At 37.2% G+C, this 72,089-nt stretch overlaps 1 protein-coding gene across 2 annotated transcripts; it reads right to left on the reverse strand.

Annotated features, from left to right (window-relative positions):
• Window positions 1–1,554: 1,554 nt before the first annotated feature.
• On the reverse strand, window positions 1,555–45,407 carry LOC117345052. 2 transcript variants are annotated; one of them, XM_033907996.1, is made up of 5 exons: window positions 45,286–45,407; window positions 18,136–18,460; window positions 13,556–13,606; window positions 5,251–5,274; window positions 1,555–3,976 (listed from the first exon to the last, which is right to left on the reverse strand). In XM_033907996.1, exons 1-5 carry the CDS (start codon window positions 45,295–45,297, stop codon window positions 1,770–1,772), a joined length of 2,619 nt encoding a protein of 872 aa, XP_033763887.1. In that variant the 5' UTR covers window positions 45,298–45,407; the 3' UTR covers window positions 1,555–1,769. The 2 variants fall into 2 exon arrangements, with proteins under 2 accessions (XP_033763887.1, XP_033763888.1); XM_033907997.1 differs by lacking the exon at window positions 45,286–45,407 and adding an exon at window positions 43,882–43,956.
• Window positions 45,408–72,089: the final 26,682 nt, after the last annotated feature.

Here is a 72,089-nt window from a genome sequence, read left to right on the forward strand (position 1 = left end):
ATGATCGGTACTCAAAATATTTTCTATAGTAAAATTATATGGACTCATTGTAGAACCACGTCCTCGTCGTTGAGTCTGGAAACATTTCAAATGGCCAAGAGTTCTACATTTTTTTTATAATACAGCTAAAATCCCGTTCAGGTCCGCTCGATCCCATTCAGGTCCGCCGTGTTTGTCGGTTCGATTAGCGACCCATTTATCGAGCTGTAAAATACATCATTATGATTTTCTTTTGTACAGAAATAGTATTTTACTATGAAGTAACATCTCTTCCAGCATTATACACAAAAAATATTATACAAACTTAGCTATAATACAGCTAAAATCCCGTTCAGGTCCACTCGATCCCATTCAGGTCCGCCGTGTTTGTCGGTTCGATTAGCGACCCATTTATCGAGCTGTAAAATACATCATTATGATTTTTTTTGTACAGAAATAGTATTTTACTATGAAGTAACATCTCTTCCTGCATTATACACAAAAAATATTATACAAACTTAGCTATAATACAGCTAAAATCCCGTTCAGGTCCACTCGATCCCATTCAGGTCCGCTGTGTTTGTCGGTTCGATTAGCGACTCATTTATCGAGCTTTAAAAAACATCATTCTAATTTGTTTTTTCAAATGAAAATGGTGTTTCGACATGTAATAACACCCATTCTTGCATAAAACACCGAGAAATAACACATTAATAATCAATAAACACCTTTAAAACCCATTCAGGTCCAGATTCAGGTCCTTTCAGGTCCATTCATGTCTTTAGGAGGACCCGTATTACCACCTTCCTTTCACTCGCACCTACCTGAGGAGAATCCGGGAATTTTCGTACTAAATCGTTTTCGTACCGGGTATTTTCGTACTAAATCGTTTTCGTTCCAGGGAATTTTCGTACCAATAAATAATGATATAAGGAATATCGATTAAAATATTATATAAAATATGTGGCGATTGTTTGTCTTGGTATCTTCAATTGTTTAAAATAAAGCCAACGTTTCGTGCTATTTTTCCCTGTATGGCTTTCTGTTTATGCGGTCGTACTAAATAAGGTAAGTGTTAATAATCGTTAATGTGCATCAACATTCAACAAATACTATCAGACATCAAAAATTTCAAAATAACATAGATATTTCATAGTAATACATGTCCTTTAACTGTTTAACCATTTACCAGGTGTCAGATAACTAAGTGATAATTGATTAGCTAATTAATTGATTGGCCTAGACACGCGTCTGCGAGCAGTGAAGCGTGAACGCGACAGTCACGATTTCAACACATAGAAATCCAACAAAATCCTAAATGAGAAATGTGAATAAGAATGGATCTGAGAATTATTATAAGTAATAATGATAAAATGAATGAAAATATTGACATTATATTTTTAGTACGAAACTACCCGGACGAAAATTCCCAGGTACGAAAATGACAGTGGTACGAAAATGGATCGGTACGAAAATTCCCGTTACCCCTGAGGACACCCCCTATCGCCGAAGAAAATTTCTAAAACTGGCGACTTTTGTTTGTTTTTGTGAACAATGATGAAAATAAATTGTTTCTTCAACTTAATCTTTGTTTAATTATACACCATGTTATACAAGTTAATGTATAGAAGGTTAAGAAGTATGTGTGACTATTTCTAAGTACTTTTATTTACAAATAAACTTGACAAGATGATCCTACAAAAGGTTTCCACAGTGTTCTGTTCGTTGCTGTTTATTTTGTCATTATGTTACACAAGTTAATGTATAGAAGTGTGAATATTTAATACATTTTACTTATTAAACACTTCGACAAGATGATCATACAATGGGTTGTTATCTAACTCCCTCCACTTTCTCTCCTCTGTCCATTCCTTTACCAGGTCTAAAACAGATTCCCCGTATTTAGTAAGTATGGTCGTGATGTCATACTTACCTCCTGTTTTCTCTACGTTCAGTTTTACGTGACGTTCACACTTAGTGAACCAGTCTACATCTGTTGTCCACTTGGCTATGTGATGTAGACAATTATACCCGAACTTATCTACAGCTGTAGTTAGTGCTGGGTAACACTGACACAGGTATAAACTAAGCTCCCTGTGTCCCTGTATACAACTCCAATGTAATACTGTAAACCCTAACTTGTCCACTAACTGTGACAGGTACTGTCCACACACACAACTCCTATGTACATCACGACCATCTTCTGTCTCACACTTATGTTGTACATCCTCAACTCTACACAATGATTTAAGTATCAATCTCTCCACTGTCTGAAATATACCAACGTTTCCTGTCAGTGCCACAAGATGGAGCGGGCTTCGTCCCCTCCAATCAGTCCCATGTACCAAGTCTGGGTAAGTGTCACACAACATGGTCACCATCTCTTCTCTCTTAAACAAACACGCCTCGTGTAGGACATTGATATTGTCAGCTAAATGTGATGATCGTGACCTGAATGCCCTCGCTGTAGGAATGACGTCATACTTTAGTAGTTGACGCAGTAGTTGTACATTCCCACCCTTCACTACACTAAACAGTGTATCATTGTCAGGTGTGGCACCCACAGAAAGGAGACACGAGACACGATCTTCTAAACCAGCAGAGCAAGCTCCATTTAACAAGACACCTTTTATCAGTTGGTGTAAGTTTTTGTCATCATTCTGACCACTTAGCCAACTAATAAATCCCTGTAGAAACAGGGTGTCTGTCCATACATCTAATCTAACTATATAGTCAGACAATCCGTGGTTCCAGTCATATCGGACTCTGTAGTCCCAGTCATATCGTCGGACATCAGATTCACACTCTCTGGTCAAACGTTTATACATGTGTTCACTACTAGATTTTATAACTATTCTATTAGCTGTGGATTTTGATGTTGATATATAGTGGAGGAACTTTCGGGGACAATTTTCTATAAACCCAATTTTTGTGTCCTTGCCATACAAAAGGGCAACAGTGTCCTGAACAGAATCATGACAAAATTTGTAAATTGAATCATCATCATCATCATCATCATCACCATCATCATCATCATCATCATCATAAAAATCATCATAATCATCATAAAAATCATCATCATCATCATAAAGATAATATTTTCTTTTTTCAACCAGAGATCCAAACATTACATCTAAACTTTTCCGCAGAGATCTGATTTTGTCTGCATGATCAAGTTTAATTCCCTGGAAAGCTTCATCAAGCTTTTTCTTGTCAACACTTTCACTGTTTTTAGGATCTAAATCCCCTTTCTTAACCCTCCCATTATTGAGAAAGAGAAACAGAAGAGCAGAAAAGTGCTCCTCTGGTAATTTCTTCAAAGTTGTTTCCATGAAATGAAATGGACGTTTGAAGAAATGAACCCCCTCTTTTTGTAAGTTGGGAACATCCCTATAAAGTCGACAACACTGCGGAAATCCTATATCTGGGGCAAGTTTGATTATTTCAGATTCCTTTCCACTAGGAAAGGTTTTAATTTCTTGGACATAACTTTCTAAAATAAGCTTTTTTTCTGCAATTTTTATGCAGTTTTTACCTCTCAAATCAATGATATTTTGTTCGAAGAATTCACAAGAAGATAATTGTGTGCTTTTGAAAATTTCATCTCGAACATTTAGTATCAAACAATTCGATCTATTATTGAGTTTCCCACAAAATGTCGACTTAATGGAGATATCCCTTTTCTTTAAATCTTCAGCGATTTCCCCACTAACATCATCAACATATACAGCTAATTGTGTGTTTGGCTCAACAATTTCATCCCATTTGGCCATGCTGTAAAGCTGGACAGGATCCTTTGACAGTCTGGTATCCTTATCATCGCCGTCCATTAGCCACTTCAGCAGTTGGTAACCCATTAAAGTCTTCCCATCCCCTGAGGCACCCTTGATGAGGACAATGCTGTTCTTTCTGATCATTTCTTTAGCGTCTTCCAAGGCTTGTGTAGAGATCACCTCTGGTTTTGAGGTTTGATCAATGGTTGTTAATCTTGTTCTTTCTGCAATCAGGAAGATTAAGACTTTATTATTTCTGATTATTTTATAATTTTACTTTTAAAATTAGAGAAGTAATAATTTTCATGCTAAATCACAAGACTTATTTTTAATTCAGATATATAAGTAAGATATTTCTTATAACTAAACATTAGATATCTATTTAAATAGTTATATCTGTATTTCAAATACATGTCTCTCCAAAATGAAATAAAATTTAATCTAAATACAGTTATCTCTATTTTATACATAAATAGATATATACAGATATCTCTATTTTATACATAAATAGATATATACATGCAGATATCTCTATTTTATACATAAATAGATATATACAGATATCTCTATTTTATACATAAATAGATATATACAGTTATCTCTATTTTATACATATATAAATAGATATATACAGTTATCTCTATTTCATACATAAATAGATATATACAGATATCTCTATTTCTAATACAGATATCTATATCGTAAATTAATACAAATTCAAATGAAGATATCTTAATCAAATGGGTAGAAACACCAACGGTTTGCCATAATGACCATTACAGTTTTTACCCATTTAATTTATTGATTTATCTATTGCTCGGTTTTAGCGAAGTCGTTTATATCAATATAGCCCAATAGACCACATTTTGCCCCGCCCCTCAGGCCCCTGGGGGGTCAGCCCCATCATTTGAACAATTTCAATCCCCACCCAATAGTGATGCTATCAGACAAATAGGAGCAATATCCTTTGCTTAGTTTCAGAGAAGAAATCGGTTATACTAATATAGCTATATTGATCCCTTTTGGCCCCGCCCCTCAGACCCCACCATTTGTACAATTTTGAGTCGCCACCCCATAGGGATGCTTCTGACCAAATTTGGTCAAATTCTGATCTGTGGTTAAGAAGAAGTCAATTGTTGACGGACGGACGACAGACGGACCAGGTGAGCTAATAAGTGAAATAAATACCATATACAACAACCTACTCATTGTGTAACCTCTACTTCCATCAGTCAGCCACAATGACTACATGACGTATCAGGTAACATATGGCCATGACCTTTGATGGATGATTATAGAGATTGTTATTGTTTATACACAATCAATTATTTCGTGTGGTCTTTAACACACAAACATTTATGTTTCAAATATTTCACAAGCTGCTGTCATATCCTTGATGGAGTTTCTACATGGTCTTTATTGTTGATATGGATGGTTTCCTGGACCTCTCTTCCATCAAACAAATATTTTCATGTCAAACATCCTTTAGCAGACTCACCTATCACAGCTCTCAACGTCCTTCCTGTAAAACACAAGGATCCAGTATTAGATATTTCACAAAGATTAAGAACCAGAACAGAGCTTGAATGTATTTTTATTTTCTATGTGAAAGACAAGACTTTTAGAATTAAGGTAAATCCTGAAAAAATTATCAATACCCAGAATCCTTGCCAATAATCCACATGATCAGCTTAATATTGACAGAACTATAGTAAGAGTACTGACACATCAGACAGACGGTTCCTTCCCACTCAGCCAACATGTTGTTTTTGCTACATTTGTATATAAACATTACCTGAGTTTACCTGTGGAAAATGTAGGTATAGTCTGTTTCAGTATACGTATACATGGGACTCAGAGCTTAAAAATCAAGGTGACTCACAATAAAAGTGAAGAAAATGTTTAAGAATACCTTTAAAAATATACATTCATATGTACGTATTAATAACAGAATACATATACTGATAATTTATTACTTATATTATTAATGATAGTACACAACACTTCAAAAATGAAATAATGGAAAATCTTTCATAATTAAAAATTCAATCATTTTTTTTCTTGTTCTTTTTCCCCTTTCAATTAGTTATGATTACTATTTTATAATAAGCAACTAATTCTTACAAATTGAATTATTGTTTCAACAAAAATAAAGGTGCATTTTGTTAAAATCACATAAAGAGTTAACGGCATAAACTTCAATATGTAGTCAAAACTGTTTACAAGAGTATGTGTATGTAACCAACACAAAAAACAACCAATTGTTATTCCCTCAAAATTACAATAAACAGTATACACCTGGGTCCGATCATTTTACCAATTCCATTAGTTATTTTTCTCTAAACACTTACTGTACTTGACGTTCCTGGAAATAGATTATTGATTGCAATGACATATGCCCAGATTAGGGTTGATTTCTTGGGGAATGGTAGAGTATCAAGTTGGAGGTAAACCATGCGCAAAGAAGAGGAATATCGCCAACCGGAATCGAGACTCCAGACTCTCAAGATGACACGATGGATGTGACCGCATATGCTGATGCAGCTTCACATCTTATCCACATGGGGTATTAAATCCAGGATAATTGCAATTATATACTCGTTTATCATATACTTGTGTTTCCTGGACATTAACATTCAGTTTCATAAATGGACCTAAGTGATTATGATATACTTTGAGAAATTGAACTTGTGTATACTAAACATTATATACAAGTGTAATTTAACATTCAATTTCATAAAGTAACTTATTAATTGAACTTGCAAGGGTTATGATTACCATATACTCGTGTTAAAGGAAGTGACAATTATATATAGACTAGTATTTCTTTGTAATAATAAGATTAAACTATTTATTACGTGAATAATTTCGTATGTGAAGACTGCATACATGAGAACCGCCGATATGATTAATTGACTTTGGTGATATTGTGAACTTTATCCGTGATTTCTAGGATTATACTGATTTGTGCTTTATTATTCAATCAGTTTCATTATCATACATGATTTGTTTTACTTGAACTATTAAAATGTGATTTAAAGTGTTTTGTTTTTAATCGTTTTCATTTAAGTACATTATATACAGTGGAACTTCGTTAACTCGAAGTCGACGGGACCACGAAAAAACTGTTCGAATTAAGCGAGTTATCGTTTTTGGTGAAAAGTTTGGTCAATATTTGTCAACATTATATAATCATTATAACTTCGCTCTGTCGCTCATCAGTTTAGTGTGAAGACTGGTCAATACCTGTAAATATATATGTAATGTTTCGTTATGTCACTTGTAATTTGGTGTATTTTTGCCGATATACAGTCACGATAAAGTTTCTTTCACTTAGTCACTTCAATAACGATCTGATGTGCAAGTCATGTTTGCAAAAGGTAAACGATTTTTTAACGATTTAAACATATTTTTATTGTTCAATATAACAACAAGGATAAGGCACAAGTTATCTCAACTTAGAAACGCCTTCTCCCCTATTGAAGTGAATTATTTTTAAGTGACCTTAGAACTGATTACTATTTTTAATATAGGTAAACGATAAAACGGAATTCGACAAAATAACAAGTTATTAATGTCAAAACAAATAACCCTTAAAGTTTAACACAGATTGCATACAAAACGTAACAGAACCATTACCTTTTATTGGACATATACAAAATACTGTTTGATCGGCCTACTTACTTTTTATTGATAACTGTGTATTAGCACCGGAAGTCGGGCTGCGCATGTGCGTATAAAATGTTACTGTAACTGAGTTGGCGTTTTATCCGATTTAATAGACAGCACTGACCGTTACAGTTGTACTCTGAACACCTCGGCAGTAATTACGCTATTGTTTCAGCAGTTTAAAGATTTAATAGACGCCGGTGACTGTGTCATTTCTACACCTGTATCAGCCGGGTAGATCTACCGGTGTGTCAGAGATTAGTTCCGCTTGAGCGAACGGGTAGATGAGTTGTTGACTATCTCGTGTACTGATATCGGCGACCGCCTTGGGAAATTACCTGATGTAAGCTTATATTAAGTAATGCAGTACTTTTTATCCCCAAGATTTGTTGTTATAGTTATAGTTCCAGATTGAAAAATATTTAACCGTGCTTAAACAAAAAGATAGAACAACAGTATGTAAATTCAGAACTAGTAATATATTTCTTCCGGTAGAGACAGGGCGATGGACCGGAACGTCTCGTCAAAATAGGATTTGTCTGCTATGTTTTACTGGGGTTGGATGCGAGTACCATTACTTATTTTTATGTTCTAGTATATATGTAAATCAAATTCGTAGAAAGTACATACCTAATTATTATACATGTAACCCATCTATTCATAAAATAAAAGGATTATTATCATTATGCAATATTAGAGTATTATCAAATCTATCTATGTTCATCCAATTACTAGAAAAACATCTAAAACATAATATATGAATTTTCAACATCAAATTCTAAAATTTATATAGTGTATACAGTATTGTAAAAACATTGAAATGATATGTTTTAAAACATAATGTTATATAATAAGTACTACTGTATGGTTAAATATACCATCCTGTATTGAACGAACGTTTCATGCAGTGTACACTACAAACTTTGTCTAAATGTATGTTTCACTACTCTGTACAGAATGTTATATATTGTATTATGATGTTGTAATTGTTGTTGACCTCTTGTCGCACACAATAGTGTGCCTGAGTGCTAATAAAGATCTCTCTCTCTCTCTATAAGATTCAACCGACAATTTCTTTTATGAATTTATGAAACACTTATAATAGCATGTAGGTTAGTAGTGTCGATATGTTCAGTATTACAAACGGAATTTAGCTCTTAAAAAATGTCGGCGTTTACCACCGATCGATGAAAATTATACTTCGAGTTATTTGAACATTTCAAGTAGGATTTTTATTGTTGGGACCAAATTTTTACTTCGTATTATCCGAGTTTTTCGAGTTTTCCGAATTCGAATTTTCCGAGTTTTTTTTACTAAGATAAAGAGAGAATTCGGCCGGGACCGGCGAGGTACTTCGAGTTAAGCGGGGTATTCAAGTTATCCGAGTTCGAGTTAACGAAGTTCCACTGTATACCTGTTATATATCACAATGAAACAGGTAAAGTTGACTTAAACTTATTGATAATGTGACCTTTCAATGTAAAGGTTAAAATTGAACAAATGTGTTTAATAATTATGATAAAGTGTGAAATTTGTAACAATGGAAGATATAGAAAAATGAAATATTTTCACTAGTTTATGAAAATTTGAGTTATTTTATTTTAGATTTTTTAATTATATAAAAGTATTTGTGATATATATATATTTAGTATACATTATCTACAAACTACTAACAGCATGTATCACAGGTAATACAGGTAATACAGGTAACCTGAGAATCAATTACTTCTCCAAAACAGACTATAACTTACTTGAAATTAGAGCCTATTCTTCTCTAATGTTCCTACCCCCAATGTTAAAATAGGATATGTTGGCCGAGTGGGAAGACACCAGACAGACACCAGCAATATTTGACAATTTATCTGAGCGCTACATTGATAATGAATTTCTGCCTATTCAATTAATTCAATTATTTTATTCCGTATGCAAATAGCATATAGGATCACAATATACATACACATGACAACAATTTACATTTGCGCAAGACGGCGGAGAACACAGCCAATGTAACACCAAGTATTATACATTTCAATAAAGCATGTGTTAATATATATATATTTTTTTTTTTGCCATCACAAAAAGTGTATATCATACAATTACAATATTACAATTGCAATTTTAAACTACACGAATTTTTAAGACATAAAAAGACAATCACATACTTGAAATTATATTCCTAGACATATTTTCTCTAGGAGGTTATGATAAAGAAAAAACTATTGTGCAATTACTAATTAATTTACTATTAATCAAACATATAAATACTTATTAACTAAGTAACAGTGACTTCCTTTTGGCCGTCGCCTGAATTAAATATTTTCCAAAATTTCTTAAAGTTTTTACATTGGTACTACAGAACAATTCAGTCATTTTGAAAACAGATGGACGGCGATAAAAATATGGTTTTAAATACTTCACCCTTAAATCCAAATACTTTGGACATAACAAAATAAAATGGACTTCATCCTCAACTTCATGATTATCACACAAAGTACACAGCCTTTGGTGTCTAGGGATACCACTGTACCTACCAATTTCAATATTCAACGAATGAGCATTTAATCTGTATTTGGATATTATTCGTTTTATTTTGAAAGTTAATGGTTTACTGAGATAGTCCTGTATGATAAACGTATCAACGATGTGTTTATATATGGTGCACTTAGAAGAGCTTTCTAAACTAGCTCTCGTTTCTTGGATAAAAATATCTTGTAACCGTTGTTTATACAATAACAAAAATATGTTTTTATTTGGTACGTTCTGTGCATACCATACATCGCCAAAACCAAGTGAACATAAGTCATTTTTCAAATGATGAACCCAATTTGCTTTGCTATTAGGCTTTTTAATGTTAAGTTCGAATAACTCATTATAGCAAGCCCTCAATATACAGTTTTCAGTATTCAATAGTTGTAGCCAATATTTAACAATAAACATCTTTCTCGTTATATAAAAAGGAAAACGTCCTATACAGGTATGCTGCGCGAAACATGTAACTGAGTTTTCAAGTGTGACCTTTGATTTACCTTGATTGAAAATTAAAATTAAATCTGATTTTCATATTAGCTTTGCGTTTTGATGTTATGGTGTAAATATGAACTATATTAGTTCACGGGTTCACAAAATATCTTGTTTAAGGTCTTTTTATTTCTGAAGTGGGCTTTTAACCTTTATCTTGTAAAGCTTGGGATTTCCTGATTCTTTGTACAAAATTTTGGATTAACAGATGGACAGATACAACTCGTGAGTTCAACAATTTGATATAATTATCTGTAATTGCCCTAATCTATCCTATTTTTTTTCGGTTTTTAAAACACATGTATGCTGACATCATGATGTTTGGGGTAAACAAACACAAGAGGCCCAGATGGTCTGCACCACTCACCTGGATATATCAGTAATAATGGCAAAAATATTTTTATAATTTTTTTTTATATATTTATATAAAAAGTTTTGTATGCATCTTCCAACTATGGTTTCCACCATTTATAAACCACACCCATTTTTTTTGCAATATTTCCCATATTAGCTCCCCCCTCCTCCGCCAGCCCAAAGGGACCCAAACTTCCATTTATACAACCTTAGATCTCCTTTGCCCAATGATGCTTCAGACTAGAATTTCATCAAAATCCATTTAGTCATTCAGGACTAGTAACAATTTAAAAGGATTTACTTATATGTCCACAATTAGGCCCTGCCCTTCTGGTCTCACCATTCATGTCAAATCTGTTCCCCTTCCCCAAGGATGTTTCTGACCAAATTTGGTTCAATTCTATTGAGTACTTTGTGACAAGAAGTGGTTTATAGGATTTACCTCTATTTCCATTATTGGGCCCCACCCCTCAGGCCCGAGGGGAGTTACAGCCACCATTTATGCAAGATCTATTTCCCTCCCCCCAATGATCTTTTTGGTTCAAACCTATTCAGGCGTTTTTGACAAGTAGTGATTTGAACATCCTACATATCATACCTCTTAGCTATAGGTTATCTATGTCTGTTGTCACATGTGTACAATCATTTTATGTTAGAACATCCTACATATCATACCTCTTAGGTTATCTATGTCTGTTGTCACACGTGTACAATCATTTTATGTTAGAACATCCTACATATCCTACCACTTAGGTTATCTATGTCTGTTGTCACACATGTCAATCATTTTATGTTAGAACATCCTACATATCCTACCTCTTAGGTTATCTATGTCTGTTGTCACATGTACAATCATTTTATGTTAGAACATCCTACATATCCTACCTCTTAGGTTATCTATGTCTGTTGTCACTCGTGTACAATAATTTTATGTTAGAACATCCTACCTATCCTACCTCTTAGGTTATCTATGTCTGTTGTCACTCGTGTACAATCATTTTATGTTAGAACATCCTACATATCATACCTCTTAGGTTATCCATATACGGTGACCTGGGATCGACACTAACAGTAGCCAGGCAGCCAAGGGCTGCCCGGAATCTGGTTGGGCTGCCAGAATGTCAAGACCAGCATCCCTTTTAGGCTGCCAACATTTTCAGCCAAATATATGATGTGCAGCTGAAGTTTTCCTCATTTATTTTTATTTTATTTTTCAAAACTTTTTTTTAAAGAAACCCTTTGGTGTAGATCTAATATTTTATGCTCAGAATGAACTAGATAGAAGCTGCATCAAGAATTCACTATATATATCTATATAGATTTCTTACACACAATCTGACACAGGTCTCATTCACTGTCTTGTGTATATCTATATAGATGTCTTATACACAATCTGACACAGGTCTCACTGTCTTGTGTATATCTATATAGATGTCTAGTACAAAATCTGACACAGGTCTCACTGTCTTGTGTATATCTATATAGATGTCTTACACACAATCTGACACAGGTCTCACTGTCTTGTGTATATCTATATAGATGTCTGATACACAATCTGACACAGGTCTCATGCACTGTCTTGTGTATATCTATATAGATGTCTTATACACAATCTGACACAGGTCTCACTGTCTTGTGTATATCTATATAGATGTCTGATACACAATCTGACACGGATCTCACTGTCCTGTGTATATATATCTATATAATGTCTTATACACAATCTGACACAGATCTCACTGTCTTGTGTATATATCTATATAGATGTCTTACACACAATCTGACACAAGTCTCACTGTCTTTTGTATATCTATATAGATGTCTTACACACAATCTGGCACAGGTCTCACTGTCTTGTGTATATCTATATAGATGTCTAGTACAAAATCTGACACAGGTCTCACTGTCTTGTGTATATCTATATAGATGTCTGATACACAATCTGACACGGATCTCACTGTCTTGTGTATATCTATATAGATGTCTGATACAAAATCTGACACAGGTCTCACTGTCCTGTGTATATCTATATAGATGTCTGATACACAATCTGACACGGATCTCACTGTCTTGTGTATATATCTATATAGATGTCTTATACACAATCTGATGCAGGTCTCACTGTCTTGTGTATATCTATATAGATGTCTTACACACAATCTGACACAGGTCTCACTGTCTTGTGTATATCTATATAGATGTCTTATACACAATCTGACACAGGTCTCACTGTCTTGTGTACATATCTATATAAATGTCTTATACACAATCTGACACAGGTCTCACTGTCTTGTGTATATCTATATAGATGTCTTATGTACACAATCTGACACAGGTCTCACTGTCTTGTGTATATCTATATAGATGTCTTATACACAATCTGACACAGGTCTCACTGTCTTGTGTATATCTATATAGATGTCTTATGTACACAATCTGACACAGGTCTCACTGTCTTGTGTATATCTATATAGATGTCTTATACACAATCTGACACAGGTCTCACTGTCTTGTGTATATCTATATAGATTTCTTATACACAATCTGACATAGATCTCACTGTCTTGTGTATATATCTATATAATGTCTTATACACAATCTGATACAGGTTTAAAATTACTGTCTTGTGTATATCTATATAGATATATCATACACACAATCTTACATTAATTCATTTTGTTTATAATTCAAAAAAAAAATTTTCGACTTCATACCAAAATATAAAAACATCAGGCTATAGGTTTATCCTCGTGACTACCTACCATTCAGGTCTCCCTCTCTTTCAGTTCTCGGTCTTTTTGCTGCTGGTGGTCCTGTAAGTAATTAGATGGTGTTATATACTAGAGAAATACTCAAACAACCAGACATCAATCAGTTGTGATACCATAGGTTACCAAACTGTTACAACTTGGTATCAATCAGCTGTGACACCATTGGGTACCAAACTGTTACAACTAGACATCAATAAGCTGTGATACCATTGGGTACCAAACTGTTACAACTAGACATCAATAAGCTGTGATATCATTGGGTACCAAACTGTTACAACTAGACATGGATCAGCTGTGATACCATTGGGTACCAAACTGTTACAACCAGACATCAATCAGCTGTGATACCATTGGGTACCAAACTGTTACAACCAGTCATCAATCAGCTGTGATACCATTGGGTACCAAACTGTTACAACCAGTCATCAATCAGCTGTGATACCATAGGGTACCAAACTGTTACAACTAGACATGGATCAGCTGTGATACCATTGGGTACCAAACTGTTACAACCAGACATCAATCAGCTGTGATACCATTGGGTACCAAACTGTTACAACCAGTCATCAATCAGCTGTGATACCATAGGGTACCAAACTGTTACAACTAGACATGGATCAGCTGTGATACCATTAGGTACCAAACTGTTACAACCAGACATCAATCAGCTGTGATACCATTGGGTACCAAACTGTTACAACCAGACATCAATCAGCTGTGATACCATTGGGTACCAAACTGTTACAACTAGACATCAATCAGCTGTGATACCATTGGGTACCAAACTGCTACAGGCAGACATCAATCAGCTGTGATACCATAGGGTACCAAAACTGTTACAACCAGTCATCAATCAGCTGTGATAAAATTGCGTACCAAACTGTTACAACCAGACATCAATCAGCTGTGATACCATTGGGTACCAAACTGTTACAAACTGACATCAATCAGCTGTGATACCATTTGGTACCAAACTGTTACAAACTGACATCAATTAGCTGTGATACCATTTGGTACCAAACTGTTACAAACTGACATCAATCAGCTGTGATACCATTGGGTACCAAACTGTTACAACCTGACATCAATCAGCCGTGACTATCAGGTACCAAACTGACACAACTAGACATGGATCAGCTATGATACCATTAGGTACCAAACTAATACAACCAGACATTAAATAATAAGTATTTTATTATATCAGAGGGAGCTTGGCACGCGCCAATGAAAGATCGTTATTGGTTCTATGTAATATTGATGTTTTTCTTTTTCTTCTTCATTCCTTCTTAATGCTGACTACCACTTTATTAAATTATCAGAGTAAGTTTAATATTCATTATAAAGTAAATATTGCAAGCCTTCATTTCTGCATATTTTTGGTCCAATATCAGGTTTATCAAAAATCATTGTTAAAGATTCTAACACATTGAACCCCTGTAACCTTGAATGTAGGTCAAGGTCATTCATTTGAACAAACATTGTAGGCCTTCACACAAGCATGCTACAGGTCTAATATTATCTGTTCTTTACGGTTTTTGGAAAGAAGTTATTTAAAGGAAATGTTGATGCCAGACAGCTGACCAGACCGACAGACAGACCCTGCACCATGGCATCTAAAAAGAACTTTTTGAGAAATATAGATAACAAACTTCAACTGTCAAAATTCAAAATGACTGCCCTTTTGTTTTCTTGATCAGTTTCAAAACTGAATGAACACTATAGGGACCAAGGGGAACTAACGTCGAGTTGTACTTCTAAGAAATTGTGATAATAAACTTCAATTCTCAAAATAAAGATGGCCACTTGTTGGGCTTTTTTTTCACAATCAGACTCAAAATTAATGAGCACAACTATAAATCAGGGGACACTTACATGTGAAATTTGAGAAATACCCCTCAAGTCCTTCTGATGAAACAGAGATAACTAGAACTGTAAGCCGATTGCTAATTTCAGTTTCCACAATAACTTCCTATTTGTGACCATGGCAACCGAATGACATCTATTGTTAGGTAATATAAAGCCTCTATTGTTTCTATAATACAGAAACCTGTATACAGTGATCTGGTTATCATGACAACTAAAACTGTTCCAGTCAATCTGATTGGTGATTGTATTGTCTTAATAAGGAATGAGTATTTGTGTGACGTCATACAGTGGTGATTGTATTGTCATAATGAGGTATGTGGTCGTATTGTCATAATGAGGTATGTGATCGTATTGTCATAATGAGGTATGTAATTGTATTGTCATAATGAGGTATGTGATTGTATTGTCATAATGAGGTATGTAATTGTATTGTCATAATGAGGTATGTAATTATATTGTCATAATGAGGTATGTGATTGTATTGTCATAATGAGGTATGTGGTTGTATTGTCATAATGAGGTATGTAATTATATTGTCATAATGAGGTATGTAATTGTATTGTCATAATGAGGTATGTAATTATATTGTCATAATGAGGTATGTAATTGTATTGTCATAATGAGGTATGTGGTTGTATTGTCATAATGAGGTAAATTGTATTGTCATAATGAGGTATGTAATTGTATTGTCATAATGAGGTATGTAATTGTATTGTCATAATGAGGTAAATTGTATTGTCATAATGAGGTATGTAATTGTATTGTCATAATGAGGTATGTAATTGTATTGTCATAATGAGGTATGTGGTTGTATTGTCATAATGAGGTATGTAATTATATTGTCATAATGAGGTATGTAATTGTATTGTCATAATGAGGTATGTGGTTGTATTGTCATAATGAGGTATGTGATCGTATTGTCATAATGAGGTATGTAATTGTATTGTCATAATGAGGTATGTGATTGTATTGTCATAATGAGGTATGTAATTGTATTGTCATAATGAGGTATGTAATTATATTGTCATAATGAGGTATGTGATTGTATTGTCATAATGAGGTATGTGGTTGTATTGTCATAATGAGGTATGTAATTATATTGTCATAATGAGGTATGTAATTGTATTGTCATAATGAGGTATGTAATTATATTGTCATAATGAGGTATGTGATTGTATTGTCATAATGAGGTATGTAATTATATTGTCATAATGAGGTATGTAATTGTATTGTCATAATGAGGTATGTAATTGTATTGTCATAATGAGGTATGTAATTATATTGTCATAATGAGGTATGTAATTGTATTGTCATAATGAGGTATGTAATTGTATTGTCATAATGAGGTATGTACTATTGTAGTGAAGTCTCACAGTGGTGATTGTATTACCACTTATTGTACGGGTGGCTTGGTGTGTCTGGAGCGGTATTTCATAATTAGAAGAATGTTAAGGCCATGTTCTGCTGGATGCAGTTCTATTTGTTGTAGGTGGTCCAAGTAGTTGAGTGCATAAATGATATGAATGAACTGATTTGGGATCAATCCAACATTGACCCTCGGTGATTAATCCCTAGTGGTGTCAGGGTGTATAGTTGGTGTATCCAGTAGGATACAACATTTACCCTTGGTCATTGATCCCTAGTGGTGTCAGGGTGTATAGTTGGTGTATCTAGTAGGATACAACATTGAAACTCGGTCATTGATCCCTAGTGGTGTCAGGGTGTATAGTTGGTGTATCTAGTACGATACAACATTGACCCTCGGTCATTGATCCCTAGTGGTGTCAGGGTGTATAGTTGGTGTATCCAGTAGGATACAACATTGACCCTCGGTCATTGATCCCTAGTGGTGTCAGGGTATATAGTTGGTGTATCCAGTAGGATACAGCATTGATGAAATATTCCTTGACCTTTAACCATGTGACCTTGACCTTTGGTCAGTTGACTCTGTGTTTAATTATAACCGAAATTGCTGAACAACAATTCATAACAAAATGTTCATCAGTGAAAAGATACAAACAATTAATGCTCCTGTATTCCTAAGGAGAAATTGAAATTGAGTTGAAGGCAGCGGCTGTAAATTGACAGGTGTGGCATGGTGACCCGAACATGAGCAAGGACATTTGAGGACAGGAAAATATGTTTGACCTGGTGCATGAGGAATTATGACTGTCATTGTATGTGACCTTTGACCAGGTGTGGTGGAGTGACAGGGAAGTATGGTTGACCTGGCGCATGAGGAACTATGACTGTCGTTGTATGTGACCTTTGACCAGGTGTGGTTTGAAAATGTTTAAATCTGTGATATTAAATTACTTTAAACCTCAGTAATTTCTCGTGTTTTATGAATGACATAATTAAATTTGTTTACGATTTTGAGATATTTTTGAAAATTTCTTCATCCAAATAAGATCTGTATGGTTTGGTTTAGTTTATTTTGTTTAATGTCCTATTAACATCTAAGGTCATTCAAGGACGCCTCCCGTGCGTGCGACATGTATGAGTGTGGTGAGTGCGTCTGTGTGTTTTGGGAGGTTGCGGTATGTTCCGTGTTAAGTCTCCTTGTGATAGGCCGGAACTTTTGCCGATTTAAAGTGCTATCTCACTGAAGCATACTGCCAAAGACACCCAGCAGCACACCCCACCCGGTCACAAGATCTGTATGACACACAGGTATAACTATATATATTGTACAATGTTCTTACCTTCATTCAGGATTTCTTGAATTCGTCTTTGTTGTTTCTCCACATATCTAGCCTGTTGAAGATTAATGACCTTCAACTTTGATATAATTGTTTCGTAGCTTCCCAAATCTATTTTCGTATAGTTGGTAAGACGTTCAAATAGGTCATTAACATCCTGAATGCCATTTAAGTCTGCAGGAGTAAGAGGACAATTCCTAAAACGCTTTTTCAGTCGTATGAAATCTTGTGGCTCAAGATGTTGACCCAAATGATCAACCAGTTCATTATGGATCTCTGTGGCCTTTTCCCTATTGTCTAATGAGGATGCAGCCATTTCCTTACAAACCTGAAAAATAGCATGAACATAATCAATGTAATTAAAACTCTTATTAATGGTTCATGCAAAATCAACTTTTAACAGGTTTAAAAAACATTTCCTTACCAAATTTTTTAGAATGTTTTTTTACCAACAAAAGATCACAGAGGGATCATTATTTGTTGTATGCATGCTCTTTTCTCTCCTTACCCGGTGATTGATCTGATAACAAGAGGCCCAGAGGGCCTGTATCGCTCACCTGGTTTCATGAGATATGAAACAAGAATGATGCTTAAGTATATTTGTCGCTGGTATTGCTATGTCAATATATATCATAAGCATTTTATATGGGTACATGTACAATGGTTTTATTTTAATACTAAAAATGCCAAAAGGTACATTAATCCATGAAATGAAATTGACTTTTGGCGCGACCCCATAGGGATGCTAACACACAAATGTGAGTGATATCCATTGCTTAATTTCAGAGAAGATCTTGTTTAGACCAATTAGCCCCTTTTGACCCTGCCCTCTGCCCCCTGGGAGTCAGCTCCTTCCTTTATGCAATTTTGAATCCCTACCCCAATAGAATGCTAATAGTCAAATATGAGCTGTTTCAGAGAAGTTGTTCATATCAATTTAGCCAAATTGACCCCTTTTGGCCCAGCCCCTCAGCCTCCAGGGGGTCGGCCCCATCATTTGTACAATTTTGAATCCTTAACCAAAGTGAATGCTACCAGTCACATATTAAAGATATCCATTGCTTATTTTCAGAGAAAAAGTTGTTTATATAAATTTTGCCAAAATAACCCCTTTTGGCCCCGCCTCTTAGGTCCCCTGGGGTCAGCCCTGTCATTTGTACAATTTTGAATCCCTACCCTAGGGGGTTGCTACCAGGCAAATATGAGTGATATCCATTGCTTAGTTTCAGAGAAGAAGTCGTTAATATCAATATAGCTATATTGACCCCTCTTGGCCCCGCCCCTCAGGCCCCCCGGGGGTCAGCCACACCATTTGTACAATTTTGAATCCCCACCCCATAGTGTTGCTACCAGGCAAATATGAGCAATATCGTTTGTTCGGTTTCAGAGAAGAAGTTGTTTATATCAATATAGCCCAAATGACCACATTTGGCCCCGCCCTTCCGGCCCCTGGGGGTCAGCCCCATCATTTGTACAATTTTGAATCCCCACCCCAAAGTTATGCTACCAGGCAAATATGAGCGATATCCATTGCTCGGTTTCAGAGAAGAAGTCGGTATCATCAATATAGCTATATTGACCCATTTTGGCCCCGCCCCTCAGGCCCCTTGGGGGTCAGTCCCATCATTTGTACAATTTTGAATCCCCACCCCATAGTGATGCTTCCAGACAAATAGGAGTAATATCCTTTGCTCGGTTTCAGAGAAGAAGTCGTTTATATCAATATAGCCAAATTGACCCCTTTTGGCCCCGCCCCTCAGGCCCCTGGGGGTCAGCACCACCATTTGTACAATTTTGAATCCCCACCCCATAGTGATACTTCCAGACAAATAGGAGCAATATCGTTTGTTCGGTTTCAGAGAAGAAGTTGTTTATATCAATATAGCCCAAATGACCACATTTGGCCCCGCCCTTCCGGCCCCTGGGGGTCAGCCCATTCATTTGTACAATTTTGAATCCCCACCCCAAAGTTATGCTACCAGGCAAATATGAGCGATATCCATTGCTCGGTTTCAGAGAAGAAGTCGGTATCATCAATATAGCTATATTGACCCATTTTGGCCCCGCCCCTCAGGCCCCTTGGGGGTCAGTCCCATCATTTGTACAATTTTGAATCCCCACCCCAAAGTGATGCTACCAGGCAAATATGAGTGATATCCATTGCTCGGTTCCAGAGAAGAAGTTGTTAATATCAATATAGCTATATTGACCCATTTTTGCCTCGCCCCTCAGGCCCCTAGGGGGTCAGCACCACCATTTGTACAATTTTGAATCCCCACCCCATAGTGATGCTTCCAGACAAATAGGAGCAATATCCTTTGCTCGGTTTCAGAGAAGAAGTCGTTTATATCAATATAGCCAAATTGACCCCTTTTGGCCCCGCCCCTCAGGCCCCTGGGGGTCAGCACCACCATTTGTACAATTTTGAATCCCCACCCCATAGTGATACTTCCAGACAAATAGGAGCAATATCCTTTGCTCGGTTTCAGAGAAGAAGTCGTTTATATCAATATAGCCAAATTGACCCCTTTTGGCCCCGCCCCTCAGGCCCCTGGGGGGTCAGCCCCATCATTTGTACAATTTTGAGTCCCCTACCCATAGGGATGCTTCTGACCAAATTTGGTCAAATTCTGATCAGTGGTTATGAAGAAGAAGTCAATTGTTGACGGACGGACGGACGACGGACGACGGACGACGGACGGACGGACGGACGACGGACGCCACGGTATGGCATAAGCTCACCTTGGTCCTTCGGACCAGGTGAGCTAACAAGGAGACATATTAAATCTGAGAGAAACATTCAAGATGAATTTTCTGCGAATTAAAAATATCAAAGTTTAACTTCTGTCAGTTATTTTGTTTTCTAGGTATGTAAGACTCACAATCAAATGGGCACAATAAAGGGATCAAGGGAAAACTAGAAATGAAGTTTGAGACAAGGGGGACCTACATATGAAGTTTGAGACAATTAAGGGGGACCTACATAGGAAGTTTGAGACAAGGGGGACCTACATATGAAGTTTGAGACAAGGGGGAACTACATATGAAGTTTGAGACAAAGGAGACCTACATATGAAGTTTGAGACAAGGGGGACCTACATATAAAGTTTGAGACAAGGGGAACCTACATAGGAAGTTTGAGACAAGGGGGACCTACATATGAAGTTTGAGACAAGTGGGACCTACATAGGAAGTTTGAGACAAGGGGGACCTACATATGAAGTTTGAGACAAGGGGGACCTACATATGAAGTTTGAGACAAGGGGAACCTACATACGAAGTTTGAGACAAGGGGGACCTACATATGAAGTTTGAGACAAGGGGCACCTACATAGGAAGTTTGAGACAAGGGGACCTACATATGAAGTTTGAGACAAGGGGAACCTTCATAGGAAGTTTGAGACAAGGGGGACCTACACATGAAGTTTGAGACAAGGGGGACCTACATATGAAGTCTGTGACAAGGGGAACCTACATATGAAGTTTGAGACAAGGGGAACCTACATAGGAAGTCTGTGACAAGGGGAACCTACATATGAAGTTTGAGACAAGGGGGACCTACATAGGAAATTTGAGACAAGGGGGACCTACATATGAAGTTTGAGACAAGGGGAACCTACATAGGAAGTCTGTGACAAGGGGAACCTACATATGAAGTCTGTGACAAGGGGAACCTACATATGAAGTTTGAGACAAGGGGGACCTACATAGGAAGTTTGAGACAAAGGGGACCTACATATGAAGTTTGAGACAAGGGGGACCTACATATGAAGTTTGAGACAAGGGGGACCGACATAGGAAGTTTGAGACAAGGGGGACCTACATAGGAAGTTTGAGACAAGGGGAACCTACATAGGAAGTTTGAGACAAGGGGAACCTACATATAAAGTTTGAGACAAGGGGATCCTACATATGAAGTTTGAGACAAGGGGAACCTACATATAAAGTTTGAGACAAGGGGATCCTACATATGAAGTTTGAGACAAGGGGGACCTACATAGGAAGTTTGAGACAAGGGGGACCTACATATGAAGTTTGAGACAAGGGGAACCTACATATGAAGTTTGAGACAAGGGGAACCTACATATGAAGTTTGAGACAAGGGGAACCTACATAGGACGTTTAAGACAAGGGGGACCTACATAGGAAGTTTGAGACAAGGGGGACCTACATATGAAGTTTGAGACAAGGGGGACCTACATAGGAAGTTTGAGACAAGGGGAACCTACATATGAAGTTTGCGACAAGGGGAACCTACATATGAAGTTTGAGACAAGGGGGACCTACATAGGAAGTTTGAGACAAGGGGGACCTACATAGGAAGTTTGAGACAAGGGGGACCTACATATAAAGTTTGAGACAAGGGGAACCTACATAGGAAGTCTGTGACAAGGGGAACCTACATATGAAGTTTGAGACAAGGGGGACCTACATAGGAAGTTTGAGACAAAGGGGACCTACATATGAAGTTTGAGACAAGGGGGACCTACATATGAAGTTTGAGACAAGGGGAACCTACATATGAAGTTTGAGACAAGGGGGACCGACATAGGAAGTTTGAGACAAGGGGGACCTACATAGGAATTTTGAGACAAGGGGAACCTACATATCAAGTTTGAGACAAGGGGCACCTACATAGGAAGTTTGAGACAAGGGGGACCTACATATGAACTTTGAGACAAGGGGAACCTTCATAGGAAGTTTGAGACAAGGGGGACCTACATAGGAAGTCTGTGACAAGAGGAACCTACATAGGAAGTTTGAGACAAGGGGGACCTACATAGGACGTTTGAGACAAGGGGAACCTACATAGGAAGTTTGAGACAAGGGGGACCTACATATGAAGTTTGAAACAAGGGGGACCTACATATGAAGTTTGAGACAAGGGGAACCTACATACGAAGTTTGAGACAAGGGGGACCTACATATGAAGTTTGAGACAAGGGGAACCTACATAGGACGTTTAAGACAAGGGGGACCTACATAGGAAGTTTGAGACAAGGGGGACCTACATAGGAAGTTTGAGACAAGGGGGACCTACATAGGAAGTTTGAGACAAGGGGAACCTACATATGAAGTTTGCGACAAGGGGAACCTACATATGAAGTTTGAGACAAGGGGGACCTACATAGGAAGTTTGAGACAAGGGGGACCTACATAGGAAGTTTGAGACAAGGGGGACCTACATATAAAGTTTGAGACAAGGGGAACCTACATAGGAAGTCTGTGACAAGGGGAACCTACATATGAAGTTTGAGACAAGGGGCACCTACATAGGAAGTTTGAGACAAAGGGGACCTACATATGAAGTTTGAGACAAGGGGGACCTACATATGAAGTTTGAGACAAGGGGAACCTACATATGAAGTTTGAGACAAGGGGGACCGACATAGGAAGTTTGAGACAAGGGGGACCTACATAGGAAGTTTGAGACAAGGGGAACCTACATATCAAGTTTGAGACAAGGGGCACCTACATAGGAAGTTTGAGACAAGGGGGACCTACATATGAAGTTTGAGACAAGGGGAACCTACATATGAAGTCTGAGACAAGGGGGACCTACATAAGAAGTTTGAGACAAGGGGGACCTACATATGAAGTTTGAGACAAGGGGGACCTACATAGGAAGTTTGAGACAAGGGGGACCTACATATAAAGTTTGAGACAAGGGGAACCTACATAGGAAGTCTGTGACAAGGGGAACCTACATATGAAGTCTGTGACAAGGGGAACCTACATATGAAGTTTGAGACAAGGGGGACCTACATAGGAAGTTTGAGACAAAGGGGACCTACATATGAAGTTTGAGACAAGGGGGACCTACATATGAAGTTTGAGACAAGGGGGACCGACATAGGAAGTTTGAGACAAGGGGGACCTACATAGGAAGTTTGAGACAAGGGGAACCTACATAGGAAGTTTGAGACAAGGGGAACCTACATATAAAGTTTGAGACAAGGGGATCCTACATATGAAGTTTGAGACAAGGGGAACCTACATATAAAGTTTGAGACAAGGGGATCCTACATATGAAGTTTGAGACAAGGGGGACCTACATAGGAAGTTTGAGACAAGGGGGACCTACATATGAAGTTTGAGACGAGGGGAACCTACATATGAAGTTTGAGACAAGGGGAACCTACATATGAAGTTTGAGACAAGGGGAACCTACATAGGACGTTTAAGACAAGGGGGACCTACATAGGAAGTTTGAGACAAGGGGGACCTACATATGAAGTTTGAGACAAGGGGGACCTACATAGGAAGTTTGAGACAAGGGGAACCTACATATGAAGTTTGCGACAAGGGGAACCTACATATGAAGTTTGAGACAAGGGGGACCTACATAGGAAGTTTGAGACAAGGGGGACCTACATAGGAAGTTTGAGACAAGGGGGACCTACATATAAAGTTTGAGACAAGGGGAACCTACATAGGAAGTCTGTGACAAGGGGAACCTACATATGAAGTTTGAGACAAGGGGGACCTACATAGGAAGTTTGAGACAAAGGGGACCTACATATGAAGTTTGAGACAAGGGGGACCTACATATGAAGTCTGAGACAAGGGGAACCTACATATGAAGTTTGAGACAAGGGGGACCGACATAGGAAGTTTGAGACAAGGGGGACCTACATAGGAAGTTTGAGACAAGGGGAACCTACATATCAAGTTTGAGACAAGGGGCACCTACATAGGAAGTTTGAGACAAGGGGGACCTACATATGAACTTTGAGACAAGGGGAACCTTCATAGGAAGTTTGAGACAAGGGGGACCTACATATGAAGTCTGTGACAAGGGGAACCTACATAGGAAGTTTGAGACAAGGGGGACCTACATAGGACGTTTGAGACAAGGGGAACCTACATAGGAAGTTTGAGACAAGGGGGACCTACATATGAAGTTTGAAACAAGGGGGACCTACATATGAAGTTTGAGACAAGGGGAACCTACATACGAAGTTTGAGACAAGGGGGACCTACATATGAAGTTTGAGACAAGGGGAACCTACATAGGACGTTTAAGACAAGGGGGGCCTACATAGGAAGTTTGAGACAAGGGGGACCTACATATGAAGTTTGAGACAAGGGGGACCTACATAGGAAGTTTGAGACAAGGGGAACCTACATATGAAGTTTGCGACAAGGGGAACCTACATATGAAGTTTGAGACAAGGGGGACCTACATAGGAAGTTTGAGACAAGGGGGACCTACATAGGAAGTTTGAGACAAGGGGGACCTACATATGAAGTTTGAGACAAGGGGAACCTACATAGGAAGTCTGTGACAAGGGGAACCTACATATGAAGTTTGAGACAAGGGGGACCTACATAGGAAGTTTGAGACAAAGGGGACCTACATATGAAGTTTGAGACAAGGGGGACCTACATATGAAGGTTTGAGACAAGGGGGAACCTACATATGAAGTTTGAGACAATGGGGACCCTGACATAGGAAGTTTGAGACAAGGGGGACCTACATAGGAAGTTTTGGACAAGGGAACCTACATATCAAGTTTGAGACAAGGGGACCTACATAGGAACGTTTGAGACAAGGGGAACCTACATAGGAAGTTTGAGACAAGGGGGGACCTACATATGAAGTTTGAAACAAGGGGGACCTACATATGAAGTTTGAGACAAGGGGAACCTACATACGAAGTTTGAGACAAGGGGGACCTACATATGAAGTTTGAGACAAGGGGGACCTACAAAGGAAGTTTGAGACAAGGGGGACCTACATATGAACTTGAAGTTTGAGACAAGGGGAACCTTCATAGGAAGTTTGAGACAAGGGGGACCTACATATGAAGTCTGTGACAAGGGGAACCTACATAGGAAGTCTGTGACAAGGGGAACCTACATATGAAGTCTGAGAGAAGAGGGACCTACATATGAAGTTTGAGACAAGGGGGACCTACATGGGAAGTTTGAGACAAGGGGGAACTACATAGGAAGTTTGAGACAAGGGGGATCTACATATGAAGTTTGAGACAAGGGGAACCTACATAGGAAGTCTGTGACAAGGGGAACCTACATATGAAGGCTGTGACAAGGGGAACCTACATATGAAGTTTGAGACAAGGGGAACCTACATAGGAAGTCTGTGACAAGGGGAACCTACATATGAAGTTTGAGACAAGGGGGACCTACATAGGAAATTTGAGACAAGGGGGACCTACATATGAAGTTTGAGACAAGGGGAACCTACATATAAAGTTTGAGACAAGGGGAACCTACATAGGAAGTCTGTGACAAGGGGAACCTACATATGAAGTTTGAGACAAGGGGGACCTACATAGGAAGTTTGAGACAAGGGGAACCTACATATAAAGTTTGAGACAAGGGGATCCTACATATGAAGTTTGAGACAAGGGGAGCCTACATATAAAGTTTGAGACAAGGGGATCCTACATATGAAGTTTGAGACAAGGGGGATCTACATATGAAGTTTGAGACGAGGGGGACCTACATATGAAGTTTGAGACAAGGGGAACCTACATATGAAGTTTGAGACAAGGGGGACCTACATAGGACGTTTAAGACAAGGGGGACCTACATAGGAAGTTTGAGACAAGGGGGACCTACATATGAAGTTTGAGACAAGGGGGACCTCCATAGGAAGTTTGAGACAAGGGGAACCTACATATGAAGTTTGCGACAAGGGGAACCTACATATGAAGTTTGAGACAAGGGGGACCTACATAGGAAGTTTGAGACAAGGGGGACCTACATATGAAGTTTGAGACAAGGGGGACCTACATATGAAGTTTGAGACAAGAGGAACCTACATACGAAGTTTGAGACAAGGGGCACCTACATATGAAGTTTGAGACAAGGGGCACCTACATAGGAAGTTTGAGACAAGGGGGACCTACATATGAAGTTTGAGACAAGGGGAACCTTCATAGGAAGTTTGAGACAAGGGGGACCTACATATGAAGTCTGTGACAAGGGGAACCTACATAGGAAGTTTGAGACAAGGGGGACCTACATAGGACGTTTGAGACAAGGGGGACCTACATAGGAAGTTTGAGACAAGGGGGACCTACATATGAAGTTTGAGACAAGGGGGACCTACATCTGAAGTTTGAGACAAGGGGAACCTACATACGAAGTTTGAGACAAGGGGGACCTATATATGAAGTTTGAGACAAGGGGGACCTACATAGGAAGTTTGAGACAAGGGGGACCTACAAATGAAGTTTGAGACAAGGGGAACCTTCATAGGAAGTTTGAGACAAGGGGGACCTACATATGAAGTCTGTGACAAGGGGAACCTACATATGAAGTCTGTGACAAGGGGAACCTACATATGAAGTCTGAGAGAAGGGGGACCTACATATGAAGTTTGAGACAAGGGGGACCTACATAGGAAGTTTGAGACAAGGGGGACCTACATATGAAGTTTGAGACAAGGGGGATCTACATAGGAAGTTTGAGACAAGGGGGACCTACATAGGAAGTCTGTGACAAGGGGAACCTACATATGAAGTTTGAGACAAGGGGGACCTACATATGAAGTTTGAGACAAGGGGGACCTATATATGAAGTCTGTGACAAGGGGAACCTACATATGAAGTTTGCGACAAGGGGAACCTACATATAAAGTTTGAGACATGGGGGACCTACATAGGAAGTTTGAGACAAGGGGGACCTACATATGAAGTTTGAGACAAGGGGCACCTACATATGAAGTTTGAGACAAGGGGAACCTACATACAGTACGAGGAGGGTGATTTGGTACTCAAACGCTCACAGCGCGTTTGCGCCCGTCAAGCGATGGGGATTAAAACCCCGCTGCAATCCCGCCGTAATCCCGCGCAAGCGATGTCGCTGCGATCCCGCTCACGCAGCGATTCCGCTCTGACAAGCAGCAACCCCGCTCAGCCAGCGATCCCGCTCCGGCGGGCCAGCAAACCCGCTCAGCCAGCGATCCCGCTCCGGCGGGCCAGCAAACCCGCTCAGCCAGCGATCCCGCTCCCGTAACATGGACACAAGAAATCCTGCAATCTTTTTTTTTTTAAATATAACGATGAATAAGAAGGAACTCATATTTATTTCATCAGAAACGTTCGCAGAATGTAATGTAACGTTTACAAAATATGTTTCGTATTCACTTGCTTGAATTGTTCTCTGCTTGTGTAAGTATGAAATCAAGAGTAATTTGGTAGCGTAAGTAATGAAGTTTAGTTTAACAAAAATACATTTTATGGATCTTAAAGTATAATCATAGAAAAAGGTTAAACACGAAGTTATTTTTTAAACAACATCTTGTATCTAAAAATGTTCATACGGAGAGTAGCGTAGTGCAAAATGCAAATGTGCATCTGATTTTAATTAGATTGAGTATTCTGATATATTTCTAAGTTGTTTTGTCTTTTTGGTGTACATATAGTACATGTACATGTTAGCTGGATCGTATGAATGAGGAACATGACGCACGTTGGCCTGTTTCGACCTAAAGGTGACCTTTTTCTAATAAAAAGTAGTTCTCAGATTTGATATTCGCTGGTGTCAATAACATGGGGGAAGACGTAGTTGATGAAATATTTAAGTTTGGATGTCAATTATACTAACTACATGAATAATAGAAAACAAAACCATCAGTTTATGCAGCATACGGAAGATTAAGAGATCAAACCACCAACATTTATCTATTTTGCATACATATGTACATATCTACAAGTTGCGAAGCTCACAGCGATGACAACTGAGCAAAATATGAGTGCAATATATATGTTTATATCTATTTTGGTATAAGGTGATGTAGATTCGCAATAAGTCACGTGATATTTCACATGTACTCTAGTTAAGCTCTCGCTAGCGCTGTGCGCGAACAATAATTTATCTTATATACACTTAAAGTATCGTAGTTATGTATGATATATTAAAATAAAGAAGGCAATTAGTTCTGTCAGTGAAACATTTTCTTTGATATAGGCAGGATTTGAAATGTGGTCGAATTGTACGATCGCCAGCCGTTATGTAGCCATGCCCGTCTGAGTTACCTACAAATGTATTCAATGCTCGGTAAACGTCGTAGTATGCACAATGCACGCGCAATGTACGGGGTACCGAGACAGTTTTTCGACGGCTGGCGATGGGCAGTATACACTGATACATGTAGACTTAGTTTGTTGTTCAATCCATTCATATATATATATATATATAATATTGATGTAATTCTCTGAATGAAATATTTGAAATGAATTGTGGTCATCCTTATCATTTACATAAGCTGAGACGGTAAAATGTACTGTATTGTAAACTTATTAATCTGTATATCAACCGTTTGATAGGTAACCAGTCTTGACATTTTTCCTAAAATGAAAACACATTTGTTTTGAACAACCGGACCCATAACGTATGTCTCATATATAAATTATACATGTACATGTACATTTGTATGTGCTTGTTGAAACAAATACATGTACATGATTTATTACGGATAATGTTGTTATTATGATTAGTATTATGTGTATATATATGTATATAGGCTATGTCTGATGTCCAATCCTATCTCATCAATAAGATGTGTTGAAATTGAAAATATGGATACTGAGTGTTCTATTTTCTTACTAAACCTGACATAAATAGTTACCCTGATTTTTTATTTAAACATATTTTTATTGTAACTTATATGTATATAAGAGATTGGGCAAAAACCACCTTTCCCGACACAAGTCTACATGAAAAAAATACAGCAAGATGGCATAATATAATATTTTAATATAATATTATTTTTTAACATGTTTACACATTGGTTTAGCGGGAGAGAGAGAGGAGGGGGGGGGGGGGGGGGGGGGGGGGTTATATATAAAGATATAGTGAAAGTAATTGCACGTGTATATCTTGATATGTTGCAACCATTAAACCAATACGTACAATGTACATATTATAAATGTATAACTTTCAACAATACAAATTACGTACCTAATTTAAATCCGAAATATATATATGATTTAAGAATGATTAATACAATTATCATCGCATACGGATTTAACGGGTTTTACTTCCGCTATTACAGCCTCAAAAGGAAAACGGCAGGTGCCTTATTCTAAAAGACCTAAATGTAAGAGGTGAGATACAGGTAGACTAGTAAACATGGAGCATAGGCTAAATCCTTATGTAACAACATTCCGCCCGCAGGTAAAAAAAAGCTGTAGGGGTCCGATGGGGTCACTGCGATACAGGTATACTCGCTATTGTAATCAAAATCTGTGATTGGCACATGTTAACAGCAGGTGAAAACATTTCTATAACGGTAACTACACTGTACACGACCGGTATTTGTCCTGTGTATAGAGGATTTATCTATATCACATTGATTAACTCCAATCATGATTTGTAAATGACGCGATTTTAACCAAATGGTCTCCATACACACAGTTTTATTTGGATACTATAACACATGAAAATGTGTTACATGAGGAACATTAACATTGTATCACACGTACATATATATGAATAAACAATCCAGTTACAAAAACATAATATTCATAGGATTATATTACATACACGTAATCAAAGAAGAGATTTTTTTAGAAAAAAAAGACAAACCATTTAGAACTTCCGTTTATAATTATGACCTTAAACAGACTTTTAGTTTAGTTTTATTTGGATTTGAGCGGTAATAATTTAGAATATGTAATTTCTTTGCAAATTTTCAATGATTGCGTTTTTACAGGAAAACAGATAATGATACTCATCTCCTACATTCTCTGAAGACAAGGTTCATATCTTCTCCTGAAACTCTTTGTTACCTACCAGTTTCAATGGAAAATTTCAATTACGGTACATGTACGTACACTGGGTATCTAATACAATTAGAGTTAATCTAATATCAGGCTTCATCGGACATAAAATGGACTGGTCAATAGCTCGGTGAAGGAGGAAATACTTCACATTGTTTGGGTGTTAGGTCTTGATAATAATTGTGACTTTCGCATAGTCAGTACGTATTTTTTTTTTTTTTTTTTTTTTTACTTCCGAAATAAAAAGGACAGGAAATATTCCCATGTTGTCGTTATAATTGATTAAAATTTGTTTAAAATGTGTTTTTATTGACGTTTTTATCACATACACATGACAGATGACACAAATGTATTGTTTTTCTCACAATAAAGAAAGAATATTGGACTACACACACAATCATTCTGTGGTCTATATAGTTTAAACTGTATTTTATTTGACAATTTCCATTTAATAGCATATATACAACATAAGATATACATACATACGTATATACTATTATGCTCGGTCTTGTAATCTTTGCTGGCAAAAAGAGATCGGGAAGGCAATCGATTATCCTTTACAAAAGTGTTCGATATCTCACAAAATAATTTTGTACCAGGCTGCTAAAATGGTAACAATTTTTTCAATTCTTTATTAGTCTTGCGAGTATACATCTCATCAACATCATACGATTACAAAAAATATAATTCAAGTCAGCTCGAGTAGAGCAATGCACTTGTGACGATTTTTTTTCTGATAAGAAAGTAATTAAATGATTAGCTACTATAGTTGGGAAACTATTAGCACTGATTTCGATATCTACCGGTAATATACATGTAAGTGTATGTCCGTGATATTAGCCATGCAAGAGATGTCCCCGATGGACACATAAATAATGATAGTAATAAAAACACAATATCTTTAGGCCGTGGATTTAAAACTACGAATTGAAAAGTTTATGAAACTTACTACAGAAATTCAAAGATAATTTTCTCAAACGGACATGTTGCTAGCTAAATACTTCAAATGTCTACGTAAAAATAAGTCGAGATCAAAATAACGAGCCCCTTATGTGGCCTCTCCAAGGTCATGCACAAAACGTCATCTATACAAAGGTCAGCTAAATCAGAATTGTAATAATGCTGCCGTGGACACGTGGCTCATTGTCCACTATTAAAATGGTTACCGGATTGAGCACATTTCCGTGTTCCCCATATCCCACTCGAGGTGCACAAAAATTCTGACCAAGATCCGACCGTCCTACAATGTAAGTACTCTAGAAATGATGACAAAACCGCCTTTTGACCCGTCCCCATTCCGTAAGAATGAATTAAAGCTACAATGGACACTTGGTTCATTGTCCACCATTAACCAGAATGATTACCTTTTGTTTTCCCAAAGAAGGCGGTCACCAGTTAGCAGTCACATGATACATTTAAAATGTATTGACTCAGCTCCTAACACTAAATGACGACTATATCCAATATTACTGGATTGATGACTCGTGAGTGATCTTGCACATGCATGAAAATAGTCTATTTGAACTTTAATAACTACAATATTTCCCTACAAATAGTTTTTATCAAAATGGTCTGACATCAAGTACACTGTCATATTGTACAACATTGCAGATATTATTCAACTTATAACATAGATTTCATGAGCAATACATTACACGTATGAATTTGTATCTCATAGTTGAGGTACATCATCCAATAAATATTTACGATGGACGATACAACTGAAAACATATACATGGTCATCAAAGTATAATTAATCGACACCAGGCTGTTGAAAGTCTACCGTCATTACTGATTGAGCGGGTCCTATTCAATTCCGCTCGAGCGGGTCCGCTACAATTCCGCTCGAGCGGGTCCGCTACAAGTCCGCTCGAGCGGACCCGCTACAAGCCCGCCCGGCGAGTGGGTCCGCTGCTACAAGTCCGCTCAAGCCCGCTACAAATACGCTCAAGCCCGCTGCGAACCCGCTCAAGCCCGCTCGAAGCCCGCTCAAATCCCGCGGCAATCCCGCTGCAAACCCGCGCAAATTCTGAGCGGGGGGCTGCGCGGGTCAACGCTCTGTGAGCGTTTGAGTACCAAATCACCCTCCTCGTACTGTATGAAGTTTGAGACAAGGGGGACCTACATATGAAGTTTGAGACAAGGGGGACCTACATATGAAGTTTGAGACAAGGGGGAAGTTTGAGACAAGGGGGACCTACATAGAAAGTTTGAGACAAGGGGGACCTACATATGAAGTTTGAGATAAGGGGGACCTACATATGAAGTTTGAGACAAGGGGAACCTACATATAAAGTTTGAGACAAGGAGGACCTACATAGGAAGTCTGTGACAAGGGGATCCTACATATGAAGTTTGAGACAAGGGGGACCTACATATGAAGTTTGAGACAAGGGGGACCTACATATGAAGTTTGAGACAAGGGGGACCTACATAGGAAGTTTGAGACAAGGGGGACCTACATAGGAAGTTTGAGACAAGGGGGACCTACATATGAAGTTTGAGACAAGGTGGACCTACATATGAAGTTTGCGACAAGGGGAACCTACATATAAAGTTTGAGACAAGGGGGACCTACATAGGAAGTTTGAGACAAGGTGGACCTACATATGAAGTTTGCGACAAGGGGGACCTACATATGAAGTTTGAGACAAGGGGGACCTACATAGGAAGTTTGAGACAAAGGGGATCCTACATATAAAGTTTGAGACAAGGGGGACCTACATAGGAAGTTTGAGACAAAGGGGATTATACATATGAAGTTTGAGACAAGGGGGACCTACATAGGAAGTTTGAGACAAGGGGGACCTACATATGAAGTTTGAGACAAGGGGAACCTACATATGAAGTTTGAGACAAGGGGAACCTACATATGAAGTTTGCGACAAGGGGAACCTACATATGAAGTTTGAGACAAGGGGGACCTACATAGGAAGTTTGAGACAAGGGGGACCTACATATGAAGTTTGAGACAAGGGGGTCCTACATATGACGTTTGAGACAAGGGGAACCTACATATGAAGTTTGAGACAAGGGGGACCTCCATAGGAAGTTTGAGACAAGGGGAACCTACATAGGAAGTCTGTGACAAGGGGAACCTACATATGAAGTTTGAGACAAGGGGACCTACATATGAAGGTTGAGACAAGGGGGACCTACATAGGAAGTTTGAGACAAGGGGGACCTACATATGAAGTTTGAGACAAGGGGGACCTACATATGAAGTTTGAGACAAGGGGAACCTACACATGAAGTTTGAGACAAGGGGGACCTACATATGAAGTTTTGAGTCAAGGGGAACCTACACATGAAGTTTGAGACGGGGGGAACCTACATAGGAAGTCTGTGACAAGGGGAACCTATATATGAAGTTTGAGACAAGGGGGACCTACATAGGAAGTTTGAGACAAGGGGGACCTACATATGAAGTTTGAGACAAGGGGGACCTACATAGGAAGTTTAAGACAAGGGGGACCTACATAGGAGGTTTGAGACAAGGGGGACCTACATAGGAAGTCTGTGACAAGGGGGACCTACATAGGAAGTTTAAGACAAGGGGGACCTACATAGGAAGTTTAAGACAAGGGGGACCTACATAGGAAGTTTGAGACAAGAGGGACCTACATAGGAAGTTTAAGACAAGGGGGACCTACATATGAAGTTTTGAGTCAAGGGGAATCTACACATGAAGTTTGAGATGGGGGGAACCTACATAGGAAGTCTGTGACAAGGGGAACCTATATATGAAGTTTGAGACAAGGGGGACCTACATAGGAAGTTTGAGACAAGGGGGACCTACATATGAAGTTTGAGACAAGGGGGACCTACATAGGAAGTTTAAGACAAGGGGGACCTACATAGGAGGTTTGAGACAAGGGGGACCTACATAGGAAGTCTGTGACAAGGGGGACCTACATAGGAAGTTTAAGACAAGGGGGACCTACATAGGAAGTTTAAGACAAGGGGGACCTACATAGGAAGTTTGAGACAAGAGGGACCTACATAGGAAGTTTAAGACAAGGGGGACCTACATAGGAAGTTTAAGACAAGGGGGACCTACATAGGAAGTTTGAGACAAGGGGGACCTACATAGGAAGTTTGAGACAAGGGGGACCTACATATGAAGTTTGAGACAAGGGGAGCCTACATATGAAGTTTGAGACAAAGGGAACCTACATAGGAAGTTTGAGACAAGGGGAACCTACACAGGAAGTCTGTGACAAGGGGAACCTACATATGAAGTTTGAGACAAGGGGAACCTACATAGGAAGTTTGAGACAAGGGGGACCTACACATGAAGTTTTGAGACAAGGGGAACCTACATATGAAGTTTGCGACAAGGGGAACCTACATATGAAGTTTGAGACAAGGGGGACCTACATAGGACGTTTGAGACAAGGGGAACCTACATATACCGTACAGCGGGAAATTTTAGCGGGGCTTTAATTTGGCGATTTGGCGGGTCCGTTTATAGATCGCCAAAATTTAACCCGTCAAATTTTAACACCGCCAATTAAAAAGACGCGAAAATTTCAATTTTGCCATTAGTTTCCGTTCCGATCGCCATTTACCTTTGATAACTCCCGAGAGTAACGACTGGTGCGTAACGTTGGTTGTTGCCTTGCACCTGTCGGCCAAAATGCCGATAGGTATGAATAGCTATAGCTAGTGAACAACTACTCACGATACATGTATAACAATACAAGTATGACATATATAGCATCATAATTATTTTTTGTGAAAACAAAGCCATCTACCCTTACCATTTAATGGACTGATGTTAACACTTTACCTGTATACTCATTGTTTAACATACCTGTACGTATACACATCATACAATAGATGACCACGTCGATAGCATACGGTTGATTAAATTCTCTTTGTCTGTTGCTTATACACATACTCATATAAACACTAATTTGACAACACACTTCATCAGCATGGATAGAATGTATGGGCATAACATAATTATCTATGTATACCGGTAGGTAATATATATGCTCAACGCCAAATTAAAACCCTAGATTTAATGGAAATCGCTAAATTTTAACTCGCCAAAATTTAACTTTCAGTTTTCATGACCAAATCGCCAAATTTTATGACCGCTAAAATTTCCCGCTATACGGTATATGAAGTTTGCGACAAGGGGAACCTACATATGAAGTTTGAGACAAGGGGGACCTACATAGGAAGTTTGAGACAAGGGGGACCTACATAGGAAGTTTGAGACATGGGGAACCTACTCATGAAGTTTGAGACAAGGGGGACCTACATATGAAGTTTGAGACAAGGGGGACGTACATATGAAGTTTGAGACAAGGGGGACCTACATATGAAGTTTGAGACAAGGGGGACCTACATAGGACGTTTGAGACAAGGGGGACCTACATAGGACGTTTGAGACAAGGGGGACCTACATAGGAAGTTTGAGACAAGGGGGACCTACATATGAAGTTTGAGACAAGGGGAACCTACATATGAAGTTTGAGACAAGGGGGACCTACATAGGAAGTTTGAGACAAGGGGGAACTACATAGGAAGTTTGAGACAAGGGGGACCTACACATGAAGTTTTGAGTCAAGGGGGACCTACATATAAAGTTTGAGACAAGGGGGACCTACATATAAAGTTTGAGACAAGGGGGACCTACATAGGAAGTTTGAGACAAGGGGGACCTACATAGGAAGTTTGAGACAAGGGGAACCTACATATGAAGTTTGAGACATGGGGAACCTACATAGGAAGTTTGAGACATGGGGAACCTACTCATGAAGTTTGAGACAAGGGGGACCTACACATGAAGTTTGAGACAAGGGGTACCTACATAGGGAGTTTGAGACAAGGGGGACCTACATAGGAAGTCTGTGACAAGGGGGACCTACATAGGAAGTCTGTGACAAGGGGAACCTACATAGGAAGTTTAAGACAAGGGGACCTACATAGGAAGTTTGAGACAAGGGGGACCTACATAGGAAGTTTGAGACAAGGGGGACCTACATAGGAAGTTTGAGACAAGGGGAACCTACATAGGAAGTCTGTGACAAGGGGAACCTACATAGGAAGTTTGAGACAAGGGGAACCTACATATGAAATTTGAGACAGGGAGAACCTTAGAAGGATCCAGTCATCTGACATTTGGTAAGAGGACTCCTTGTTTAAATTCAAACCCACTTTGATTTAAATGTTCATCGGTGATAAAATAGTTCTTGGCCTCTGATCCAGTTACCTTGACCTCTACACCATGACCTTAACATTTGGTCAGTTGGCTTCTTGTTTCATTATGAATAACTTTACTTCATTAATACCTTAACAAATTGTTCATTAGGAAAATTATACAAAATATGACCTTAACCTTTGACACCATGACATTGACCTTAAGTCAGCTGACTCCTTGTTTAATCTGAACACAAAGGGGAACCTAGCAATACAGTTTTTGAAAAAAAATCCTTTCACGCGATAACAAACTTCAGCTAGTGAAATCCAAGATGACTGCCTGGCAACAATTTTTTTCTGGATCAGACTCAATATAAAATGATCACAACAAAGGACCAAAGGAAACCCATAACAAAATGTCCAACAGTATAAAGATTCAAAATGTGACCTTGGCCTCTGACCCAGTGACCTTGACCTTAAGTCAGCGGATTCCTTGTTTGATTGTGAACAAGTCAGCTTAACAGCTTCATTTTTGCTTCATCATGTCAAAGCAAAATATAAGTAAGAAGAGTCTATGGGCCTTAATGGTCATCTTACTTAAAAAGACCCTATAACATAACTGTAATGCTAATTCAGCAGCTTAATGGTGTTATATAGACAAGAGGCACAATATGGGTCTGCATCGCTCGCCTGAATCTACAGCATTGATAGTTGATCTAGGTCATTTCTGCAGATACTAAGCTGATTACCAATTTATTCAAACATCAGCTAGAGTGAGGCTAAGTTTATTCATGTCATGAAATTTTGTTTTCCTTTATTCCAACATACTATTGGCATATATAGTATTAGGTCTTGCAGTCTCTTGGCTATTGAGAAATTATTTTTCAAAGATTCTATCCTAGCTATTTAGCCCTGTGACCTTGAATGTATGTCAATGTCATTTCTTTCCACAAAATTGGTAGCCCTTGTTTAACCCCAGCATGGTACAGGCCCTGGGCTACTTGCTTATTGAGAAGATGTCTAGAGATATTAGCCTATTTGACTCATACGACTTTGAATATGGGTCATGAGCAAGGCAATTTGTTAGAACAAATTGGGTAGCCCTTCATCCTAGCATGCCACAACCTTAATACTGACCCTTTGGTTATTGAGAAGTTGCTTTAAAGAGTTTAGCCTATTTGACCCTGTGACCTTGAATGTAGGTCAGGGTCATTAATCCAAACATGCCACAGGCTTAATATGAAGCACCTTGGCATCATAGTTATTGATAAGTAGTGATGTGTCGATGATCGGAAATGATCGATTAACGGTTGATTATTGTCTACCGATTACGATCATCGATCATGTTTAGTATAATCGATTAATCGGGATCCCTATGTTTATATATATAAAATGCCATCAGAATTTTTATTCTAATTGTTAACTAATTATATTTCTTAAGACACTATTCAGTCAGGGCTCGAACTTAAAGGTAGCCAGATAGTCTGAGACTAGTAGATTTTCGACCCGGGCTAGTGGTTTGAAATTCCTGGTAGCCCGACTGACTAGTGGAAATCTTGTATAACTTTATTTGATCAAAATGTTGGGCTAGTAAAAATCACATTGTCACATGCCCGACAATATATTTCAATAAACAACTCGCGTACCTTTGTGTATTATTTATTCGTATGTTTGCTGAAAAACGATCCTCCACTTTCCGTTTTCACTCAACATGTTGCCGTGTGTATACGTTAGTAAGCGCCCGAGAGTTCCGAAAGCATTGCGATCATAATGAAGTCCAAGGATTCCGATGTTAAGCACATGGTCAGTCTTGGTCATGTTGGCGTTTGTATGGAATGAATTATGAACTGCACATTCAGGTTCGTTTTTGACAGCTCGTTTATGACACATGGTAAAAGCGTTCGTAGTAACTGATTACGGACAGCTACATTCAACGTCTCGGGAAACGAAAAGTGGATGATTGTCACTCTGATGAAAGCAATAAAAAAGAGAAAAAGATCACAAACGCGAACGGAAGTTCAAAGAACAGCGGCAACAAGAATTTCCGTGGGTCAAAATAGACACCACAGGACAGTCCATGGTATGCATGGCCTATCCAGGGATAAGTCATCGTAAAGGTGTTTTTGTTAAGGGTTGTTTTAATATGAGAAAAGACACACTAACTGCTCATGATCAAAGCAAAAAACACAAAATGTGCATTGACAGATCAATGTCTGACAAACGTGGTGCACCAATACAAACCGCCTATCACCAAACTCATAAGTTAAATCCTGTACAAAAGAGAGCCAATGTATTTAACACTGTATTCTATGTTGCAAAGCATGGTCGACCATATTCTGCCGTTACTCCAAATTTCAAAACTCATTTATTTATCTTATTAATTTAAGTTTTGATGTTATTAATATTACAGTTTATATCCTGATTAGTATTAACACAGATTAGTTAAGTATTTACTGCTGATCTGTTACAAACGGTAACACAGACATGTACAATATGATGAAAAACATAATAAATATGCCACAATTTCTCACAGATAGAAATGCATTAAATTTACTTTTTTATAAAGCCCACATATCTATGCACCTTTGTTGCAAAAACAAAGGAAATCTATAGGTAGCACACCACAGTAAGACAGCCTGGCCATGGGCGATTTTTTTGTTAAGCAAATAACTCCTGTATTGTGATATGCATAAAAAATGAAAAAATAAATGTAAACTATAATTGGTATATTCAGTATGAAGAAGTACATACAGGCTTCACATTTATTAAAACAAAAATCAATAAATTGGTTCCGGATTTTAAATATCCGGATTTTCCGAACATGTGTTTACACAGGAAATTTAGTTTTGACTACAGCGCAAAATGGAAGCCCACAGAAAAGGTAAGATAGCGGAAAAACTTAATTTACAACATATGTCCAAACAAGATTAATTCTGTCTTTGGGATAGAGATATCTAATTTTAAATAGGTTTCAGAAAAAAAATTGTGTAGAGAATTGTGCTATTTTGGGTCAAATATCATAATATTTTGCAATTTTTGAGAATTTTTTAAGCTGTTACCATGGTATTCACAGCTCTAAAAATCACAGAAAATATCAGTTTACTTATCCTTCAGAGCTCTATTAAAATTGCAAATGTTGTACAGATTTCAAATATATATACTTTATTAGAGGTTATATGTAAGGTTAACTGGCAATGTTTACATATCTAAAACATGTGCCATATTTTTCAGAATTTGGCATTTTTACTGTACACTGCTACCATAGGTATTTATTGCACCTATCCTTCACATTTGGACTATTAAAATTTTGAATGGCTAGCCCGACTGACTAGTGATTTTTAAAATAAAGTTCTAGCCCTGAATTCAGTTACAATTCAATATTCTTTATTCACCAGTATGAGTTGGGCATCTTTGGCTCTAATCTTTAAGCCCTTCAGTATTGAAAAATCATTGAGGCAATGTAGTTGAGCTAGTTGATACTCATAACTCAGTGAATCATAATATTACTGAAACATGTTTATTTTAAAAATGTATGTTACATCAAAACAAAACATTAAGTGATAATAAGGGTTAACTTAGTACAAATGTATTGTGTTAACTTATAATTACAGTGATTTTTTTTTTGGTATAATTTAGAAGGAAGGGACCACAAAATATATTCGACACAACCGCAGTAATCGATTCAACAGTGTTTGAATCATCCGTGCTTAATTTACTACGATAAAGAAGGGAAAAAATCGGGACCGAACAAAACGTTCAACTCATCCGATGTATTCGATTCAACCGTGTTCAACACAAGTGAGTTTTACTGTAATCTGTTTTGAACAATAGTAGCTACAGCTGATGTGATGTGGTAGTGAGTTTAGTTGAGTTTTAATAAATATCTGTACTGGTTACATTTTTTTTGGTGAGATAATAAATTATTATCTGATGAAATAGCAGAAATTGTGTTTATTAATTATTTGAACTGGTTAATAAAACTTTAAAGTGATAATGAACTTTCTAAAAAAATGAATATAAAGAGGTTTGTGAATGATGCAAAAATACTGTAACCATGCATACACGTACAATATAGCTGGAATTAACAACAACAACCCCCCCCCCCCCCCCCTATAATTAATCACCGTAACACATTGCTAGTATTACTTTTCTTTCAGTGAGGATAGTTTGTTATAATTATATTAGGACGAAAAGAAAAAAGAAAACAAAAGAAACAAACCTTTTAGGCAACAGTGTAACTGTCGTCTGCTCATATCTAAATTACCATGTTCTCTCAAATTCTCATTGGAACTTGGGAGATAGAAAAGTGGCAACACCTTATTGTTATCATGTACCATAAACAGATGAATCAGCGGATTTATAGAATGAGATTTCAACATGTTCTGACAGTGTGGCCAGGTTAGTCATAACCAAGACCACTTGAAACTCCCGACACTCCACAGCCTGAACAGGGAAGTGATAACATGACCGCCACGTCAGCAATATAACACAATGAGATATTATGAATTGCCGATACAGTATACAGAAGCATTTTAATAACAAGACTGGTGACATCAGCTATAATTACCTGTACTCCTATAACATAAAGAGGCCGCTGGTCGTAGCTATGCTCAGGCAAAGGGGAGGTAAATTTTTTTTGTCACCTTACCTTATACCTAAAACGTCATTCTCAAGCGCCTTTTTATAGCGTTAAATTAGCACATGAAAGCGTATACCTTTCAAACATTCGATTGACCGATGATGCAGATATGATATTGAGGCTATGTCAATGAGAAAAATCTTGGGAGAAAATCAATGGCGGTAAGATGAGGTCCAAAATTGAAATCTGTAAATCCGTGTATTTTTCTTTAAACGCTGATTACATGTCAAAAATACTCTTATTTAGTTTAACACATGTTCTATCTATACATACATACCATAAAAGATGTGTGATTATTCCGCTTTTTGTTCGAAATGACCATATGTAAAAAATAAGATGGGGTCCGTTACGACTATGGTAAGCCACAGACCATGTTGACATTACAGTGGAACCTCTATAAACCGAACATGCATGGGACATGACTATTTGTTCGGTTTACAGATGGTTCGGTTTGGAGAAGTTGATCGAAAAATGACCGGTCGAATTCCGGATATAATTGGTCGGACGATGTTTTATTAGAATGCACCCGATTACAAACCGTGCCGGTATCACGTAGACAATATTTGGTTTGTCTGAATAATATGCATATTATGAAAGTTAATCAATGTATCTATTGCAGAATATATAAGAAAGGCAAATGACTATAACTATAGTTTTAAACAGTATTTTCACATGTACAACTACACTTTACGATCGACCTACATTTTGTTACATCCGGTGAAGCTTCCGTCATGTGGATGGGACCGATAGTCCAATACGGAATATTTTACATATAGACTAATATTAAAGGGAGTGAAGATGTTTTGTTTCAATATCAATTACAATTGATCAGATGATACTGGTCGTATTTCCGACATCGCTGTTGTCTAAAAAATATCACAGGCTTCATTTACGAAAACAACCCCCTTTGGGCCTCATTTAAATTAAATGCGAAACTCAGGCTTCTAGCTCTACTTGCATTGAGAAGATAAACGAACCGACGCGCTTCAATGAAGTGTGGCATTGTTTCATAATTGTTGTGTTGATTATACACAAGGCCATCCGTCATAATGCCCCCTTGGGATATATATTGGATACCTGTACAAATCACATACGTAGGTCCCGAGACAATAAGGCTTCACACAATACCCGTCACAGTTGTTGTTTCACGGTTGACTGGCCTGACCTCGTGTCATATTCGCTCAGGTAAGGCCGGTTTTCAGAAGTAATTGTTGCTATATTTTAACAGGAACCAGACACAAAATCAGTCCGGTGTTCGGAATTCAGAGGGATCGGTATTTGGAAGTTTTTTAATACTATAATAAAGAAGGACCAATTCCGTACAATGTCAATTCGTTCGGTATTCAGAGGTGTTCGGTTTTTAGAAGGTTCGGTTTTCGGAAGTTGCACTGTATCTACTTTCACTTTCATGAAGGTTTGGTTTTAGCATTTGAAAATGCATAACACTTCAATTTTGTCGATGTATAACTTAATTAAGTTATTAATTTAAAAGATAGTAATGGTACTGCACCAAATGATTATTTCCAAGTGTTGTTAAGAATACATTTTCATGTGATTTCAATATATTTGACAGTCGATCGTCTTAATTCTAACAATGTCAAAGATAGATACGGTCACAGACACAGGCCCTGGTTATAATTTGATGCTTTTCATACAGATATTTAAATGTTACTTCTTATTTTTCTAGTTTGCATGTTTTAGACAGGTGTGTGTATTTTCTTTGGCGAAGAAAGCAAAATTGTAGATAATTGCAAAGGGAGATAATTTGCTTGTTTTTTTTTAAATTGTGGCATCTTTGCGCAGAGATAAAAAAATTGTTTATGTTTTAGACGCCAAATTTGCTTTCATATGATAAAATACATATAGTTTTATATTGTGGTTTATGTAAATATTGCCGAAATCACTTTGAAATTATTTTTTTTTCATACTGACGCATTTTTTGAAAAATGGTTGACAAAGCTGACAAGAATTACCAAATTTCCGAAATTAAAAAAAATCATTAAAAATCCAAAAACCCACACATCTTCATTCTGTTTTTTTTATTGGCATGCCTAAGAGATGCTTCATGCATAAACATACAGGTTGCAAGTATATTGATAAAAAATAAAAATGCCTGAGCATAGCTAGACTACTGGTCGGCTCTTTTTGTCAAAAGTATCTCGCGGTGTAAAACCTCTAACATTGTTGGAGTATAATTACCTGGTCAGTGGTGTGAACTTGTGACTTGGTGTTTGACTTACTTGCACCCTAAGCAAACTTATAGGGGCGTTCCAGTAATTATATCTAGTAGCCTAACCAATAGTAACTTTGCGCATGTGTAAACGTGAGGTGACTCAATATGATCATTGGAATTTCCAACTTTTTTACTTCCGCACAAATTAGGCTTATTTAATTTCTCAATACTTCTTTCAAATCACACGAATGCCTTTATTACTGCCTGATTTTGAAACAAACATGCCATTTTACTGTTTTAGGAAAAAATTCTGTAAAGCAGGATCAAATATAAAACACACGAATCTACGATGGCCGATATCAGCCGTCACGTTACTCGCATTTATGTGATGCGAGTAACCTGACATAGTAAAAATCACATGACAGGTTACTAGCATGTGATGCGAGTAACCTGACATAGTAAAAATCACATGACAGGTTACTAGCATGTGATGCGAGTAACCTGACATAGTAAAAATCACATGACAGGTTACTAGCATGTGATGCGAGTAACGTGACATAGTAAAAATCACATGACAGGTTACTAGCATGTGATGCGAGTAACCTGACATAGTAAAAATCACATGACAGGTGGCTTTGTACAGTATAGTACATATGGTTCCAATTGACTATTTTAGTCTATTTGTGTTGCATACAAAATCTCTCGTCCAATGTCACTCAAGTGTATTTATTGGTCAATTTCTCTTATTTCCTCAATTCTATTTGGTGAATAAAACCATTTACCCCAATTTAGATTTTAGGGCATTTTTTTCTATCACATAAATATACCAATCTACAGGAAAAATTTAAAAAATCTGAATAATGAATTGACAAGACTACACGAGCTCCATTATATATACAAGCCACACCTTGGCTTATAAAACCATTTTCTACAGTCGCCATGATAACCTCTTTTGAAAGGTCTAGTAAAACTATACTCTGGAATGTTAATGGGTTTTGTAAGTGTACAGTCATCTCATTCGCGACTGTGTACAGTTACTCGCATCACATGCTAATAACCTGTCATGTGATTTTTACTATGTCAGGTTACTCGCATCACATGCTAGTAACCTGTCATGTGATTTTTACTATGTCAGGTTACTCGCATCACATGCTAGTAACCTGTCATGTGATTTTTACTATGTCAGGTTACTCGCATCACATGCTAGTAACCCGTCATGTGATTTTTACTATGTCAGGTTACTCGCATCACATAAATGCGAGTAACGTGACGGCTGATATCGGCCATCGTACGAATCTCTCAACAGAACAAGGAAGTGTAACCCAGCGTGATCCGCCTCCATTAATATTAAAACACGACGACAGACGTTTATAATGGCGATAAAGTTATCACAACATTGTAACAACGAGACTGAAGACATTGTAACTTACCTGGTGTTGCATTAGATCCAAAACTTGGTCTTTGAGTTAGTTATAGGCCTACAAACTTTCGCTTCTCTCTGACGGAGTGGCTCTGACGTCCGTCTGGCCTCTCGAATAACCCGACTGTAATATGGTTTGGGTACAAAGTACAAACTATTCGCAGTTAAGTGAAGTCACGTTTTGTTTATCGGTTAGTTTGGCCTGTGTAGGGGACAATAAGTCGTGTACTTGCAGACGTATATACATGTACATGTTAATGCAAAGACATATATAGATTTGTATATATGTCTCTGGTTAATGTAATATATGTAAAAAAACAAATATTTATTATTATATTATAAGATTTATGAAATTTGTTAAAGGTTATCCCATAAAACCCACATAAATCCATTATATACTCTAATATGTTATAGTACGATTTAAGAAATTAATGCCCTCGTGGGGGAAACCTGAAATCACAAGGTCATGATCAGTTTTTTTCAAAAGGCCTTATATAACAAGAATTATGCAGAATTATATGTCTCGTCCTCCCCTCTTGTCAATAACATCCTTCAATTTATGGATTAGTGTTCAAATAATTAGATAATAAGTAACCCAGTGTTCAGCATGATAGTAACAGTAACCTTACCAAGATTCAATTCAAAGGGATAGGGTGAAAATTGAACGTAAATGAAAATTCTCAAAATTCAGTTTTCAGGCCAAATTAGGTGAATCTGTAAAAACATTTATTCCGAATTATGGTTGCAAGATCAGTGTAATAGAGTCAGTCACAAAGTTTCAATTCAATTAATATTGCTTATATCACACAGTTTAAAGTGAATCTTCACATAACTTCACCAAATTCACTGTTAGTATTTATACCCAAAACTAGGTGAACCTTGAAAAAAATTCGTCTTAATGATGGATAGGTGCATGTACAGTATAGGTGCATGTACAACAGTATGATTGTATCAGTACCCTCACCAGTTTCAATTCAATCTGACAGTATGTAATTCAATAACACTGTCAGAAGTGGACTTTACACACATAACGCAAATATTGACGCCGCTGCTATTAATTTAAACTCGCTTTTATTTAATAAATACATCGAACAGGCCAAAAAGTGTGATTTCTGTATATGATTTAAATAATTATTTTTAACCCACCCCTAGGGGTAACAGAACACCCTGTGGTTAAAAAAATGAAAAGTACCTTAAGTCTCTTTCATCCTTGAAGAATATTTGATTTCTTCATTTCTCAAAGTTTAGAACTTTTGTCAATTTAACGCTTTTTGGTCCCACCGCTCAGGCCATTGTGGATCAGTCATAGTGCCAATATATGATTTGATTTTCCTGTCGTAGTTGTACCGAGAGAAATATATATAATATATGTACAATTCGTACCCATGTATGTAAATACATTGCGATCCAGGTATTCATATCATCTCATATCAACTTCCAAGCCTCGAACAAAGGCGAGCATATTTTGACTGTTTTTCTTTTCAAATGTGTAAAGGATTCAATGTAATTTTAATACTTTTGATCTTGTTACAGACTGTGATATATTTTATTTGTCTCTCACTGGGTTCAAAGTTCGATTACAACATATTTTTTTTCCACTAGTCAATACTTTTGTACACTATGTCTGTGTTACATTCATAACGAACTGTGATATTTTATACTTATGTTGTATTTGTTATCAATTCTGTAAGCGGGCCCCCGGATCTGTTGAATTGGAAATAAATAAATAGATGACTTTCACAATGATCATGTCAGGGTATCGGGCCGACCATCACTGCGCCATTGAAACGTTCTTTTTTTTAAGAACGCCGATGTGGCGCGGCGCTATAAGCTGCGGGTATTTCTGGCTAGACGATTGGGTGCCGTAGATCGTGAGTTCGAGGCCCGGTCAGGGCACGGGTCAAAAAGTTGTCTTCCTTCGTCATTTGTGTTGCTAAGTATATTATCATCTTTATTTCCTCCACAAAGAAGAGCATGATAATACAAATACAATCAATGTAATGTAGATAATACGTGACTATTTACATAGTGATATCAAGCAAAAAAGTGCATGCGAGTTCACAATATAATCTCATATACATATACATGTAGTTAATTATCGTAGATATAAGTTGAGTGATATATATGTCTTATATTCCATGTACATAAATATATATATATATATATGATACTACATGAATTAATTATGTGTACAGATCAAACATTCGTTTTATGGCATATATGGACTCAAATCTAAATTCTTCATGATCAGATTCATTCACCTGATGGTTCATTGGACCACCTAGTAAAATATGTATTAATGAATAATCAGGTAGTGAATGCAGATATGTACTTAGTTCTATACTTGAAATGGATGCTATAATACACCATAGATTATCACGGATATTATCCGTTACAGAACACTGCAAAATAACATGAGTTACAAAATCTGTGTAGAAAAGGCCACAGTGGTGACATAAAAGCTGAACATTACTTACCCGAACAGTTACAATCAATTGCATTATGTATCCAATATTATTAAGAAAATTTGGATGACGCAAAGCTAATTGCCATAAATAATGAGGTTTAAGATCGTCATGCAGCAATAAAAATCGTGTGAAGTCTGCGTCATTAGACATTCTATGCAACCAAGCATTAGTTTCATAATTAGATACAGATTTATAAATCAATAACTTCCAGTGTATTTTGTTTGGAAAGCTACCATCATCAAGAAAAAGTACAATATATTCATATAAGTTATACTTCTTAAGTATTCTAACGATATCGGGTATAAAACCTTTTTGACTACAGTTGCTCACTATGTACATACAAAATCTCGAAATGAATACTCTGCAGATTAAGTTATTTCTATTCATTCTGCAGATCCTACCTAAATACAAAAGTTTTTTAATATTAATGTACGCTTCTATAGAGAGCCATCCAATCAAGGAAGTACACATATCAGTTCTTGTTCTTTTTCCAAAACCTTGAATTGACTTTACAATAAAGTGTTGAGCTCTTTCTAACATCAATAATTCAGTATTTGAAAGTACCCACAGTTCACATCCGTAGAGTGCAGATGGGTATACTTTAATTTTTTTTTTACAATTTTAGCAATAGTTAAAGGGTTTAATGCGCATTGATGTGCCCCAGAACGTAAAAGGGCCATAGTGCCACTTTTTAATTTAGTGCATGCTTGTTTTGTTCTTTCAATGGAATTGTGTTTATCATTTAATAAGATGCCTACATGAGTAATCTCCGAAACAACTGGCAATATGTTATCATAAAGGCGTAAAGTACAGTTAATGGTTATGGTTCTTTTATTTGAAAATACAACAACTTTACTTTTTGAGGCTGAATACAAAAATCGCCATTTGCGACTGTATGATTCACAAATAGTTAACATTTTATTTAAACTTGTAATATTTGTGCTTACTAAACATATATCGTCTGCTTGGGTTGGAATATTTACAGTTTTATCGATAATCATAGCGCCCCTACCACATCTTTCTACTTCATCTAATAGGTCATTAATAAAAATTAAGTACATTTTGGCTGAGAGAGCCCCTCCTTGTAAGATCCCGCGCTCCATCTTTACTGGAGCGGAGATTAAACCATTAAAATATACGGAACTGTTTATATCCGTGTACATCAACTTTAAAATATTCCACACTTTACCGGTAAGGCCAATGTCATATAATTTTGCAAGTAGACCGTCGTGCCAAACGGTATCAAACGCCTTTGAGCTGTCTAAAAACGATACATATACATCTGAACCATTTTCCATATTATAATAAATACATTCCTGTAAATTAAAAGCTGTACAAAGGCTACATAAATTCTTCTGGTATGTCGACTGCTGTTTATTTGGGAACACATCAGATTCTATTACATAGCTAATTCTTTTCGCAATAGCCACTTCAAACATTTTAAAAAAATACCGGCAAAAGGGTTATTCCCCTATAACTATTAGGGTCATCTTTTGGCTTCCTATGGCCTTTATACATCGTTACTATAATACCATGTTTCCAACTTTTCGGGATATATTCATGTTTTACAACAAGATTAAATAAGTTTTGTATATGGTTAATTACAGAATGACCTGCATATTTAATATGTTCGTAGACAAGACCTTCGTGACCACCTGCTTTACCTGATTTAAGGTTTTTACAAATTAAATTTATTTCACTGAAAGTAAAATTATCACGTAAAAACAAATTTTCATCAGAATGTATACTAGATTTTAACATTTTGATTCTTTTTTCCATCTCATCTCGAAAATGACAATCAAATTCCTTATCGTCATGGTTTTTAAATATATGTTGAAAATGTAGACGCCACCCATTAATAATATCATGAGGATCTCTGAAAACTTTACCTTCATATTTCAGCTCAGTTTGTTTTGCCCTTGAGGCTGACTTTTTGCTTTTAAAAAGTTGCCAAAAAGGTTCTGATCAAGATCACCCGATCTATCAATTTCAGCGAATTGATTCTTCATGTAAGATTCGAATGATTTCCTGAGTTGACGTCTAAATTTAGTTTTATATTATTTATATTCCGAGAATGTTCGACAATCTTGTCTACGCTTTCCGGATTGTATCCACAGGTATCTTTTGTGCAACATTTCATTATGTAATACCGTAAGACTTTCGTCCCAATAAGGTTTTTGATATTTTTTATACATAGTTTTTGGTATACACTTATCAGCTGCTTCAAGCAAGGCAGAACATATATTGTTATAATAACAATCTATATCATGGCAAGATGGATTTCTAGTAGGTACTGTGATACAATCCAGTAAACGTTTTACATAGCATTGGTAATTGCAAATTGAACCATCACTTAACGCTTTTTTCTACTTATATTTGTTACACCTTGATGTATTGCCCGTAAAGGATTTAGGTACACCTACTGAGCAGACAATAGGACAATGTTCTGAAACGTTTCCATCGTCGTCTAAAACTTTACAGTACATGGTAAGATCTATAGAATTTGACTCAATGAGTACATGATCAATTGCAGTAGAGTTATCTGTTTCAGGGTAAAATGTACAAATGGGACCCGTGCATTCAGATTGAACATTTAACGAGATCATGTTAGTTTTATCTAAAAATTGCTGGAATAACCGAGATCGATTGTTATCAGTAAACTGATAGCGGTCACCTCTTACTTTAACATTAAAGTCACCAATAATAAACACTTTACCCTTGTCTGAGTATACATCATATAAAGATTCTAAAATATCAACATGTTCTTGAAAAATTTCAAAAGGCCTCGAAGAAGCAGGCATATAAACTGAGAACCAATATGAGTATTCTCCACTAGCTGACTGTAATTCCAGGCCTACAATTCTAGGACTGTCTATAATAATTTCCTGTACATTAAGGAGCGATTTGTATAACAAACATACGCCACCTCTAATACTACATTTGTAGCGGTAAGGATCTACTTCATAAACTGGTTTCACAAAACATTTATAACCAGAATGGTTAAAACTATTAAAAAATGACAACTGGTATTCCCTTACCCAGTGTTCTGATAATCCGCAAATATCTATATCATATGTGTCAAGACATTTAAGGAGATAAGGCATACCGGCCATTATCCCTTCACAGTTCCAACACATGGCATTGACTTTGTTACTGTCTGTCATTATGCTCGTTCCAGAAAACCTGTCTTGGCATCCATGGCCTTGCATATATACCTGGTGACCTATAGCCATTGTGTAATGTCTGTCACCGTGTGCCATGCATAAGACTTTTTAGGTCACCTGAGACGAAGTAGACGGAAGAGCGTTAAGGTCCTCCTTAACCCTTATTTGGTGTGAAACATAATTGGCTGTGTATAGATGATTTATGGTAATTTATCATAATGATGCCTGACTGAGGGGTGTATCAATGCTGTATGTGTGTAGTTGTCTGATACCCATAAGGCCCATGGGCCTCTTATTTCATCATACTATACATTTTGCTTCAAGAGACTTTTCACAACTACCTATTGATCTCCCTCAAGAGACTTTACTGTAAATGTCCACCCATCTCTGAGAACACGGGGGGCATGTTGTCTGATAATTAACATTAACCCATATGACTACCAGGTTTATCTCCAATGTGGTCCAGTTAAAACATTGAAACCAGTTGAAAATGACAGAGCTTTATTAAAATTGAAATGTTTCTAACTTATAAAACCCTGAAATGGTACGTGTTTTCTATCTTTTTTTAAAAACCTTGTAATTGATGGAACAATAAGATTTTATTAGGTCATCTGACCCAAAGGGTCAGGATGACCTATAGCCATCGTGCTTCGTCCGTCGTCTTCTGTCGTCCGTAAACCTTTCACATTTTAAACTTCATCTCAAGTTCCACCAGTGGGATTCAGCTCGTAATTACCAGAAATTTCTTGAATACAAATAACTCTACATTTAGAAATGAAAGAATATTTAATATACTTCTAACTAGGACTAACAACTATAGTAACAGTTTTTTTCCCTTCTATGATGAGACAATGGAACAATAATGATGATTCATTAAGAAACTCTGTATTATTTCCAACAACAATTTCTGAAACTTGTATTAACTGTAATCCTTGGAATCTGAATATCTTACTATGTCAATTACAAAATAATGCAAGTGACTTACAACATGATAAACTTGCAATGATCATTTGAATAATGATAGTTCCTGTGAATATGGTACACCAATAGAAAATGCTGAACATTTATTTCTAGAAAGTCCTCTTTACAGTGAATTTAGAATGTACATATATACACAGTATTTAATATTATTGGTTATATAAATGTGAATGTTTTATTAAGTGGCTCTCTTGAGAAATCCAATGAAATTAATAAAACTATTTTGTTCATACATTTATAATTTTTTTTATAATTTATAATATTTATAGAAGTACGGAAAGGACCTGTTGTATATAGGCTTATCTAGATTCTATCTTTTTTTATAAAATATTGTGTGTAAATTAGTTCAAATGTATGATTGAATCAAATATTTTGAAATGAAATTAGCTGTTTGGTTGTCTTTTTAATTTATCAAATGTTAATTTTAAACTTTTCTGTTGTGATGCTTTAAAATAAATCATTTTGTTATACATTTGTAGCTTATTTTGCAGTTTATTTATTTTTTAAAAATTTGTTACTAACAAATCTCTTGTGATAGCATACATGTACATACACCTATCCCTTTGATCCACAGGGACCTATGGAACACCATAGCTGCATAAGATTACAGACAATATTGTGTTACCATTCACTGTCATGCAGACAGATCTACATTTCATATTGTCACCAACATATGTTGTGTTGTCAATTTATTACATATTGTATGATCACCTGTTTATGTTATATTGTAAATTTATGTTATATGGGACAATACTAATTTTAAACTGTCGATTGCATACGTGAATAATGGGACCATATATATCGTAAATAATGGCTATGCAATATATAACTTGTACCATTCAACGTTAATACGGGATCAACTTCTTACTTGTATTTAATACTCTGATTTTATGGCATGCAGATTAACCCATATGACATGAATTTGGCGTCAAATATCTAGCATTGTCCTTAGAGCTCATATGACCTTGGCTATTGCAATAATGTTTTAAAACGAACACTAATATTTTGTCTGATGCCCATCAAAAGTAAAATTAATATTAAATCGATAATTAAAGAAGTTATTACCAAGGTTGCCAAAGAAGTCATGACTGTTCGAGGAAGAATTCGAATTAAATCGAGGAAGAATGCAAATTATGGAGAATTCAAATTTTGATGCTTCCAAAGTCAATATTCCGGAAGGAGAATAGAACCTGCGCAAAAATAAATCGAAACTACGGCGAATTAATTTTTGACATACACCCCCACAAAGCGGAAGTTGCGTGTGGTCTCCGCACAGCTCGCTTTTACAACATTCCTTTCCGTGTCACGTTCTAATAACCGACGCCACGAAATATCATACAGCTAATGGACCGAAGTGTTATCCACTCCAAACCTCCATTTATCGACTATAGATACCTGATTCTATAGCCTGTGACGGTTACGTCATCAAATGCATTTCCCGCGAAATTATTGGGAAATCTAAATCAATTCTTAAAATGACATGAAGCGAAAGATAAATAAAAACGTTGTGATCAGTATTGAGTACAACGTTAGAGTGCATTGTAAATAATTGCTACGATTCGCTAACCTAATACATAAGTAATTGAAATCATTTTTTTTTTAAATCCATATTTCGTTTCTATTATAATCTTAAAATTTGCATCGCAAGATCGTTTAGAAGCTTTGCAGACACTTTCAAACGCACAGAAGCTTTGATTTGAGCAAAGATGGCGACCTGAAGCTGTAAGGCGGTTTGGATTGGAATTAAAATGCGTATATTTCGGCAAGTAAACATCGTACAATGTCCCCGTATGATAAGATCATCTAATTTTTTCATTATGTATTCAGAACTGTTACTGTTTAGTCGCTACGGTCATTAACATAAGAATTCGGATTATTATATAAATACTTATTTAATTATTTGGGTTTTTTTTTGGGGGGGGGGGGGGGGGGGAGGGAAGAGGGAGGATGTTGATTTAAAATAATGACACAACGCATCTGAAAAAATATGCTACAAACTAGGCCAATATTAGGGCCTAATCCAATACATATAGACTGTAATGTATACATCCCCCATTAAAAAAAAACAACAACATGTAAACACAATGTAAAGCTCCTAACTTGTATGGGGAATGGCTCATGGGAACCTTGGTACCGTCCAATTCTGGAGCTGAAGTCTACGTCTAGATACTCAGAGCAGTGGGAGAATGTCGTGGTGGACAAAGTTTACTTCAAATTGTGAAATTAATATTTAATCTCTATAGCTACTTGTGTGTATTACCTTATGGTTTACCATTAAATACGTAGAAACTGCAGCATAATTGTAATTTACATTCAATTATAAAGTAAAAGATTAATATTCACATCAGGAAAGCTTTGTTCCACATGGCAGAGGAGAAAATCTCTAAGTAGTTATGGAATATATAATTATATTACCTTGGGACACTGGCCAAGGTGATAATTTCATTTTATACAGATGTTAATTTTAGATTTTTCATTCTATAGTGTTATATGAGCAGTTATCTTGTATTCCTCGTAGGTAGGGATTGCCCCAATCACTTGGATATTAGATAATTAGCTGCTCATTCTTTTATATTATTAGTAGATTCAACCATTGTGGTTGATATATTAGTTTAAATGCCAGGAGTCATTTTCCTTTGCAGGGGAGAATGTCACGGTGGTCAAACTTTAATAGTCTGACCAACACCTGTACATGTAAAGTGTGTATAGATACTTGCGCTGTGTATCGTGTATAATGTTTGTACAAGTCCCTGTGTCATATAATGTCCTATGTACCTGTGTATATAGTTGTTATGGTGACGTATGATAGGTGAGCGCAAGGATTGGTTGAGTGTGTCACTTTGACCCTGCATGACCCTATACCCGTGCACGTGGAAAACCTTACCTGGGCCTTGCCCAGGTGAGTGCAGCCACAACGGTTATAGACCCCACACAAGCCACACGTTCCGGTATAAGCCTGTGCGCTTTATGGCCACAGTGCTTCTAGGTAAGTTTATTTAATTTAAAATAATAATATAAATACATATTTAATGTATTTTAGTTATTTGATATATAAAATACATTGAACTAATATATTTGCATTTTAAATATCTTGCCCTTAATATGTTAAAATATTTAACATATGACATACACGTGGTCGGGCTCCATAGGGTCAAAGCTATTGTAAAAAAATAATTGTTAATTGTAAAAGTGTAACTATGGAATAAAATAGAATATAATATAAACATATAAAATATACCTAAATGAATATTTAATGCGTTAAGTATTAAATAATGTAATTGTCGGCATCGTTTACACGTGTCCATATGTATTTTAGGTATTGTTCTTTTTATTTCAGGTCACTGTCTCCGTGTGTGTTTTTATGTTCAATAAACTGTTTCAAATGTTAAACATCGTTGGTGCATAATTGCAAGAAATATCCACATATTGATATTATACTACTCGTGTGACACATCTATACGTATATCGGCTGAAATTCTTATTGTTTGTCCTGATGTGACAAGCATTGTCTTCACTTTGCATTGTCGGATTCCAGATGATCACATATATCATATCCATGATGACAATAATAGTCACATTTGCACTGCATAATGACATCATTATTCTACTGCCACATTTCATATGCTACTAAACGTAAAAGTGCGGAGGGATCGAACCCGCGACCCTTGCTTACTGGTCCGCCGCTCTACCGACTTAGCTAAAGGGACATTTCCCCATCACCGACACTAGAAGCAAGGCGGCCGTATCACTATGTACACTATTTACAATTAAAACCTGCCCCGAACACACATTAACCCAGGTTTTATCCCCAACGAAGCCTCTCATTTTCCTATAGTTTTTTTTTTCACTTGGAGTGGTCAACGGCACCAAATGTAACAGAACAGCAAGTAGTGTACCTCCATCGGGATCGAAGCCGCGACCCCTGGTTTAACTAGTCAGCCAGTTCAGACAGAACTAAAGCGCTAGAAGGCAACTGTAATACTATGGAAATCAATAGGCTGAATTAATAAGCGAAACTATTTAATGTTTGCTTCGTGTACTTAATTTCAAAATATTATCCCTAATGTGGGAATCAGAGGGCAGTCTGGTTATTACGATCAACAGGAACGCACTCCATCTATCCTGAACCGGCTCATAAAATACCCAAGATTAACCATTTTGTAGGTTGAGAGACATACTGTATATTGAACTGTGGCTGATGTCGAATTCATGTGTAATAAACTTTAATGAACTAAAAACACCGACTCCTTTCCTTCTGTCCGATCGGGTAACACAACCGTATTACTATATAAACTATTTACAATTAAAACGTGCGACGTGTATGTATATTATCTTTTGTTTTATGCATGTTTTTGGTTTTGGTTTTGTTTTTGATTTGTTTTTGAAGCACGAACACATATTAGTATGTACATTGTCCGTGGTTGAAATAACAAGAAGCAAAATCACTCACTTATAGACTATTATTTGAGTTACATGTATATTATAAACATCGAGGTTTTTAATCTGAAGTGTATAGTGTTCTGTTAGGTCTAAATTTCCAGTTTCGCTCCTTCACTCCTTCGACCTAAACGCGAAGGAGCAAAGAAGCGAAAAGGCGAAGGGGCGAAAATACGATGGCGAAGGAGCGAAAACACGATGGCGAAGGAGCGAAAATATGATGGCAAAGGAGCGAAAACACGATGGGGAAGGAGCGAAGTTTCATCGTTCCTTCGCCATCGTGTTTTCGCTCCTTCGCCATCGTATTTTCGCTCCTTCGCCATCGTGTTTTCGCTCCTTCGCCATCGTGTTTTCGCTCCTTCGCGTTTAGGTCGAAGGAGCGAAGGAGCGATATTGGAAATTTGGCCCTAACGGAATACCATAGAAGTGAGTGCTTAATGGATAAGTTATGAAAAACAGGCTTCATTTTCCACACAAAGATACAAATTACAAAGTCTGTTTTCTAGTGGGAAAGTTTGGTATACTTAACGTCCTCACTGTATGCTTAGACACTTTAATCATGCTTGTTAATATCATTTTCATTTACTTAGAAAGAGGTATAGTCGTTTTCCGATTATTCTGACCTAGGCCATGTACAGCGATAGTCTGGGCTAAAAAAATACAGGTAAAATGTAACGTGACCCCAGTGATTCCCTCAGTTCATTCAGATTTTACTTTGAATGATACGGAATAAATAGGTTATGATTTCACTCTTTTTTTTTATTCAGGTGAACATTTGCTATCTCAACATTTCTATCTGTATACTAAATACTTCATATCAAATATGTGTTTAATGTTGAAAATATCTTTCAAATATGACCAAGAAAAATTGAAAGTTATCATTTTTAGAAACATAACAAAATATTAATGAGATGCATCTTAGTGATTCGAACTCCAAACCTTCGGGTTGATAATCGATCGTTCTACCATATGAGCTATACGGACTGACAGAAATGTGAAGTTTATGTTATTATTTAGAGTCAGTCTAGTTAATGCTAAAATTAAAATGTTTTATCAACTATGTTTTTTTCAATTTTTCTATACCACCGCATCGGAGGACCACTTTTAAAGAATAGGATTTTAGTTGTCTTTTGGTATATAGAATAAAATTAGACATTATAAAAGTTGGTCTTCCGATGCGCTCTATGTAAATAAATGATATGAATGCGGGAAAACTTCCCTCGAAAGTTGCAAATAGCCCGATGGTGCAATTTAACGGTCATTTTATGAAATATCCATTGCAACGAACAAACAAATTTTTCGCAAATAAGAATCTTTATTTGTTAATGATTTATGGTTTGTATTCAAAAACTCAGCTTTTAACATTTATTTTTTTGATTTTGAATACGGTGACCGTTAGGTTGAAACATACCAATATGCGCCATACCCCTTTAAACAACAATGACAAATAACTTACCAGAACTTTAGGAATATACATGTATTTTTTATTTATATCACCATTATTCATTAAACCAACCAAATTTGGTATTAGACCCCCTGAGTTTAGTGATTTGATCAGTCCTGTTTAGTGATTAGACCCCCTGAGTTTAGTGATTTGATCAGTCCTGTTTAGTGATCAGACCCCCTGAGTTTAGTGATTTGATCAGTCCTGTTTAGTGATTAGACCCCTGAGTTTAGTGATTTGATCAGTCCTGTTTAGTGATTAGACCCCCTGAGTTTAGTGATTTGATCAGTCCTGTTTAGTGATTAGACCCCCTGAGTTTAGTGATTTGATCAGTCCTGTTTAGTGATCAGACCCCCTGAGTTTAGTGATTTGATCAGTCCTGTTTAGTGATTAGACTCCCTGAGTTTAGTGATTTGATCAGTCCCTGTTTAGTGATCAGACCCCCTGAGTTTAGTGATTTGATCAGTCCTGTTTAGTGATCAGACCCCCTGAGTTTAGTGATTTGATCAGTCCTGTTTAGTGATTAGACCCCCTGAGTTTAGTGATTTGATCAGTCCTGTTTAGTGATTAGACCCCCTGAGTTTAGTGATTTGATCAGTCCTGTTTAGTGATTAGACCCCCTGAGTTTAGTGATTTGATCAGTCCTGTTTAGTGATTAGACTCCCTGAGTTTAGTGATTTGATCAGTCCTGTTTAGTGATTAGACCCCCTGAGTTTAGTGATTTGATCAGTCCTGTTTAGTGATTAGACCCCTGAGTTTAGTGATTTGATCAGTCCTGTTTAGTGATTAGACCCTCTGAGTTTAGTGATTTGATCAGTCCTGTTTAGTGATCAGACCCCCTGAGTTTAGTGATTTGATCAGTCCTGTTTAGTGATTAGACCCCCTGAGTTTAGTGATTTGATCAGTCCTGTTTAGTGATTAGACCCCCTGAGTTTAGTGATTTGATCAGTCCTGTTTAGTGATTAGACTCCCTGAGTTTAGTGATTTGATCAGTCCTGTTTAGTGATTAGACCCCCTGAGTTTAGTGATTTGATCAGTCCTGTTTAGTGATTAGACCCTCTGAGTTTAGTGATTTGATCAGTCCTGTTTAGTGATTAGACCCTCTGAGTTTAGTGATTTGATCAGTCCTGTTTAGTGATCAGACCCCCTGAGTTTAGTGATTTGATCAGTCCTGTTTAGTGATTAGACCCCCTGAGTTTAGTGATTTGATCAGTCCTGTTTAGTGATCAGACCCCCTGAGTTTAGTGATTTGATCAGTCCTGTTTAGTGATTAGACCCCCTGAGTTTAGTGATTTGATCAGTCCTGTTTAGTGATCAGACCCCCTGAGTTTAGTGATTTGATCAGTCCTGTTTAGTGATTAGACCCCCTGAGTTTAGTGATTTGATCAGTCCTGTTTAGTGATCAGACCCCCTGAGTTTAGTGATTTGATCAGTCCTGTTTAGTGATTAGACCCCCTGAGTTTAGTGATTTGATCAGTCCTGTTTAGTGATCAGACCCCCTGAGTTTAGTGATTTGATCAGTCCTGTTTAGTGATCAGACCCCCTGAGTTTAGTGATTTGATCAGTCCTGTTTAGTGATCAGACCCCCTGAGTTTAGTGATTTGATCAGTCCTGTTTAGTGATTAGACCCCCTGAGTTTAGTGATTTGATCAGTCCTGTTTAGTGATTAGACCCTCTGAGTTTAGTGATTTGATCAGTCCTGTTTAGTGATTAGACCCCCTGAGTTTAGTGATTTGATCAGTCCTGTTTAGTGATTAGACCCCCTGAGTTTAGTGATTTGATCAGTCCTGTTTAGTGATTAGACCCCCTGAGTTTAGTGATTTGATCAGTCCTGTTTAGTGATCAGAACCCCTGAGTTTAGTGATTTGATCATTCCTGTTTAGTAATCAGACCCCCTGAGTTTAGTGATTTGATCAGTCCTGTTTAGTGATTAGACCCCCTGAGTTTAGTGATTTGATCAGTCCTGTTTAGTGATTAGACCCCTGAGTTTAGTGATTTGATCAGCCCTGTTTAGTAATTAGACCCCCTGAGTTTAGTGATTTGATCGGTCCTGTTTAGTGATTAGACCCCCTGAGTTTAGTGATTTGATCAGTCCTGTTTAGTGATTAGACCCCCTGAGTTTAGTGATTTGATCAGTCCTGTTGAGTGATTAAACCCCCTGAGTTTAGTGATTTGATCAGTCCTGTTTAGTGATTAGACCCCCTGAGTTTAGTGATTTGACCAGTCCTGTTTAGTGATTAAACCCCCTGAGTTTAGTGATTTGATCAGTCCTGTTTAGTGATTAGACCCCCTGAGTTTAGTGATTTGATCAGTCCTGTTTAGTGATTAAACCCCCTGAGTTTAGTGATTTGATCAGTCCTGTTTAGTGATTAAACCCCCTGAGTTTAGTGATTTGATCAGTCCTGTTTAGTGATTAGACCCCTGAGTTTAGTGATTTGATCAGTCCTGTTTAGTGATTAGACCCTCTGAGTTTAGTGATTTGATCAGTCCTGTTTAGTGATTAGACCCTCTGAGTTTAGTGATTTGATCAGTCCTGTTTAGTGATTAGACCCCTGAGTTTAGTGATTTGATCAGTCCTGTTTAGTGATTAGTACATCGCCAACCTTAGATAAGACAGTAGTGTTTTTGGTATTTATTTTATCATTATGTTTCGACATTAAAGGGACATAGAATATAATGGAAGACTTATTAGTTAGATAATTACAAAACACACCATTAGTTATTGAATATTGGGAACCGTGTAGACATACGACAACAAAACATCTTAATAATTCATTTAAAACAGTTTACCTTAATCGTCATGTTTCGACATTTAAAGGGCATATAATATAATGAAAGAATTGTTACATGTAGTTAGACATTTATGAATACAAACCATTAGTTATCCAATATCAGGAGGCGTGTAGTCGTACGACCACAAAACATCTTGATTATTCATTGAAAATAACACGGAGTACAATAACAATTTTAATATGGGAACATAAAATCGATAGGTCGAACCGACATCAGGCTGATCTGGGAAAATGAGACACCACGGAAACCATTACAATATAAAGCTCTATATGGTTCAAATATATTATAACACGTAATGTATCAACGGGATTGTATATCATTCAGTAAATTCTCAGAGAGCATTGAGGAAAGCTCTGACGATTACTTTGACGGGAGATCTGACGGGAGCTTTGACGGAGCTTTGACGGGAGCTTTGACGGGATCTTTGACGAGAGATCTGACGGGAGCTTTGACGGGAGCTTTGACGGGAGCTTTGACGAGAGCTTTGACGGGATCTTTGACGGGAGCTTTGACGGGAGCTTTGACGGGAGCTTTGACGGGAGCATTGACGAGAGATCTGACGGGAGCTTTGACGGGAGCTTTGACGAGAGATCTGACGGGAGCTTTGACGGGAGCTTTGTTGGGAGATTTGATGGAAGATCTGACGGAAGCTTTGACGGGAGCTTTGGCGATGGCTTTGACAGGAGCTTTGATGGGAGCTTTGACGGGAGCTTTGACGAGAGCTTTGACGGGATCTTTGACGAGAGATCTGACGGGAGCTTTGACGGGAGCTTTGACGGGAGCTTTAACGAAAGCTTTGACGGGATCTTTGACGAGAGCTTTGACGGGAGCATTGACGGGAGCTTTGACGAGAGATCTGACGGGAGCTTTGACGGGAGCTTTGACGAGAGATCTGACGGGAGCTTTGACGGGAGCTTTGACGGAATCTTTGACGGGAGCTTTGATGGGAGCTTTGACGGGAGCTTTGACGGGAGCTTTGACGAGAGATCTGACGGGAGCTTTGATAGGAGCTTTGGCGATGGCTTTGACGGGATATCTGATGGGAGCTTTGACGGGAGTTTTGATGGGAGTTTTGACGGGAGCTTTGACGGGAGCTTTGTCGGAAGTTTTTACGGGAGCTTTGACGGGAGTTTTGACGGGAGCTTTGACGGGAGCTTTGACCGGAGCTCTCAAGGGGTATCTCACGGAATATTCCATGGGAGATGTTACGGGAGATTTCACGGGAGATTTCACGGGAGATTTCACGGGAGATTTCACGGGAGATCTTACGAGAGCTTTGATGGGAGCTTTGCTTATATAAATAAATATATATATATAATAAAGTTAAAATGTCCATGTGACGGTATAAAATAATAAAATAATAAGCCAAACACAGATTTGCAGTCTCCCTAATACTTTCGCGGCTTCACAGTGCCGCTCTTCAGGGGATTATGAATTTTATTATGGGAGGCGTGCCTCACATTATAGCATCAGCTATAGGATTTCATTGCGGAACCAATCGTTTGGTACCTCAAGCGGCTATCTCCGTAATCACGGGAGACAACTCGTACATACCGACACAATACACAACCAATTTATCTCGATAGTAGATCTATATTTTGAATGTTGTAATTGTTTATTATAATTCTCATAAAATCCCCCAAAAGAAATATATTTCATTTTACATCGACTTTGAATGTCACCAGAGCCTATTAATTATAACAAAAACATTATATCTACACATAGTAGACACACAAGTACTCGGGTCAGTTAATTAGTAGGCCAGCTAGTACGCAGGTTACAGACGGTCGAATATTTTACGCGTATCTGATTGTAAGTAAAAACCAACGACCTGCATGAATGGGAAAATAAATAGATAAAGATGGATTTATATTGAAGAGATAATATTTCAACCGCCACATAATGTGTTTATATTTTTATAGGGACGTTTACGCCTGCCATGTTACAATCACCTACGAGATGTGACGTCAAAACCTCTCGCTTTCATTATATTACCATTCAGTTTTTTTTGTTTTTTTTCCCAGTTCCTTTTGGTTCATTTATGATGCAGTTAAACTATATTTGCATTTATCAAAAATTTCAAGACTTCAAATAAAGTGCTATTACACGAAAAAGGTATATATTTGAGACGTCTGGTGGTAGTCTGTTATCAAAAATTCATCGCAGAGTTCCAAGTGCGAGAAGGGTTGGCAACCGGTATACTCGGTACAAGAACCGTACCGACATCTTTTTACAAAATACCGGTATTTGCAAGAATAAAAACATTAAAATCTGACGTAAAAAACTCGACAAAACAGTTATTTTGTTCAGTTGTTTCAATCAGTTACTAAAATGATGTCGCAACTTTACCGCTATTTTCTATGTAAACATCTATCCTGGCTTTACTTGTAGTTTCGTATCCATATGTCTCATTTTTGTTGTTTGTGTTGAAAAGTCGAAACCAGAAATCAATAACTTACAAAAGATTTAATTGTCTCTTTAGATGTCATATTTCATATTTTTGTACCAAAATATGTAATTAAATCAACGATCACGTGATCCGTCTGTTCACGTCTGATCACATGATCAATCGGTCAAAATGGGAGTGCCTTTTGGATACGGGCTTCATCCGAAACTCTGTAGTGTGATGTTTGTCACTAGAGTATTTATCAACACGAATTAAAGGCAAGTTGCTTACAAGTTGTTAATCTGTTTGTTCACATGTTTAGCTTATTTTTTCTTTAATTACTTAGGACTAAACTTTGTTAACGATTAACGTTAGTGATTCAGAGCCTGATCAGACTGCATCATTAGAACGAAGTCATACCCTTCCTACACTGCTCTGAGACAGACATATTGTCGTCCAGATCTACGTTATCGCAGCTAGTATTTCATAAAAAAAAACATGCATCATGGGTCAGCGATAGTATGCTGAAATCCGATCGTTTATCTTATAAAGCTAACAAAACTATCGTATCTGTTAGTCGTAGTGGTCATTCCGACATTCGTGATGTTTACTGCACTCTTCTCTCACAAAGAATATACAGAATTTGGATTTTTTGGAATAATATTAACTGCAGTTGGTTATAGTATTAATAATAAAGACTCATACCATAGACATCTACATTCAGTTCTCATAACTAATTACAATTGGAATATTTTCAAATCTAAATGGTCCATCATTAGGGAGTACCCCAACTGGAAAGGCATTTCATGACCATTTTTACAACTGATGATTTAACCAGCTTGTCTTAATCTTCAGCTATAAATGTAACCTTTGCAAATTATTTTATGTAATGTACACAAAGCTGTAAAACTTTTGTGTTATATTGATAAATAGCCCAAGTTTTCTCTGGCCCTGTCACCATGTCTGGTGTAGGGCCGGAGCGCGCTACTCTATGAAAACGAGGAATTATATCCGACACCGTTTAGTGTCGCTTAGAATTTGGTGCAAATACAATAAAATCAGATGTGACATAACACCTACCTTACATATATGGATAAATCATATATTTATTTACCCAAGAACACCCATTTAGTCCCATCTAGGTGTTTTATTTCGTCCGTATAAATTTATAAATAATGAATTTTTGAATTTAATATAATTCATACAGGTTTTGGGAAATGATAAGCTTAGTTTTCTTAATTTAAACTATGCAAGAAGAAAAACACAATAAAGCATATGTGGTCTTATCGGTCCATTGCGTTCCGATTCCGGTGGTGAAAAGGCCAGGGTAAAATTGGGCTAATTAATAAAATGAAAAAGAATTTTAGATAATCAAACTGTTTACCAATTGCATACCATATACTACTTTTTGAAGTATATATAGGGTCTAGTAAGTAATAACGACGGTATAAACTAATATAGGTACTGGATCCTAACAAACAAATGTTGGATGCGTATTACTAGACATAGATATATGTCAAGTATTTATATATATATCATTAATATCTTCAATAAATGTTAATATTGCTGTGAAATTGTTTATATTGTAACCCTGGTATTAATACTAGCCGTAATATAGCCCTACCGCTCAGCTAGAGAGATATTCTCTTTAGCTAAATTAGTTGAATGTAAGACTAGTAAACTAGAGGCCCCGGCTTCGATCCCTAGCGGAGGCAGTGATTTAGATTTAATTAAGCATGCATTCTTTTTACAATATTTATCACAGGGGGCAGGGGAGGACCAACGTCACAAAAATGATTGTTAGATAAATAATCTGATGATGGTGGGCTAATAAATGGACAAACATGTTTTAGCCAACTCTCGAAAACGTTTTAGAACATTTGAATTTATGTCGGAAGCTAACTCCTGTAACGTATGCAGACATTCAGCGTACAATGTGTCTGTCAAAGGTATTGTTCAAAACTGTAAAACTTCTTACATTGTAGAGATGAAACAAACACATATATGTATAGATATATATATATGGGGCAAAGAAGCAATTCAAACAGTGTAAACAATAAGGTTTGTTAAATTTTCGAGGCGATCCGCCTCTTTATCAAAACACAAAAAATACAAATACAATCGCATATTATATATAAGAAGTACTGGAAATACAATAAAATACAATAAGAATAATGTTTTAGTAACTGGAGAAACCACAATGAACCCTTCGGCAAACGTGTGCCGAAGGCGGATACTAGCGTGACTGTATCATGTTCAACACTAGAACGCTATGTGACCAACGGCAGAGATATTTTGAATTCCCCCGCACGTGAAAGTATATCTAAGAGTTCAAAGACGATTCGTTCCTAAATACAGCAAGTGGACGACATTGCATTGATATCAGATTTCAGAATAAAAATGTTGCATTATCGTCTCTACAGTGATAGATAAAATATCGTGTACAAAGTCTGAAAAACTATAGAAAAATATGTTTAAGATTAGAATTATAGAGAGTGGTGTATAAAAACTACTACGAATATTTATCAAGACTGAGAATATAAGAAATACGAATGCCGAAGTGTCCCTACAGGACGCTACGGGAAACAGGCGATTCGGGCCAAATCGGACCAAGATGCTGTTGCATGATGGCGTGACCACACAAGGGACCCTTTGTGTCGGAGTTCTGACTTTGTATTCTGAGGCAAGAGGTCTGTGTTTAACAGACCTCTACTAAAACACAGACCTCTATTCCAAACCAACGGACACGCACCAGCACCTCCGCCCGTCCGGCCGCCATCCGTCGCACACAACGAAGAGCACTCCCAACTCCCAAGCTCCACGCACCCGACGGACAGCGCCCGATGATACAGTCCTCGAACGCCGACGCTCAGAACTCAAATCACACCCTCCTGCTAGAGGACACAAATCCACTTTGATAGATCAGGAACCAGACAAAGCCAGGGCACTTAAGTGGATATGTTTAAATAATATATATATATACACACACACACATTTATGCTGACAATGCTATTATAATACAGTATGTACAGGATTAACAAAATATGATCCTTTGACAGACGGCTCATAATACAAAAAACACAATATAAATCATCATAATTATAATTGTATAGTTCTATTTTTTCGTTGAAAGAACATTGTTTGTAGTTAGTATTTCCATTGTTCATTTAATTCATACTCAAAAGTTGTAACTATGACTAGGTGCTGTCATGTATTCAACATATCAACAATTATATGTGTTCTTGTTATTTCTGTTTCTTATTGAATTACATGTATACTTAAGTACACAGATTAATTCTTAAATGTAAAAATACATTGTAAATGTTTAATAAAAATTTAACCTGCCATGTTAAACAATATTAATAGAACCATGTGAATAACAATACTATTCTATTACACAACCGTATAATTGACAGTTGTTTGTAGATCAGTATAATAATTAGTCTTTGATGATGCAATTCAATAGTACTTGTCTCTGTGAACTGGACAAGTGGAAGTTTGAAACATGTTTAACTATTTAATTGGAAGCTTGTTTAAACAATAAGTAGAAATGTTAAAAAACCTAACTTCAATATGGTTAAAACCATTGTGTACATCAAGACAGTTAAACCATTACACTGTGTGTCCATCAGGATTGAAAACCATTTCATCTAATTGGCTTTAAACTCTTGAGAAAAACGTTTAACTACTCAAAACCTCACTCTTGAATGTATCGATCAACAATCATGTTGATATCAGTTTAATCATTCTTCTTGCTTTATTTCAAATATCACCTTTTCATCTGATTAACGCATCCCTCAGTACTTTCAGTACTTTGATTCGGTACATCATTTATGACGTCATAGTTTGATAGTAGGGTTCATAATTTACAAAACACTTATTTTTCCAGTTTACATTGTATATTGTATTGATCTTAACCAATTATGAAATAAACATCAAGCTGATATAAATCGATTTGGTTTCATTTATAAGGACTTAAGTACTCACATGGAACGCACATAAATATAAATTGCTACAGGGACAATAACAGAGTTATTTATCATTGAAATTGCCGTTAAATCGAGACTTCATGGACAAAACCATTTACTAAGTTACAAATGTCCTTTTTATTGACAGTTACTGCACTATATACAATTAATGACAAATTGTTAAGGTAACGACTTACTAGTAAACGGAACAAACCCAGATTTGTGTTGGGTCCGGTACCGATTCTACAGTAAACTATCATTCAGGTACAACGACCATTACAACAGCTGTGTCAAGGATGTATACTACCTTCCATAGTAACACTGCAAGGCCGTGATTGTAAGAGCATCTCTAGACGAGTCAGAGTGGATGTTCTGTGCAAAAATCAGTACAACCACCTACCTTCAATTGTATTTGTATCTTATTTTTCAGATATTAAAACAAGTCGACCACATTAGCCAGTATTTACTGTGCTGGCTACCAGTGTGAAGTAGGGGCCGCGGTGGCCGAGTGGTTAAGGTGTCCCGACACTTGAACACTAGTCCTCCACCTCTGGGTTGCGAAACCTATGTGGGGCAGTTGCCAGGTACTGACCATAGGCCGGTTGTTTTTCTCCGGGTATTTCGGCTTTCCTCCACCTCCAAAACCTGGCACGTCCTTAAACGACCCTGGCTGTTAATAGGACGTTAAACATAAACAAACCAAAAGTGTGAAGTGAATCAGGTCATTGTAAACCGAAGGTATAGTCATGTCAGACTTCAGAAAACAGTGTTCGAAAGCAAATAACCGATTATTCACCTTCGAGGAATTTTGTACCTAGATATGCAGTTGGTAGCAATACGTTCCTCTTTCTTTGAATTGAATTAACTATATATATGTGTACAAACAAATCACCAGTTTATTTTTTTCTGTTTTGTAGCTAAAAATTGTACCTGCTATCCAATTACGGATGTCAAAAACGCCTAAATCTGGGATTTTTTCTCAATAAACATTTTCCCTCTCCCTAATGTCTTCCTGTGTTCCGTGCCTCCGCCGTGCGTTTGACATTTAGTCGAGCGTTCACCCCCGTGAGAAAGACATTGTGTTCTGTCACTGGCTGAGACACTGTGAGTCTATTTAACGGTTTCTGATCCTGCTGAACGTTCCTCATTTTGATTTGTTCACTGGTAATGTCTTTTTTTTTATATAAACAGGGTAAGAAATCAAAAGCACATCAATACCAATATAAATATCAATGTTATATATGTGATAATTGTATTTTTATCCTTTCTTTTCTTTAAACTTTTCGCCTTCCTAGTACCTACGTAGTCATGTGTTCATGGTACACATCAAGTTTGTTTCGGAAATCAAGATCTTGGCAGCGGATGTCGATCGCTGACAGGTGGTACATTTTGACGTGTAGCCTGGTGTGGTTTGAAGATTATGCCTAGTACCCATTTTCATTTTCTTATATTTACAACCACCATGGTTAATATATCGCTTTATTGTTAGCTAGAGGGTGCAGCTGCTTAAACTAACAAATTACGTGGAATTATTTTCGTTGTCTATGTCTACGTGATATTTTTCATACCTATTACTGATAAGAATTGGCAAGATAATATCTTCATGTCCGCCGGCATTCACAAAGGTTAATTTACATTGTTTGTTCGAAACCTGCATTTTCTGGAATCCTACATATTTTTTCAGTGCATAAAATGAATTCCATTGCATTATCGTATTGCAATAGTTCCAAGGACCCGACATAACCAACCAAGGTGTATACACACCTGACTGAGGTGTACACACCTGACTAACGTGTAAACACACCTGACTGAGGTGTACATACAACTGACTGAGGTATACATACCTGGCTGGAGTTTACACACACCTGGCTGAGGTGTACACACACCTGAATGTTTATTCGTTGGGGGGACTTTGAAAGGGAAATATATATTGAAGAAGTGTTTCTTTCCCTTTTGGCCGGTTCTTGTAATTAATAATCACTTAATGTTAAGGCCTAAAACACCATATCTTATTACAGTAATTACGTACAACGTGGTTCCTGTTAAGCTAGTTCACCGGTCCATTTTTCAAAGCTTTTAAGTGGTGACTATTTTAATAACCCGGATGAGTATTCTGCAATTCATGAAACGATAGCTTAGGTCTCGAAAGTCATCGGATAGGGACCATCATTGTTTATTGCAAATCAAATCCTGAAATTGAATAGAATTATCATTTATTTGTAAAACATTCCAACCTTGTAAAGGATTAGGACTATTATTATTAAGGAAATAGTCCGACCCCAAAATGAATTAAAAGACCGCCCTAGTTTAGTAAAATGTCCAACTATATAATGGATATAAAGACCGCCCTCGTTTAGTAAAATGCCCAACTATACAATGAATGTAAAGACCGACCTAGTTTAGTAAAATGTCCAACTATATAATGGATATAAAGACCGTCCTCATTTAGTAAAATGTCCAACTATACAATGGATATAAATACCACCCTCGTTTAGTAAAATGCCCAACCCTGGAATGGATATACAGATCACCGTAGATAGGGGTCAATTACTGTTTAATGTTGTGTTCTTGTACTGCTTGTGTAACTATTAATACGTCTCTGTTTAATATGTTAAACGTGTCATTAATTTTACATAATGAGTTTCTATGTACACGTTATACAATAAAACAACTTAATAATGTATAAGAAATAACGTGAGAAATATAGAAAAATTAACGCTCGAACGAAGGTTCGACAAGGTGCCGACAAGTATCAGGTTTACCCGTGAGAATGTCAGATGACTCCATAGAGACAACGATACGTAAGTCGTTAATGTCTGGATACTGTATATCACTGAGTGGTGACGTCATACTGAATATTTGTTACACGTATCGACAATAATTCTGAAAGTTGGTTCTTGAAAAACGAATTTTATTCCATTGATAAGATAACAGGTATTCACAAGAAACATATAAGGATTTTTTGTTGACTGCTGCTGACAAGTTTACAATGTGACAAAATGTTGTCTTCTTTTTTTTAAATACAAAAAAAAACAAGAAAAAAAACCCCAAAAAAACAAAAACATTTTACTGACGATGCAATCACATATACCAGATCATTGAGGTCATCATGTGTAGGATGGCACCAGCCATTCTGTAAATTAAAACAAAAAACAAAAAGAGAGAGAGAAAAAGAAACATTCCCTGACTATGCATTTGAATCACATACACCAGGTCATTGAAGTCACCATGTAAAGTCTATATCATGTCTCTGTGTCGATTCTGGAAACCTCCGAACACGAACCTTCCAAGAGCGACAACGTCAGGTACAACGATAACCCCGACAAGCGTGGCTAGGATGGCACCAGCCACAACTCCCATGGCTACACTACTGGGCCGGGAGTCATATACACTGATGAGTTTACGCCTCTGGGAAGATAGGTTCGATTTGTGCACTGCCAACTGGTTCCTCAGTTCCTGGAGAAGTTCTTCAAGTTCATTTTGGTCTAGTAAACGCGAGTTTATTTTCCGAGAGCAGCATGTGTCACATGTGTTATTTTCAGAGGGGACCAGAGCCGTTATCGTCGAGACGGTTTCCATGTTTGATGATGCCATGCTTTCTTCTGTCATAGGAGAGGTAACCAACACTGTGGTAAACACATCAGAACTGAGATGTGTAGGTGAATCTGCAGTTCCGTCACTGGTTCCTCCTGGTTTGGAATTCGTAGTTAAAAGAGAAGATGTCGCCCCTGGTTCCTGTGTGCTGGGGTTTGTAAACGAATCGGTAGGTCCGACATTACCGCGTTCTGTGGATGCGTTAGTTGAAACAGAAGACGTTGTCCCAGGTTCTTGTGTACTGAGAGGTGTAAATGACGTCATAGTTCTGACAATAGCTTCTCCTGATGTGGATGTCGAAGTAGTTGTCGCCTCTGGTTCTTTCGCGCTGATATATGTAGATAAATCCGTAGATCCGAAAGCGGCTCCTTCTTGTGTGAATGTCGAACTTGCAACAGATGATGACTCCTCGGTTTCGGGTTTGCTGTAAGTGATATATAACGTCGATTGAACATCTGCTCCTGCTATTGTTGTCCTTCCCTGCGCGTATGTTGTTGTTGAAGTTTCAAACGTTCTTTCGTTAAGCAATCCTGAAAAGATACGATAGAGTTATGTTCTAGTAGCATAGGTATGTTCCCATACCATGTTTGTTTAGATTGAAATTGCCTTTCAAATTAGATAGTCTTTTGGTGTAGTTAAATTGCCCAAAGCTATATTCAACTTCGAATGAAAAAAAAAATTTATATTGATGATATCATGATAGGAGATGTAATTCCTTAAAAGAATATCAATTGCAAATCGATAAGGAAAAGGAACTGTTCAATACTGACCTAAATAATATCTATGGATGGTAAGAAACCATCTGTATAAACTCGGGTAGAACAACATATCAACTTTATAGATAAGATGGCATAAAGATATACATTCATAGTGAAAAGTATGGACTTACTCCAAGCGGGTTTCTGTTCTAAAGTTATAACGTTTTATTTTTCGTGTCAACGTTGTTACCTTTCTCACATATAGCTTTATACAATCTATCGCATGGCATCGTCATCATCCAAACCGTGACCAAAAAGACGCATTGAGACGTTGGACAATCGATAGGCGCACCATCAGACCATCTCCCCCATCCATCAAAAATCCATTCACTAGTGGTATCTTTCACGTCACACTCCGTAGTATCATTAAATCTCAAACTAATCCAGTAAATATTTTTGTTCCTTGAAAATAAAAAAGTAAAATCTCACGATCAGTTATACAATTACTTTAATTAATCGTAATGCACAATCAAAACCAATTAACCGAGGAGCTGTTGCGTATCCTCAATACACCTGGGATAACACTCCCCTTCGCTCTCTGTACGCATAGATTATTGATTTAATTTTGCATTTGATTAAGGAATTGTTTCTGATAATCTTAATAAAATATTCGTCTCTTGTGATGCTGAAAAGTTAAAAAGAGAGATAAATTGTTGAAAAGAACAATAACATACAACACCTATCTTGTGATACCTAATGCAATAGAGCCGTGCGTAACGTTGTCATGACAGATAATCCGCCATCGCGAATGCACTCACAAACTGAAAGTTGAAATAAATGATACTGTTTGATGCAAGTTTATCGTAAGTTTATCGTAAGTTTAT

Source organism: Pecten maximus, chromosome 16 (assembly GCF_902652985.1).
Source record: "Pecten maximus chromosome 16, xPecMax1.1, whole genome shotgun sequence".
Classification (NCBI taxonomy): domain Eukaryota; kingdom Metazoa; phylum Mollusca; class Bivalvia; order Pectinida; family Pectinidae; genus Pecten; species Pecten maximus.

What these genes read in the sequence shown, in the direction of transcription:
- LOC117345052 (XM_033907996.1), bottom strand. An exon ending in TCAAGAAATCCTGAATGAAG is followed by an intron (nt 13,607 to 18,135) that starts GTAAGAACATTG and finishes AATTACTTACAG; the next exon opens with GACCACCAGCAGCAAAAAGA. An exon ending in GACGTTGAGAGCTGTGATAG is followed by an intron (nt 3,977 to 5,250) that starts GTGAGTCTGCTA and finishes TCCTGATTGCAG; the next exon opens with AAAGAACAAGATTAACAACC.